General features: G+C 34.4%; 1 pseudogene; it reads left to right on the forward strand.

The window, feature by feature from the left end:
- Positions 1 to 14700: 14700 nt before the first annotated feature.
- Positions 14701 to 16514, forward strand: LOC124986982 (SWI/SNF-related matrix-associated actin-dependent regulator of chromatin subfamily E member 1-like; annotated as a pseudogene).
- Positions 16515 to 72089: the final 55575 nt, after the last annotated feature.

Raw genomic sequence — 72089 nt, forward strand, 5'->3', positions numbered from 1 at the left:
GGTTTTGATGACCTCTTCTATTTCATTGCTTGAAATTGATTTATTAAAGTTGTGTATGTCCTCCTCGTTCAGTTTAGGTAATTCATATGTCTCTAGAAACTTGTTGATGTCTTCGAGGTTTTCTGTTTTGTTGGAGTATAGATTTTCAAAATAGCTTCTAATTATGTTTGTATTTCACTCGTGTCTGTTGTGATATATACTTGTTCATTCCGAATTTTAGTAATTTGAGTTTTCTCCCTCTTTCTCTTTGTTAGTGTGGCTAAGGGTTTATCAATTTTGTTTATTTTTTCAAAGAACCATCTATTTATTTTGTTAATTTTTCTGATTGTTTTTTTTGTTTCTATTTTGTTGATATCGGCTCTGATTTTAACTATTTCCTGTCTTCTACTACTTTTGGTGTTGGTCTGCTCTTCTTTTTCTAGGGCTTTGAGCTGTAGTGTTAAGTCATTTATTTGTTGATTTCTTCTTCTTTGGTTGAATGCGCCCCATGAAATAAATCTTCCTCTAAGTACTGCTTTCATAGTGTCCCAGAGATTTTGATATGATGTGTCTTTGTTCTCATTTACTTCTAAGAATTTTTTTATTTCCCTCCTGATGTCTTCTGTTATCCATTCATCATATAATAGTGTATTATTTAATCTCCAGGTATTGGAGAAGTTTCTGTTTTTTATTCTGTCATTTATTTCTAATTTCAATCCATTATGATCTGATAGAGTACAAGGTAGTATCTCTGTCTTCTTGTATTTGCTAATAGTAGCTTTGTGGCATAAAATATGGTCTATTTTAGAGACAGATCCATGTGCTGCTGAGAAGAAAGTGTATTTGTTCTTTGTTGGATGGTATATTCTATATATATGTGTTAAGTCTAAATTGTTGATTGTATTATTGAGATCTATGGTTTCTTTATTCAATTTGTGTTTGGACGATCTATCCAGTGGTGAGAGAGGTATGTTAAAATCGCCTAGTATTATTGTGTTGTGGTCTATTTGATTTCTGGAATAGAGAAGGATTTGTTTGACGTACGTGGATGAGCCAATGTTCGGGGCATAGATATTTGATTGTTATGTCTTGCTGATTTATGCTTCCCTTAAGCAGCATGGAATGTCCTTCTTTATCCCTTCTGACTAGTTTTGGCTTGAAGTCCACATTATCTGAAATGAGGATGAATACTCCAGCTTTTTTGCTGTGTCTGTGTGCATGGTATGTTTTTTCCCATCCTTTCACCTTTTTTCTATGGTATCTCTTTCTATGAGATGAGTCTGTTGCAGGCAGCATATTGTTGGATTTTTCTTTTTAATCCAATCTGCCAGTCTATGTCTTTTGATTGATGACTTCAGGCCATTAACATTCAGGGTTATTATTGTGATATGATTTGTATTCCCAGTCATTGGATTCATTTTTGTTTTTTGACATGATTTGTTTTCTCCTTTATTTGGCTATTCCTTTAGGCTAGTTCCTCCCGTTGCTGATTTGCATCATTGTTTTTCATCTCTTCCTCATGGAATATTTTGCTGAGAATGTTCTGTAATGCTGGCTTTCTTTTTGTAAATTCCTTTAGCTTTTGTTTATCATGGAAGGATCTTATTTCGTCGTCAAATCTGAAAGTAAGTTTTGCTGGGTATAAGATTCTTGGTTGGCATTCGTTTTCTTTCAGGACTTGGTAAATGTTGTTCCAGGCCCTTCTAGCTTTTAGGGTCTGGATTGAAAAATCTGCTGATATTCTTATTGGTTCCCCCCCTGAATGTAATTTGATTCTTTTCTCCCGCAGCCTTTAAAATTCTGTCTTTATTTTGTATGTTAGGTATTTTCATAATAATGTGCCTTGGTGTGGGTCTGTTGTAATTTTGTATATTTGGAGTCCTGTAAGCCTCTTGTACTTGGTTTTCCATTTCGTTCTTCAGATTTGGGAAATTTTCTGATATTATTGTATTGAATAGATTGTTCATTTCTTTGTTTTGTTTCTCTAAGCCTTCCTCAATCCCAATAATTCTCAAATTTGGCCTTTTCATGATATCCCATAGTTCTTGGAGATTCTGTTCATGATTTCTTACCATCTTCTCTGTTTGTTCGACTTTGTTTTCGAGGTTAAATATTTTGTCTTCAATATCTGAGGTTCTGTCTTCCAGGTGTTCTATCCTATTGGTTATGCTTTCTATGGAGTTTTTAGCTTGGTTTATTGTTTCCTTCATTTCAAGGATTTCTGTTTTTTTTTTTTTTTTTTTTTTTTTTTTTTTCAGTATCTCTAACTCTTTATTGAAATGATCTCTTGCTTCCCGTATTTGGGTCTTTTAACTGTTGATTGGTGGGATCATTCAATGCCTGCATTTGCTCTTTCATCTCCTCATTTGCTTCCCTGATTGTGTTAATTATGTACATTCTGAACTCCCTTTCTGACATTTCTTCTGCTGTGCTGTCATTGGGTTTTATTGATATAGTATCTAGGTGTGTTTGGGATATTTTCTTCCCTTGTTTTCTCATATTGGTCAGATGTCAATGGGACCCTGAGATATTGCAGATTTCCTCTATTGGCTTATAGTGTCCCTGTAGATTTCCAGTGTATCACCTCCCAGCCTTCAGTAGCCTGAAGTCTTGGAGGAACTTGATAATGCAGGGCTTCCGAAGAAAGCTGCCTCTTGCTGCCTACTGGTTCCAGGGCTTGGAGCTGGCTCTGTGTGGAAAGGCTCTCACTGGGGGGCCTGTACCACCCAGCTGGCCGTGTGGGAGGGGCCCACCACTGGAGTGTGCAAGGATACCTGGGGAAGACTCTAGCTGCCCTGCCCTGCTCTGATAAGCTGTACCTATCTGTGCCTGCCGCACAGGCTGAGCTTCACCCGGTGGGGGAGACTCACCCCATGGCTCTAATTTAGTCCAAGTCTCTCAATGCCTCCCCTTCTTGAATCTTGGGTTCTGGAGTGACTGGAGATGCAGTCACCCCTGTAGTCCACCCTCTTGGATCACCCCATGGAAAGAGCCTGAAGCTGGAGGGGGCAGGGCCTCTTGGAGAAGTCTCTGGCTGCCCTGCCCTGATCCCAGAGGCTGCTTGTGGGTCGAAGCTCTCCGTTGACTCAGGGACTTGTGGCTGGCTCTATGTAGAAAGGCTCTCACTGGGGGGCCTGCTCCGAGAAGCTGGAGAAGCTGGCAGTGTGGGAGGGGCCCACCGCTGGAGTGCGCAGAACTGCCTGGGGAAGACTCTCGCTGCCCTGCCCTGCTCCGATAAACCACCTCGAACCAGGCCTGCCACTCAGGTCGAGCTTTACCTGGTGGGGGAGACTCACCCGTGGCTCTATTTTAGTCCGAGTCTCTCAATGCCTCCCCTTCTTGAATCCTGGGTTCTGGAGCAACTGGAGATGCAGTCACCCTCTAGTCCGCCATCTTGGATCCCACAATTTTTAATTTTAAAATATCAAGGTGATACACGTGGATAGGATAATGGTCTGTTCCAGTCTGGCTTGTTTTTTTCTTCCAGAACCCTGTACTCTCTGCCCCTTGCCTTTGATTACTGACCAGGAATTTCCCCATGTGGGCACCTTTCAACACTTGCAGAGACTTTTTCCTGTAAATCTGGAGAAGTCTGTTTTCCACAACACACCCTGGCAAATGCTGGTTACTGCTTTAATTTGTTAAGCATGGTGAGGATTTTGCTTCTTTGCTGGCAGCATTTCTGAAACAAATCCCTGCTCCCCTTGAACTCTTGTGGAGACATGGTCGTTTTCTCTAAGAGTTAAGGCAAAGGATGGTCCTTTATTTTGCTGCTTTAGTGAGGAGAACTACTTCATTTTTTTAACTTGACTGGAAAAGATCCCCATCAACAGCTTCTGTTTCACTCATTGAATACCTGTCTGGCAACAGATTTCTTACCTGCATCCAACTTCTTCGTTTCTGGTTAGATGCTACCCCAAGAGCACTCTGGGTCCACCATTTCACTAGAATTTCCTTAACCACCTGTCAACTGGTCGATGTCTATGTGCCTGGTGCCCAGGATTCGATCTCCACCTCAGAAAATACTCATTTTAATCAAATGAGTTTTTTAAAAAAATTAATATTCAAGCTATATTCCCATTTAAAACACAAATATGTTAAGATCACATAAACACTTCTGTGCTGTTATGTGGTACATAGTATTTTATATATTTTTTCAACCTACCCACCAGAAAATTCAAACTAAGTGCTTTTTACCGAGTCACCATGAGTTTAAATATTCTCTATACTCTGTCAATACCATTTTCTCTGTGAGTTTACAGGATAGACCTAAACAACAGAATTCTTGTCAAAGATTCCTTAAAGAAATATGTGACTGAAACTTGAGGAACATTATTAGGAAGGTATTTAATGAAAATAAGATGATGAACACCTCACCCCAATTAGAATGGTGATTATCAAGAACACAAGCAACAATAGGTGTTGGCGAGGATGTGGTGAAAAAGGAACACTCATACGTTGCTGGTGGGGTTGCAAATTAGTGCAGCCACTCTGGAAAGCAGTATGGAGATTCCTCAGAAAGCTTGGAATGGAACCACCATTTGACCCAGCTGTCCCACTCCTTGGCCTATACCCAAAGGACTTAAAATCAGCATACTACAGAGATACAGCCACATCAATGTTCTTTGCTGCTCAATTCACCATGGCCAGATTGTGGAACCAACCTAGATGCCCTTCAGTTGATGAATGAATAAAGAAACTGTGGCATATATATACAATGGAATATTACTCCGCTAAGAAGAATGATAAAATTATGGCATTTACAGGCAAATGGATGAAATTGGAGAAAATCATGCTAAGTGAGATAAGCCAATCTCAAAAAACTAAAGGATGAATGATCTCGCTGATAAGCAGTTGAGGACATATAATGGAGGGTGGGAGGGGTTAGCGTTAGGGTTAGGGTTAGGTTTAGGGTTAGGGATAAGGAGGGTGGTAAGAATGGAGGAAGGAAGGACTGTATAGAGAGAAAAGAGGAGTGGGAGGGGTGGGGGGGAAGGGAAAAAATAACAGAATGAATCAAACAACATTACCCTATGTAACTGTATGATTACACAAATGGTATGCCTTGACTCCATGTACAAATAGAGAAACAACATGTATCCCATATGTTTACAACAAAAAAAATAAGGTGATGAAAATCATTATAACAAATAATCACACTAATAAAATATTAAATATTAAATATAATGTACTAATAAAGCAAAAAAAATAAAATAGTGTCTTCTCTAGATTATAATTAAGAAAAATGTTGCATTCCTAATTTTGGAGTGAGTTTTATTTTTCCACTTAATATTCTCCTGGTGATGGTCCAAAATTTTGAAGTGATAGATAAGTGACCCCAAATATGGAAATACTTATAGGTACATGTCTGAAGGTAATATAAGAATTGTCAGAGACATTTGTATTGAAGCTATTATTTTACTATTCTGCATGAATGAGAACACAATGGAATGATCACTACTCATTTTGACTACATGTAATTGATTGCAAGTACTTACAAAGAAGAATACTAAAATGGAAAAATAAGCTTTTCTAGGTCTCTACCATCAATAGCACTGAAATTTCAGCTACCAAAAATAAAATATCCAGGTAATAAATAGCAACGATGTTAACTTTTCCAAACTGACACAATTTCAAAATAAAACTGAATCCAAAGGGAAAAGACCAAGTCGACAACCAATAAATACTTATAATTTATTTAAATTCTATTTTGAAGTGTGTTTCACATTATTGTTTTACATTATCATGTTTTACTCTGCTTATTTAAACTTTACTAATCATATAATGCAAAAGAATTTCCTGTAAGGTTCTGACTCCTCTTCACTGACATAAATAAAATAAATTTATAAGGAAAATAAGAGGAATTAATGATGCTCTACATTTAAAGTATGAACTGGAAATAATTTTATGCCATATCTAATAAAGTCAGGACCAAACAACTTGCTTAATGGGCAATGCAGAAAATTGAATACAATGTTCATTTCCCAAGCCCTCTTAGGCTATGCAGTGTAGAGAGTATCAAGCAAAAGTAAATTCATCTTTATGCAATGACAGACTAGAAGGCAGTTGTCAAACTAATGAAAATGAATGAATGGATTAGAAGAAAATCATAAAAATACCAAATATTGTATTTAAAAAGGACATGATGCTCAGTTCAATTGGGAAACTTCATCAACTGTGACCTTTATTTTAAAAGGAAAACAACCAGTCTTGAGCTTCAATAATCTCTTCAATAAGTATATTCCAAGCTTCATCATTATATATAATCTATAGCACTGTCCTTCCATATTTTATTTTCACACATTTAAAATAAAATTTTATTTAATGCAGTAATCTAATAATGAAAGATCCACTAAGTAAGCATCCAAAAAAGCCAAAATAACCTTGTCTAGCAAAGTCAGATGTTTCACATGAAAAAGAGTAAAATGTACAAATAGGTTGATAAATAGACTATCTCTGTTCTTTGAAAACAGTTCCTTATACATGCAATTTATATCAGAGACTGAGAAATTGATTTCACTGGAGTTTATGACCTTTAATAAGAAATGCAATATTTCTTACATATATTTTGAGTTAAATTGCCTATGACTGGAGAAGTGCAAGAATTGGATTGTCCTGCCTATCTACTTTCTCTCTCTCTCTCTCTCTCTCTCTCTCTCTCTCTCTCTATATATATATATATATATATATATATGTATATATATAATATAAAAAAATATATATAATATAGAAATTATATATAATATAAAAATTATATATGTATAATATTTAGTTGTCAATGGACCTTTATTGTATTTATTTATATGCAGTGCTGAGAATTGAACCCAATGCCTCATGAATACTAGGCAAGCTCTCTATGACCCAGCCACAACTCCAGCCCCCTGCCTATATATTTTTTACTGGGCTAATTATAACATCTCCAGCTGCTAAGTGTTGACTCATGTCAGCCTATTCCAGGGAATTGACTTTTTCTGATAGACAAATAAATATACATGTCTTCATCCCTGTCTTCAACTCTGCTTCTAGAAATTCAATTCATTTTGCTTAATAAAAATAAATAGCATCTTCCTCAAATCTTCATCTTTCTTTGCTCTCAATATAGGAATCTTATTTTGCTCTAGTGCTACACATTTTGTCTTATAGTCCTCATTCACCATGATAGTATATTATCAGTCCATCATATATGAGCTTATTTTCTGTGATCTTCATGGTGATTTTAGGAGATACACAAGCATTTTCATCCTTTGTTTTTCTTTCTTTTTTTTCAACTGATGCTATATGTAGAACTTAGTAGAGATGTTTGCCTCAGCTCATGTGTTTACTCAGTGGTAGACTTGAGATTGAAATCTGGGCTGTCAGATCCAACTTCTCACTTCTAAATCACAATGCCTCTTCTTATAACTTAAGGAACCCAGTGTTGGTGAAGAGTAGGATCTATTACAAGCTCCCCGATATTTCCCTTTGGATACTGATCAAATCTTCACTTAAGTCTTGCACAAGGCAGTATGGCAAGTAAAAATTCCATATCTATTGAGGGAATATAGATGAATATATTTTAGACTTTTGTGTATATCATAAAATTTTTTCCAGGTATGCAGTTTTTGTACAATCCCCTCACAGAGTCATGGGGACAATGCTCTAAAGATTTTGAATAGAAAGCAAAAGAAAGATTTTGGGTGACAGTTCTCTTAAACACCAATTCTGTTCTTTTTTTTTTTTTTTTTTTTTTTAACCTGCTATCAACTTAATACTATGATCTAAATCTACAGTGGATTTTTCTTTATGTTCACACTACCTTAGTTCCTTACTTAGTTCTCTCATCCATTGTGGGTTCTAATTCACTTAGTCCTGTACAAAACTATGTTTAGAGTTGAGGTTTTTTAATGAACTCTATTCTGTGCTTGCATCTACTTTTATTTCTTAATTCATGTGTATTCTATTTCGGCCTAAAGGCTTTATATACCAACTGATGTTGTTTCTTAATTTATTCCCAAATGTATTATTTGCAGTTTTTCTTACAGAACTCTGGCCCTATTTCTATGTATATACTTTTGTTTTATTTAATTTCACCTAAATTCTCTAAATTTTTAATATTTGAATTACTTAATTTTATGTATATCCATACTCTTTTGAATATGTGCATAGTAAAATTCAGAGACAGATCCCAATATTTTCACTTATCAAAATTTTATTTGGCAAATTCACATATTTATTTTTACTCTATTTAAAGATTAACAGCTAATGGAATGAAGATATTTAAAAGATAATTCTTTTAGAATTTCACTAGTGGGTTTAATTGGAAAGCACACAAGTTTTGATAAACACTATAAATTGTCCTTGGAATCTTTGCTTCTTCCTTCTGCCAAATTTTGTTTGGAACATTTTTACAAAATTAATTGTACAGCCTTTGTAATGAGTATTCTTGTTTTCAGCTTGTCATAATTTGTAGAGGTCATTATGATTTGTCATGTTATTTCAATCACTATTTTCATCTAACAAATTTCATGTTATTTGTATAATTTGATGAAATTGAGGACACTACAATTAAAATGAGGATATTCAAATTAGTTTCATGGGAAAAACATCTCATTCCTCCTGAATGAGTTGCGTGTCTCTGCTCGTTTCTGTTTGTTTTTTATTTAAAGTGTTTTCATGAGTCATTAACAAAAACAAAATAGACTTGATTGTAGGTTGTTTTTGCATTCAAATTCATAGGAGTTCTTTCTTCATTAAAAAATGATCAGATAGTATTCATTGATTTGATAACTTCAAATTGAAAATATACACTGAGTTAAACACTTAAAGCACAAATGTTTTGGACAGAGTTTCTAAGAACAAGAGTGAAAATGCTTTTGATAAAATTGTTACTTTTGCACTACATATATTTATAAATGTGTGTATGTGTGTAACATACATTTCTCCTAAAATCCTCCTTTCTTTCTTCTATAATACCGTGTTGATAGGTGAACATTTGTAATAAACAATTTTGAAGTGAAATTCATTATTGCAATTAGCCCATATGTATTTTGTGTTCTGTTAGAGTAATACACACAAAATATCTTCCAGTGAAATAAATTATTGTCTAAATATGTCAGCATAATTTAAATGAATGATTCTATGAAAAATATTTAGGAAGAATAAGATTTGGAATATTCACATTCCATTATTCCCCATGTATGTAGCCAGTTAATATTCATCTCAAGATAAAATATTTTGAGATAAATTATATTGCCTTTAAAATAAATATACTAATTATTATTGCAAATTATCCAACTGTATACATATATGACTACCTAATAAAGAAGATGTCTTTACAGGAAATAAGATTTATCTCAAATTTGTGTCTCAGTTGTTTCCAAGTTCTTATACACCATTTTATATAGACCTAGTTTTCACATTTGTAAAAAATAAGGGGAATCATATTATATTTCTAAGTTACCTTGAGCACATGGTAAAGAAAAGACTTTCCCTGGATTTAGTACACTCTTGAACTGATTAGGCCCCATCCTTCCTTTTATCTGAATAATATATAAGAGATGGAAAGGGTGTGGGTAACAAGTCTTTGTTTTAAAAACTATCGCATTTTTCAAAGATAATGTTATTAAAAATTATTTAAGCATGGATATGAAAGCTGAGTATTAAATATCGCAATCATATAGTATATATAGTCATGGCAACTATTACATAGGAAGCTCAATGACTTTTATTGTGAGTTTGCATAACTTTACCTTGAAATCTCTAAGCAAATTACTAAGAATTTGCTTCTATTTCAATTCAAAATAGAAAATATGCATGTAAAATTTCTCAAAATTTATATCCCCAGGCTATAAATAATTATCTATTGTAAGTATAGTTTCCTCTAATAATCATAACATTATATACTTTTATTGCCAAAATTAAAGTTTTGATTTAATAAAGCAGCAATGGATTGGAGTAGAAAGAACTTTGGGAAGGGAATAAAATCTGGGATATCATTTAGTTTTATAACTTTCTAAAATTGTGACTATTTTTTTCACTGAATAAATTTCCCGGGCCAGAGACCTTTCTATTTCATGGAAACAAAGAAAGAAAAAATTGATAGAAAAGTAACTAAAACCAAGCACACGTCCTGTATCTTTTGTCCCCTTGTAATTTTCTCTTCACCTTCTATGAACTATTTTGCTTTTGTTTTTCTTGTTTTGTCAAGTACTTTCAAGTACTTTTCTACACAACATATAATTTAAAGTACCATCTGTATGTGAAAAACTTACATGTTATATCTATTTTAGTGCTTACAAACTAATTAATTCTAACTGCCACTAAAACAAAAAGATGTCCTGTTATACTTCTAAAAGTCAAAAATTTAATCATATGGGGATCTCTGAAAATAATATAATTTTATATCTTGGGGGAGGGATCTGTTGAACATAGGGTATTTTATATATATAACTATAATAATTGAACTCTTGTGCATTTGAATGTAGAATGCTAAAAGATGGATCAGAATACAGATATTAAAATTTATTCTTCAGATTTGTTAGAAAAGATTGTAATGACTTGATAAGATTCTGAGAACTCAAATTCTGTACATTAAAGTCATCACAACATGCGCATGGAAAGTCATGATGAACTTATGGAGGCATTAAAATGTCAGAGAAATTAAAGTCTATTATAATATTTAAAAGAGAAAAACAAATTAGATTTTATAATCATACATTAAACAGTATTTAAACATATATATTTTTTTCCTTATTGTATCTCTTCTTCATGTCATTCAGGGTCCATATTTGTTATTAATTATTATGGTTTAATATTTAAGTCAATTTTATCATAGCAACATAGAAAGACAGGGTCAGGGTTTTTTAGCTTCCTTAATAATTTGCTGATAAGATTGAAACTGGCCACTTTATTTTATTTTGCAAAAATTTTTAAGAATCTTTTAAAATTTCTCTTATGAATCGCTCAGAATCTCTCTTTCAACCAAGGTAGAGTGGTATAGTTGCTGTTTTTCCCATTTTTTTTTAAACTAACTTTTCTACTGGGAAATTCTATCTGTAAATAGAATTTTTAAAAGGATTTGTGTTAATCCTTTCACAGATACCCTGATATTGAAATCAGGTCTGAGTAAACAGGTTCATTCTTTGTAGTCAAAATCAAATGCTACTATCAATATGCCCAGAAGTGTAATTCAATTTGCTTATAACTTTGGAGATGATATGAAGGTCAAAAGGTACTTGGAAATAAATTTGGGGATTAGGATTATTTGTCAGGCATTTATTCTTAAGAAGTACTGTAATGTCTATGTACAAAGTGCATATTATTTAGAAACTGCTGTGATCAAAGAAAGCAGGCTTTACATCCTCACTTCCTGTGTCCTTGCACTTTATACATGCAGTGTCAATCCATTGTTTTTATATACTTAATTCTAGGATCAAACATAAGTAGAATTTATCTTCTCCATTTTAGTTTGGATATTCATGATTACAGTCAAGGTAAATTTTGTAATTTTAATTAAATGTTTGATTTGCAATTTCACAAACAATTTAAATTACTCTCATAAGACCCGTTTTAAGCAAAAAGTCATTAAGAAGTGTAAGTGATAATCATATAGTGTATGATATAACAACATCCTAGGTGACAAAAATACAGATTATTCATTCCACACATCATTGCATTTCAACTGTCAATCAGAAAAACCTGGAGAGACGATTAAAATACAAACACTGAGATTCATATTGAGATTGTTTGCTATCTCTATCTATTCTCTCCCTGTTTCTATGATATCCCTACCTCTATCTCTATCTCCTGCCAAATGATATAAGCATAGAGTTAATACTGACCATCTACCGTCAAGGTAAGGATGTACCAAGCAGAGAGACTGAGTAAAGCATTAATAACCACACAATGCCAGTGGCTGATAGATCTGACTGCACATGGTTTCCTAGCATTTTAACAGATAGAGTTTAGATTTAGATTCTGAGATGAGGACAAAGGGAAAAATTTGGTTAGTCCAAAAAATTGCAGGAGAGTGACAGGGTTTTGCCACTAAATTATGATATTCATGGAAAGAGGGCTGATGTCTATCCTTCAAAGCTTAGGAAACTTCTGAGTAATTAAGCAACTAATGAAATATATATATATATATATATATATATATATATATATATATTTAATTGTACTCATTCTAGTTTGAGCATGATGTGATGAATTAAAATTTTTAAAAACCCATTTTTCATTTTCAAAATGTTTAAAAGTAAAAAAATGTAGCACATTTCAATTTCATATCATAACCACTACTTCACAAAATGGAGGACCTCTTTCATAATAATTTTTAAAAACTGTATACTTCAAGGAAATGAATACCTTCAGTATTAGATAGACATTATATATAGACCAAATGATATTTTCTTTTAACTTCACATCATTGTTGAAGCATAACTGAAAATTAAATTGTATGTTTTAAAGATGTAAAATATGATTATTTGAGATATACCTATTTTGTGGAACTATTAAATTAAAGAAGTCAGCTAACAGATACATCACCTCACCTAAATAACTTTTTGTTTCATGGTGAGCAGATTAAGAGACTTTTAAATGCATACTGTAGTATTAACTGTAGTAACCATGTTGCATGTCAGATCCCCTGAATTTATTCATCTTGTAACTTTCTTAACCTTTGATGAGTATCTCCTCTTTTATTTCACCCACTGCTCCATAAGTTCAACTGTCTTTCCATGAGTTCAACTTTTTTAGGTTACACATACCAGTGATATGAACCATCATTTGTCATTCTTTGTCTGACATAATCAGTGCAATGCATATCAAAAGCACAATGAAACCTCAACTCATATCTGTGAGGAAGGCTACTATCTAAAAGACAAGAGATTACAAATATAAGAATCTGTTGTGTACATTCCCAGAGAGAATGTATATTAGTAGAATCATTATGGAACAGAGCATTTTTTTTTAATAAAATTAGAGTTACCACATCATTCAGCAAGTCTGTCTTCTGAATATGTACCCAGAGGAAATGAAATCAGCACTACTTAGAAATATCTGCATACCCATGCTCATTACAGGACTATTCAGAATAGCCAAGATATAGAAACAAACCAAATGTATATTGATGGTTGAATGAATGAAGGGTAGTGTGTGTGTCTGTGCATATGTTATTACTCAGCCACAAAAAAGAAAGAAATCCTGCCATTTGCAACAATAGGGATGAATGTCGAGGACATTTTGCTAAGTGAACTAAGATTAATTATATCTTCACAATTCTATATGATCAATGTATTTCATAGATTAGATATGCAGAGGAAATTGTGGTACCTTAACCTAAAAAATGTGTATATTTCTGTTAAATTGTCTCTAATTAAAACTTTCTGAAGTAAGAGGAGGCATTAAAATAGAAAAGGATTAATGGAAATCATTTAAATATTTAATTTTAAATCTTGATTCCTAATACTATATTATAATCTATGATTTCTATTAGATATTGTATGGAACATTGTTGAAGTGAACCAAACAACTTCCATTTTGCTTTCTGTCTCCATTTTGTGAAACTTATAAAAAAACATATTGTTTGCTGTGATAGATCAAAACAAAATGTGTGTGTAGTGTTAAGATAAGTAGAATGACGTGCGGTGAGGTACATAGTGACTATGCAGTCACTGAGAAAAACATTTGGCAGTTTGTTTACACCAAATTTGCATTAGTTTTAATGGTAAAACTGGTAAAAATATTTACTAGATGAGTTTAGAATCTAGGACTTGAAAAACAAATTATGTAATGTGTGGACTTGTTTTGGTGTGACTATATAAACTGCAGACTGATCCGGAGCGAGCGGGCACTACTCCACCGACAGAGTCTGTCACTATGTCCCGCTGACTAGTGACATGATAGTGCTCCCCAGCTCGAGGCTCCCGGTCACTGCATGCCGTTACTTCGATGACTGATGGCTGTTTGCTGTGAACCGAGCATCAATAAAATCTCATCTGAGGACCAACAACTGACTACGTGAGTGTTACCTTATTCCTACCCGGTTCCCGATCCAGCACAGGCCGCAAGTGTCGCGACGTGCTCGTGACAGATATATTTCATAAGCCTTCTAGACTTCTATTATCTCTAAAATAGTACTTGACTGGTTATGTCATTTGGAAGATTAAAAATCATGAAATGAAGTAACTAAGCTTGTGAATCCACTCGTTTTTCCAAAGAGCAGTGAGGAGCTTTCCTGACAGAGACAGTGGAGCATGAAAGGAAGGTGTGGGCTGGTGGGACAGGTATTGCAAAGGAATAGCTTTAGAAAGGGGAAAAATAAGAAAGGACTGTATTTTGCTTCAGCATTTGTGAATTTGATAATGCTCCACTACTTGAATTCATTTTCTTTATTGTTTATATTCCCAAAGGAATAAACAGAAAAATTTTATATTCCCTGTCTCTCAAAAGTAAGATTTTTAAATAAAAACATGTGGATAAGGTAGTACTTTAGTTTCAATGAGTTTATAGTTTATTCATTTACCTCATAAATTACAAGATTTATTGCTACATTCTATGAGAATTAAAAGCCTAGAACTATACTAAGCCCTTGAGGAGAGAAATGTGATCCATACTGACAGGTAATGAGTAAGGAAAATATGGTCTGATGAAGAAGCCATTTCTCTGGTTAGATTCATATTTGCAACGGACCTGGGACCATAAAGGTGGAGTGGCAGATGGTGGAAAATTTGTGGTCTGAGTGTCATGTTCTCCTCAACAACAACTGTAGCAACTACCACTGTTACCAACGGCAGCACAGAGGCCACACAGACGAAAGGTGGCCACATGTTTATGAAGCATTTCTCTGTGCCCGGGGACAGGGACTGTTGCTGACTGTTGCTGTGACCTGAACACCCAAGAAGAACAACTCAGGGGAGGAGGAATAGTTAATTTTCCCTCACAGTTCCAGAGGTTTAGCCCATGGTAGATTGACCCTATTGCTCTGGTTTCAAGGTGAGGCTGGACATCATGAAGGAAGGGCACAGTGGAGGAGAGCTGCTGAACTCATAGAGGTCAGGAAGCACGAAAAGCAAGGGGAAGGGACCATGGGGAACAGGCACCATTCCAGGGCACATTCCCAGTTACCCACCTCTTCCAGTCATGCCCCATCTGCCTGCAGTTACCACTAAGTCCATTATATTACAACTCACGTAAATCTAATCATTTTACCTCAGAACATTTCTTCATTAACACCAGAGTTTGGGAGATACCTCATATCCAAACCATGAACAGGGGGCTTTATTGAAGATTTAAAATTGCCCTAGGGTCTCTCTTAACTTTTTAAGTTAATACCAAAATTCTGCAGGGGCAGAAAGAGTGTGGAACAAAGGGAAGCAAACTATTCCCAGCACATCAGGGTTTCTGGAATATAATTCATACACTAATCTCACCTATGGGAACTACAGGCTGGGAGGGAAACCACGCACCAGTAACAGGATCAGAAGTCCTCTGGTATTACCATTATAAAACCTCCAAAACCACTAGTTAAGCTGCTAATGTCCTTTATGAGGTATAGTAGAAAGGTCTAGAAACAAGTAGAGGCTTCGAACTAAGACCTCAAGTTGTGGGAGATTGACAAGATGTTGGTAGCATGTGGCAAGAAATCACTAATGAAAATAAAACAAAACAAGAACATTTGAACAAATACAAAGCAAAAAAGATAGAGTAAAACGTCCCAGTATATCTTGTTTACATCAATGTAGAAAGTCATGCAGAAACTGAATTAGAGCAAGAAAGTCAACAGATAGTTTCACCTAGAGAAAGAAGATCCTTACTTGAGCATGCAGCCTGCTGCAGTTCCTGGGGATTACAATGATGGTTTTTCAATTAAGCATACATTCGCCGCCCATATTTCCAGAGAAACCACCACATCATCAGAGAAATCCTTAGTGAAAATGTGGGACCAGTCATTCAGTCAGTTGTCACAACAGCTAAAGCGCAGGTGAACAGCAGCAGGATCAGTCCATATGGGTTCATCTGTGAAAATTAGACCTTGAACTTCTTCAAATAGAGAAATGGTGCCGTTTGAGGAAGAGCAAATTCCTGGAAAGCGCAGGTTCATTTAACAATGAACTTAAACGTTTGTGTAGTCTGAAAATAGAAGTGGATATTATGGGGAAAAAAAATGCAACCGAAATTGCACAAGCTGAAGAACAAGCTGACAAAAGGCAGGAGGACCCAGAGAAGGAGATAGCAGAGCCAGCCTAGAGTAGTCAGGACAGCATCACTCCTGAGGATGAGCAAGTGGCAAAGCCTGGGAGAAGAGAGGACAACACTCCCATGGAGACCCACCTCAAAGAAACAACAGAGAGCCCACAAAGTGATGAGGAAGGCCTGCCCACGCCTGAGGACAAGGGGAATGGGCAAAAGTGGACGGACAACAGAGTGGAGGAGGGGCCAGTGAGAGTTACACTGGCCCAGAGAAGAGAGATAATTGTTGCCTTGTTGATTGTGTCCTAAATAGTTTTCTAAACGATCTCTTCTTTTATCTTGCTGGTCTTATGTGGACTTTATATTAATTATTTCTTGCCTACTTCTGATCACCAAAGGTTTTGGACCATGGGCATCATGCATCCAATGGCACAGTTGGTCACCTTTCTTAGCATTGTTGTTTTTGTTTGTTTTTCAAACTTGCATTTTATTAATTCATTTTAGCTATACATAATATTAGGATTCATTTTGACATAATTATGCAAGCATGGAGTATAGATTGTTCTATTTCAGGACCCAGTACTTCCTCTTTTGCTTATTCCTTAACTCCCCAGTTCCCTTCCCTTATTTTACTGATATTCCTTCTATTTTTTTCTATTTGCTTACAGTTTTTTCCCCACTTTGGGTGCCTTGAGGTGATGACTCTTTTCTTTGTATCTTGTTGCTAGTCCTCAATTGCCAAAAACCTCAGAACTTAAATTAATTGAGAAACCTTCCACTTGGTTTGGAATTATCCTCTGATCCTGCAGCATCTCCTCTTCAAAATGCCTCCCTACAGCTCACTTAAGTGCTTACCAAAGCCATACCTTTAAACCTTCCCAGTCCCAATAAAGAGATTTCAGAAAGTCCCTTCTTGTGTACTTGTGCAGAGGGTACCTTCTTAAGAACACAATAATGTGCGCACATGTGTTTTTATACTTGCCTTTTTTATTCTATATCAGTGTTGGACATCTGGGGTTGTGTTAAGGGCACAGTGTAGCTTGAAACTGACTACACTTGAATGTGCAGCTCCATAAATATTCTCCACAGTCTAGTCACTACTTAGGGAATAGTCATTAAAGTGACTATAGCATATGCATGTTATCTATCCTGTTGTTTCCTCTAATAGTGTATGTTCTGGAAAATTCATCCTTTATAATGGAGGATAAATCACTTTTTTTAACCAACTTTTCCAAGAACAAAATAAATCACAAAATGTAAGTCATGAATTGTTCTTGCAATGAACTATATAACTTCAAAATGATTAGCCCGTTCCAAAAAAATTAACAAATAAATAAATAAAAACAACTGGGAATCGAGTTCTTCCACTTTAAATTGTTTTTAAATGATCAAAACATTCAAAACTGCAAGGTTCAGTGTCCATAGATCAAAGACTATCATTTTAACAAATTCTTTGTAGTCTTGGAGACTAGAAGAAAGATAGTCTGTGCCAAGTATTATACCTAAAAACCTACAATAGATTTTTTTACTGAATAAATGCACATCTGATGGTATATGTTTCTTAAAGGTCCAAATAAAATTTTAGGAATCAAATAAAAAAGAAAAGAAAATTTGCTTGGAAAGAATGTGATCTTTTTTATATTCTCAAAATGATAACTAGAAGAAAGATCAGTAAGTAAAGAAAAGTGAACAGAGGGAGGGAGTAAATGGAAGTAATGGGGACAGAATCGGAGATCATATTCCATGCTTGTATAATTATGTAAAAATGAATATAATATTATATGTTTTGTATAATTATAACAACCTAATTAAAAGGACAAAAAATCTAATTAAAAATAAAATTGAAAAAAGTAATACTTTAAAAGTGTTACTTTTTAAAGAGATTTCATCATATAAAATATATCGTTTTAGGGGCTGGGGAGATAGCTCAGTTGGTAGAGTGCTTGCCTTGTAAGCATAAGGCCCTGGGTTCGATCCCCAGCACCCAAAAAAAAAAAAAGAAAAATATTGTTTTAAAAACAAATATAAAATGTCCAGGAAATTCTTATACAAAAATAATCTATCTTTAGTCTATGTCTCCCCTACCGGCCCTGAGTGCAGCTCTTTCCTCCAGGAAAACACAAATAATTTGATTTCTGTTCCATATGATTCAAGACCAACCTGCAAAATCCTTACTGTTGCTTAATGTAGAAATGGAAGTAAGAGACACACTATAGAAATTAAATTTCAGCACACACCTCAAAGCATTGGTGATTAATCATTAATAACTATTAATTTTTTTTTCTTATATATACTTAATCTGACTGTAAATATCATTTCTCTCTAAAATTTACTCTGACCTTCCAAATTTCCTCTTTTGACTGATAACAAAGACATAATTGGCAAAGTGGTTTTACAAGATTTAAAAATGTGTGACAACCTCTCAATAACATAATACATTTTCAAAATCTAAAATAATTATAGCATCAAAATGTCAATATTTTCCTTTGTAGAGGAACTTAAATTCTGGGCTGAGAGGACTTTTTTAGATGAGCATCTAATGTACCTATCCTTTCTCTGATGAATAAATTCAGGCACAACTAGATGCTGAGCACCATGTAGAATCTGACTGTATGAAAAGGGCTCTTGTTTTGCAAGAGCTGTGTTGCAAACCTAATCTCCAATGCAACAGAATGGGGAGCAGGGACATAAAAACAGATGATCAGTTCATGAGGACTCTGCCATGAAATGTTGCAAAACCTAAGGTCCTCACAAGATTGTGACCCCTTTTCTTGGTCTCCCTAAGTTCTATAACCCTTACCAGATTAGCCTGTACTATTCTCTCCTAGCAGCAGAAAACAGACTAAGATAACAAGTTTAATCCACATTGTGATAACACAGTTCTGGGGAACTTGTCAGTAATGTCTAAAGGGAGCCTGTCCTGGCTCAATCTTCATTGTTCCAACAAAGAAGTGGTGAGTTATTTCTCATTCAAAATCCATGTTCTCCACTTGGGATCTCTAAAAATGATTGTTCTTCATCCCCATATCAAGATTATGGGTGTGTTAAGTGTAACTTGCATATTTCACAAAAAGTCTTCAGTCTCATACTTAAAACCTGTGATAATCTCTTTGCACCACTGCTAGGGGAAAGTGAGGACATTTGAGAGCTTTATTTGAAGTGTGGGTAGTAAACTATAATTCAAGTGTCATGCCTGAATGATTTCTTTGCCAACAGCATCCCATAAATTCCTTACTTGGTTCCAATTTATAAACCAAATATCAGTTAAGTTATGGTTTCCAATGATGTCTAATTCCTAGCAAATCAATTCTTTGTCAGGATTGGGTAACCAGTCTTCACATTCAGGAACTGCACTCAACTGAAATGGAGTCTTTCCCACAATATTAGAAAAAGTATTGCTTCTATTCAACCTTCATAACATTTATTGCTAGTTTAGGAGCATAACAGGTGTTAAGAGTTGAGTTATGACCCCTTCTCCCATTCATATCTTGAACTCCAAATACCTTATACCTCAAAACCTGACCTCAGTTATTGACAATGTCTGTACTGAGACTTTTTAAGAAGTTTATTTTTTTGATGGGGGTGCAGAACCAGGGATTGAACTCAAGGGCACTCAACCGCTGAGCCACATGCTCTCTTCTATTTTGTATTTTATTTAGAGACAGGGTCTCACTGAGTTGCTTAGTAACTGACTGTTGCTGAGGCTGGCTTTGAACTTGAGAACCTCCTGCCTCAGCCTCTGGAACCACAGGGGTTACAGGCATGCATCACTGCTCCCAGCTTTTAAGAAATTTCATCATAAAAAATGTATTCTTTAAAATGCAAAATCTCTAATGTCCAGGAAGTTCTTAAATATGAATAATCTATCTTTGGTCTACGTCATTATGGTGGCCCTATCTTATATGACTGGTGTCCTTAAAAAGGCAACACTCTGGAGACAGACACGCACACAGAACACTGTGTGAAGGCAAAGGCAAAGATCCTGGTGATGTTTCCATGAGCAAGAAGGAATAAAGATTACCAGAGAACCACCAGAAGCTAAGAAGGAGGCACGAAATACATTCTCCTTCTCAGACCTCAGAAAAAACAAACCCAGCCATGACCTTGAATCTCAGATGCCTAGTCTCTAGAACAGTGAGACAATAAATATCTGGTTTTTGACATTCACTTGTGGTATTTTGTTAGGGCAGTCCTAGCAAATCAATGCACTCAGTGACATAATTCCCTTATGCTCCCTTATCCTTTAGCCTAAAATGGAGATTTATGGAGGTCAGATATAAAAACGGTTGACATTATACACATGAACCAGGCAACACATTGATTTGTGCTTTTGTCTTTAGGATAGTCTTCCTAAAATATTATTCAAGTTCTGCAAATTTTTGGCTTGTGAAATTCTGTGAGTTTTTGAGCCTGTGCTTATGTGAATGTGTTTGTGACATCTCCACTGTAAAGCACTTCTGATGATAACCTGCTTTCAAAGACTCCCCTTTGTGCGGACCTAAGTGGGAAATGTAATATTAAAGACCCAAGCTTTTATTTTTCTGCTTTTCCACTCATTTGAAATAGAGAATTTCTAATCCCTACAGGAATTTAGCAAGAACATCAAATAAAGTTGTCCATTATAACAAGTGTATAAGATTTTAATCAATAAACAAAAAAAATCTCCATGTTATCCCCACATTTCACATCTGTATGTATCCCAATAGCTTGTCATCTTAGATTTTATTTGTAATGTCTTGGGCAGGGTTAATAAATTAAGAATTAACATTTTTACCTTCCTGAATGAAACACACAATACTAATTATGCTTTTTAATTTCGTTTCCTCTCTAAGGATTCAGAATCTCCATGATTCACTCTCAGGACCAGGGGCAGTATTCCTTGGGAAAACCCACACGATTTCACAAGTGGCTCAGATCTGAAGCACACTCATTTACTAAGCAATATTTGTGAATTTCCAAAACACTCTGCCAATCCCAGCATGAAGGTTGCACTTCTTCCTTCTGCCATGGCCTTTTTGACTTTCTTTTCATTCATCTCCCTGTCTGCCAAAGGAAACTTCTTCACATCTTTACCTCATATCTGTGTCAGAGCACTTGGCTCATAACATCTATGGGTATAAATTCCAAGGGGACAATGTGCCCTCAATTCTTTGCTGAGAATTCTTTGTGGCCCTGAGGGTAAAATCAAATGAGTATCAGTATTTCTATGCTAAAGTATGCCAAGCTCTCATCATTTAGACATTTTCTTTTATTAGATATCTGTCCAAACTTTGTTACAAGGCATTAAGGTTAACATAGGTAACACTTACCTATGTTGTGCAGTCTTAGGAAAATCACTTAATTTCTATCACATCTGAAATTGGGGAGACTGAAGTGCAGTTCAAATGTGCTGTTATTCTTTTCTTTAATCCTATGTCTTGTGATTGTTCAATACAAGAGGCACTCTCTGAGGAAGGTCAAGTTGACTAGAGTGTCTCAAAGATTTGAGCTATATAAATATTTTTCTCCATTTGCCTTTGTTATTTATATTCATTTATTTATTTTGTATTCATAAAAGTGTATAAAGGGAAAGTAAAAATTGTCCTTGCCAGTTTCATAAAAGTAAAATGGGATATTAATTATACCATGTTTAAAGCATCACTTTGAACTATAGAATGAAAATTAAATTTAAAATGTTTTCAAAACAAATCTTCAATTTTTTCCTAGGTTTCAAATTTCTAAGTGTATAGAAAAATGGTACAGGAGAAACAGTCTTATGTATGTAGGTATTTATTTATTTATTTTGGTACCAAGAATTGCACTCAGTTGTGCTTAACCACAGAGTCACATCCCCAACTCTTTTTATATTATTTATACTGAAACAGGGTCTCACTAAGTTCCTTAAGCTTTCATCAAGTTGCTGAAGCTGGCTTTGATCTTCAGATCCTCCTGCTTCAGCATGATTACAGGCATGAGACACCATATCCAGCTCTCTTATATTTTAAAATGTGTCAGTTATGATTTTAATTTTTCTCTAATTTAGAGAATAAATAATCCATAAATCATAGAGCTTTTTTACATGTTTTAATAGGATAATAAGTAAAAACAGAATAGCAGTCACATTAGAATTATAATGTTTATTTTGTGTTAAAACTGAAATTTAGACTCTATTAAGCATTGCATATTATTTGGGTAGGGCTATCATAGCAAAAACCAGACAGTGGATTGTTTAAATAACAGAAATTTCTTTCCTTACCATTCTGGAGGCCAGGAATCCAGTCGGAAGTTGTCCCAGTTATGGCTTTTTCTGAGGATTTTTTTCCTTGGCTTGAAGATGGTTGGTGTCACTCTGTTTATGTGGTTGTCTCTCTGAGCATGCATATGCTTAGTGTCTCTGTGTGTCCTAATCTCCTCTTTTTATAAGGAAACCAGATTAAGATTAGGGATTTGGATTTGAGTCCATTTTTAGAATGCAATATTAATATAATTACTTCTTCAGAATCCCTGTATCCAAATGTAAGTTAGGATTTCAATATATGAGTTTGGGAGCAGGGGCAAAAATCAGCCCATAACACATGGTTTTCTTCTCTAGCAGGGAAGGCACAAACTCATTGTGGAGTATTAATTTACCTTATGAAAATCAACATAATGTTATTGCATTCTTACCAGTGTAATATGATTTGTTTCTTCCTGTATGAAAGTGTTGGTAACCCACAGGTAGGTATATGTGAAAGCAGAGCTATAAAGCTGTGATACAACTGAACTTATGTGACTTTTGGGTACTTTTTGAGGGGGTTGTTTTACACAACTTTAGAGAAAATAGTTTTGCAATTTAAAATGAAGCCAAACTGAACTTTTGGTGACATAGTGAGGATGATGATGATGATGATGATGATGATGATGATGATGATTTCAGACTTTGGAAAGTGCTATGAGAGGCTCTTTGTCATGGATCAGATAACGACTGCCAGAAAGGAGAGACTGTGCCAAAGAATTGAAAGGATATTTGTACTGTGTTCACTTTAGAATAATGATAAGCCTTGGATTTCAGAGATGAGAACACTCTTCCTGTTATTGAAGCTTTGAGAATCAGGATATAGAAATGAAGAGTTGGTGAATTGAAGCCTCAGAGTTAACATAAAACCCCCCAAATTTGATGGATTATGATTGAGTAGACCTGGAACATATGAAAACTTTCAGGAATCCTGATATTTGGCTTGGACCTTTGGACCCTGAGAGTAATCACTTTTGTTACCAGGGGAAGTCACTTTCTGTATTGTATTTTGCTTATTTCTGAAGCCTCCAGGAAAGTTGTATTAGATATTGCAGCCAGGTATGAGCTAAATTCTTTTTAAATTTATTTTTATTTTATTTAGTTATAGGCTATGTTATGGTCTGTGATAGAAGTGACTGTGTCCAAGTTTCTTGAAAAGTTTGTAAGTGGCAAAGCAGAACACTGGGTTCCTTTGTGAATATGTGTGTGTTGACTTATGGTGCTTAGAAGCAACAATGAAAAGATATTTCTTGGCAGACTTAACAAACACTGAATAGACCTGATTTCTCAGGTGGTGGTCCTAAGAAATGTCTTATGCAGGAGAACTTAATAAAAAAAAAAGCACTAAATGACTATTATAGATCAAGTTTATTATAATTTGGATCCTAGAATAGATAGATTTAGAAAGGTGAGTTCCATAGATACAGTTATACCTAAATCATGAATGCTAAGCTGAGACCAGTAACAATCCTTTCACAAACGGTTTTACTCCAATGATGAAAAAAATAATCTTTTTATAATTAGAATAATAAGAAATATAAAATTTACTTTTCTTTCTTTGGTACCATAGATTGAACTCAGGGCACTCAACCACTGAGCCACATCCCCAACCCTATTTTGTATTTTATTTGGAGACAGGATCTCACTGAGTTGATTAGCACCTTGCTATTTCTGAGGCTGGCTTTGAACTTGCAATCCTCCTGCCTCAGTCTCCAGAGCTGCTGGGATTACAGGCATGCACCACTATGGCTGGCCTTAAAATTCACTATTAATGCTTCCTAATGAATATTTGGTAAAGAGAAAAGAGGAAAGAAATTAACACATATAATTTCCTGCATGAATTCTCCTGGCTGGCTAAGCACATTTTCATATGTAAGTGTACCAAAAATTTAAGTCTCCTGTCTCTCTCCCCAACATGCTGTCTTGATCTCTTTTTGCCTCTTTGGCATTGTCAACTCAGAGCATCTAATTTTATAAATATATATAATATATATTATATTTATCATCATATCCTAAAAGTAAATATGCCATTTGATACACAAACCAGTTTCCAGTTCATCTTCTTTACCAGATTTTTCTCATCTCTTAACAAAAATATTTTTTAGAAAAAGGGAGAAAAAAAAAACACATCCCTCATAGCAGATCTCTAGTGTTGACTTTCTAAGTTATGAGTAGATCTCAGAATTTGGGATAATCTATGTAGCACTAAAAAAATATTTTATTAAACATAATATAGTGAATGTCATTAGATCATATTTCTGATCGCCCACTGCCCACGGGGACAATCACAACGCGTACGCTTTTCTTGATCACAGGAACCAAAAGGGCTTTATTCCACAAGTCTCAGACTTATATTGAGAACATCAGCCTATCAGAGAGTAGACTACCAGGAAAGTCAGCCTATCAGGGAACAGTCTCCAGGCAGATACCAGGATCGCCTCATGTACAACAGCCAACCAGAGTTACTTCCTAAAACTTGTATATGAGTGCAGCTATGTTTGGCAAGCTGCCAGGTGCCATCTTAGAGATCAGGCCACTGTGCGGCTCTGGGGCCCTCAGAGCCCGCCCCTGACATCTCCCCCTTATTCTTTAAATAAAGAAAAGATGACTTAGGACCATGCCTGTCTTAAGTTGTCCATGGCAAATTACATCCTTACCCGTCATTGGAATTCTGACCTCCAGATGTCAGAACCCTGTCTTAGGTTGGTATGCATTTCCACGGATCTTACCCGTCTTTGACTACTGGTCCAGCATGCTTAACCATACTTGGGGGGATATGCCTGTCTCAATGACTGTCAAAGTCTGTACTGTGGCCCGTTGATGACATCGGGTATCTTGGCGAGCTCTGATTTGGCTGCGTATAACATAGGCTATCCCTAAGCAGATAATAATCAGAACAGTTGCTGTTCCAGTCCACTGTTTTGTCAATCCCAGGGCTTTAGATAACAAAGAGAACATCTCGGATACTGATGCAACTTGAACCCTGGTGGCATTGACTCTGAGTATTTCAGCTCATAGCTGACTGGTTAAATTATCAAACGTAGATGACCAATTACCAGTAAGGTAGACAGAGAGATTTTTAGATAACATAACCACAGAGCTAAGGTTATTATAAGCAATAGGGGTGACACACACTGCTCTTAAAGGATAAACACATCCCAGTCCCAAAAGTTCTTGCAAGATATCCACTTGTTCTTGTAGTAAGTCCACTCTTTGATTTACAAGGGGTATGCCTGCTGTTAGATGTTGGTTTAGGGTCTCTTTAGTCTGTAAGGCTGCAGCTGTATTTTCAGCCAAGTGATTGTTGTTGCTGTCTGTATGGTTGTGTCAATGCTGCTGCGGTGGCGGCTGCCACTGCAGAGACTGCTACCGTGGTGACCACGGCCGCTGTGATGCCAACACTGGCAATTCCGCATCTGTAACAGAGACTGGGACTGGTAGGAAGGTAGGAACACACATTAAGACTGCCAGCGGGAACCTAGAAGCATTCCAACATTGAGAGAGATAGCATCCTAAGAGACTAAAAAGAGGTTGTAAGTTAGTTCAAGGGGGGAAAGGCTACGAGCATCATGGTCATCAGGAGTATGTTCAGCATCTTCATTTTGTTGGTCTGAGTTACTTGTTGGTAGCGTTGGCACTGGTCGAGTTAGTCGCTCAGGAACCCAGATAGGCGATGTTTTATCCTGTGGAAACACACAAACCGAGCCACGGCTCCAGTAAAGCACCGGGTCCGGGCTGTTCCATTGTCCTGTAAGAACATCCTTCCATTTTACCGTCACTCTATCATGTTGTTTATGATTGCCATGTCTCTCAGCGGCACAGCGACCCTCATTATCCAGAGTTAAAAATTTTTTAAATAAAGAGGCAAAGAGAAAGTTTATCTTTAGGGGACCTGAAGGTCTCCCCTATTCCCCCTTTTTGTTTATTTACAGACTTTCTTAGCACTTATTTAGACCCTCATGTATTTTATCACATAAGCACTTTCTTACCCAGAAACATTTTGTTTTTCACTAGATATATTTCCATATCTAGAACCTTTTATTTATTTATTTTTTCCTATCTGTTGACCTCTTTGTTCACATTCTGAAACAACTCTTATGAAATTTCTGAATTTAGATAAATTACTCTATTTTAACAAGATTAAATATTTTGTTATTTATAGTACTCTAATTGAAACACAGTTGAAACTTTTAGAACCCTTTGTGTATAGAATTGTACCTGTTAGGACATAACTCTTAGTAACCTTGTTTTTAGTTTAGTGATGACACAAAACAATTTTCTGTACAAACACATTTGAGTAATCCCATGCATGTCAATTCTAATTCACTTATTTTCTTAAAAAAAAAACAAGATATTAGACAAGTGTCCTGAACAGTATTTGCCAGCTTTTTCTTGTTGGAGGAAAGTCCTAGAAAAATTGATGTTAGACATTTTATAAACATCAACATTATATTAGTTTGACCACCTAGAGACTTGCAAGTTATTTTCAAGATATTTTACTTCTATTAGTTTACCCAATTTAAATTGAACCTTTTTAAATCATGTGAATTAAAAATATTTGGATCCATTTTTAAATTTTAATTTTAGGAGCGCTCAGTTTTGATACAGAGAAAACATGACATCAGACAGCACAACATACACATAACACAAAATCAAAGGCCTTGAAACTTTATAGGTGAATCTCCATTGCAATGTAAGAGATGTTCAAAAACTCTAGTTGAGTAAAAAAAAATAGAACTGATCAAAAAAGTCATGAGCTCAAAAAAAATGTAGAATTCAAAAAAAAACAAGAGTCCTGGAAAAATGATATGGTCGTTAATTACTTTAGTAAAGCACCATAAAATTTACTTTTGCTGGAGTTCAGGTAAGACTTTTTGCTCTTTTTTTTTTCCTTGGGTTTGAGACCGGTCTCCTACTGAGCCTTCATGCTTTCTCTATTTACATTTCAATGTAAGCCTTGACTGAGATTTGGATCTGAAAGGGGATAAAATGTTCCAGCAGAAACTTGATGCCTAGGGCATTTTAACCCTTAAACCTGGTTAGTAATCAATTCAGGTTTGGATGCAGAAAATTGTGAAACAATTATCTCCCAATACTTGTGGGAACTGGGGCTACTATATCATACTACTTACTAGGACATGCCACTGATGGTTGGGCTGGTTACTCCCTCCACACCGGCATATGTGGGACCTCATGGCAAGAGGACTAGGTGGGCTGGGTGGGGAGAAGTTGGAGGAGGAGGAGGGATTAAGAGGGGGAGAAGAAGGAGGCTTTCGAGTTTGCAGGAAGAGCAGAGAAGTGCAAGAAAGAAGAGACTTGAAGATAAGGAATCCCTTTCCATCTGCCCGCTCGCTTGTGGAAGAATGGTTTTACTCTCTCTGTCGCTCTCAAATCCTCCCCTAGAATCTCCCATTGAGGGATTTTCAGTAATCCCTCATCCAAGAACCATGGCACAATATCTTCCACTGTGTGTAAAAAGTTTCGGGCTGTTTTAGTTTCAAGAGGAATTCCACTGGCCCGGAGCAAATCCTTTAAGGGAATTTCCATGTGCATTCGTGACATTTCAGTGCCCATATTTCTCTATTAAACTAACAGAATGCAAAGCACTTTAACTAGCAAAACAAAAGCGAAAGCACTTACAAACACTCAATCTCCATTGCTTATCCCGCGAACTTTAACTTGTCGCTTTTCCCGCGAACTTTAACCTGGCCAGACTGTACTTTACTTTCCCTGTATTTACCTGATCAGTTTCTTCTTTATAACTCAAGGTCCCGGGTTTCGGCACCACTTATGATCGCCCACTGCCCACGGGGACAATCACAATGCATACGCTTTTCTTGATCACAGGAACCAAAAGGACTTTATTCCACAAGTCTCAGACTTATATTGAGAACATCAGCCTATCAGAGAGTAGACTACCAGGAAAGTCAGCCTATCAAGGAACAGTCTCCAGGCAGATACCAGGATCGCCTCATGTACAACAGCCAACCAGAGTTACTTCCTAAAACTTGTATATGAGTGCAACTATGTTTGGCAAGCTGCCAGGTGCCATCTTAGAGATCAGGCCACTGTGCGGCTCTGGGGCCCTCAGAGCCCGCCCCTGACACATATTCAAATAACATTCACATTGCTTCAATTGTAATAAGATATTCATAGCCAAATTATCTAAAATTGATTCATACACTTACATTAGTCACCAACTGTTCACTCATTTTGGATTGTTAATTGCATTGAAAAAAGTACATTATAAAAATTCCCTGAATTTGACCTGATTCTGAGCTTCACAGTTTTCCTGGAAAAGCATGTCAGGACATTTCTGGTGTCATCAGACAAATAAACAATAAGAAGTGTCTGGGTTTTGCAAGATCCAAAGCACTATGGTATTGTAGTTCATAGAAAAATGAGTCATGTAACATTTTCTTCTCTTATTAAAAATATGTTTGATTCTAGTCATTATTCTAATAAATCATTAAATGGGCATTTCAGGCTTTGCTATGGTGGAAGAATTGACTTCCAAATTGTTTCAAAGTGGCATGAACATGACCTCAAAACTGTAACTATAATCCTGAAGTGTTTCTTCATTTTTGATTAGTAAATAGAGACCAAATCCCAAATAGAGACACATACATTCAGAAATCCAATGCTCTGCACTTCCAATGTGTTAGGAGTTCTCCTAGGAAATAATAAGACTTTAGCCATATTCCCTGCAGCACTTTGGGGTGCTGCTGCTTCATGTGCTTTTCTCTAAAGTAACCTTTCAAAATCAGCCACAAAAGCTCTTACTTTAGATCATACTGGCATCTGACCTTTGTAAACTTACACACAAGAAAAAATAGGAAAAAGGAAGATGCTAAGGGAGACATAGTTATCTATTTCAAAATGCAGCTATACCCACAAGCTACAGAGATATCATGACCTATAAAGTTCAGCTGTGTTGATTCTTCCTAACAATTACCCACAGCTATTATGATTTCGCCCATCACTAAAAATGTCATTGCTGAGATAGCTGCTTCAGTTTGAGCAGTAGAAGATTAAACAAGTAACTGATATGTGATAGGTAGGGGAAGTGTTGATTAGATTACTGCCTTTTCAAACTGCTAATACAGCAGATGATAAAACGTCTTATCCTCTCTGAACCCTATCACTACCCAGGCACTGCTTGCCATTTTAGTCTGCTGTATTTCCTTGAGATATGGTATTCTTTTAAATTGGCTCTGAGATGGCTAATGTCCAATCTAATTATGTGATAATAACTGTTAATGACAGTATTATCAGATGGTAACTGGGCTTCATTAATGTGTCTCATTATGATTTCAGTCCCTTGTGGAAGGTTGTGAAGGAGGGACCTTGTGCATTCCAGTTCAGACATGAACTTAACAGTTCTGAATTTATAGCCAGAAAGAAAGATATCACAGACAAACTGAAGCTCTCTCTGCAGGATTTGCTTCCCAAAACCTGAACATAATTGACCGCTTTATAAAATTCACAATATATGAAAAACAACAGAAGTCCTCATTTGACAAATAATATGTAAGACTACAAACTATTATTATTATTATTATTAGTTAATTATTATAATTAACTAATATTATTACTATTATTATTATTACTAGTGTTCCTTTTTACATTCAAAATATATTTCACCTTTCTATTGGTTCTTTTTAGTTATACGTAACTGTAGAATCCATTTTGACCTTATACGAACAGGGAATATATCTTATCCTAATTCAGATGCCATTACCTCTTTTTCCCCCTTCCCCTGCTTCCTTCCCTCTATTGATCTTTCTGCCATTTACCAATCCTTATTTTTTAATTAATTTATTGTGGATGTACATAATGGTGAAATTCACTGTGGTATATTCACATACCACATGTATGTACATAGCAAAGTTATACCAGATTCATTCCACTCTTTCCTTTTCTACTAGTAGTATCTACACAACCATGTCCCAAACATCACCAGCTTATCCATAAGCTTATTTGAAATGTTTGGAGATTAAATATACTAACTTCAAGGATTTATGTATATATATATATATATATATATATATATATATATATATATATTTTTTTTTTTTTTTAATTCTCTTCAGCTGCCAGCAGCACTGTTAATAATATTGGAAAGAGTATGGTTAAAGTATCACTCAGATTCCATTTCAATTTTTGGTTCATTCAATCTTCTTGCTAGAGTTTCTTTTTGAAATATGTGTGTGCGTGTTTGTGTGTATGCACACATGTGTACCTGTATCCTTGCCTCCTGCAACCTGCTTCTCATTAGTTCTCTGGCCTCTAGTTGTGTGTACTGTATGCATAGTGTACCATAAAAGACATTTGGAAGTGGAAATTCAGGCTATGGAAGTAGTTTTAAAACACTGAGACCAAAATCCTAGGACTCTATTTACCACTGCATGGTTTAAAAGGTTGTGGTGGGATGGATGGAATGAACTTCAACTTATTGACTACTCTTGCCCTTATGAACTCCTGTTCCTATAAGATGAACATGGCCAAACAAGGGGCATACAAGAAGCCTTCCAAAACAAAGGGTCCAGGGAAAAATGTTCTCTTGCTTAGTTCTGTTGCCTTATCATATAAAATGTGCACTGATGTTTGCCTATTACCATGAAGTGATTTAAATTTAATATTTATGCATATATTATAATGTTCTAGAAGAATTGAGGGATGATTTTTTAGCTTATACTCAATGGAAACAGTGACTCTTTTATGAAATTATGTAAACCAGAAACTTCCATCCCTTATTTACTAATGGACATAATTTATTCCAGATTGAAAAATGGTAGGATAGAAAGTCTGAGGCATTCTGATTAACAACACTTTTTTTAGGATGGTGAAATCTAGAAAATGACATCTGATGGCTTAGTGTAGACGTCACATATCATTATTTGTAATTATGTTGGTCATGGATAGTTTGCAGTTTGGAATAAGACTCTATCTGATTTCAGTAGATATATTTTATATTTTTATGTTATTGAATATTGACAAAATATAATTAAAATATTTAGAGATGCAGTGATGCTATAATATGTATAATACAATGTGCAATCATTGAATCAATAATTAACATGTATGTCATTGCAAATAATTAGAATTAATTCCTCCTAACTGTGACATTGTACCCTTCAACACACATGTCCCTATTCTTCCCAACCTTTTGTCTCTGGTAATCATTGTTAGATTCTCATATTCTATGAGGAAATGTTTTCTTTAGATCCCACATATAAGTGAAAAATAAGAGCTATTTTCTCATTCTTGATTGGTTTGTTTCACTTAGCATAATATTGCCCTGGTTTATATGTTTCAAAAAATCATGACAGAATCTCCCTATGTTTCAAGGCTAAGTTGTTTTCCATTGTGTGTATATACAGTATATTTTCTTATTCATTTATCTATCTATGGATGAGCATTTAGGTTAACTTCATATCTTGGCTATTGTAAATTATGTAGCATTAAAGAACGCAGTGCAGAGAACACTTCCCATACTGATTTTAAATTCCCTGGATAAATGCCAAGAAGTAGATTATCTGGATCATATAGTAGCTCTATTTTAGTTTTTTGCAAAACTTCTGTACAATTTTCAAAACGGCTTTTCTACTTTACATTTTCATAGGCATGCACATGCATTCCCATATCTCCACAATTTCCTCAATACTTGTTACCTACATTTTATATATTTATCAGTATATGAGTTAAAGAAAAAAAAAATCTTCCATTGAGCACAGTAAATGAACACTTATATCAAATTATCAGTGTGTGGCTGACTTCTCAGGTCAGAGTCACCTCAGGCAAATTACATCATTGACATGAATATTAATCTGCAATGAATATTAATTTTTGCTGTGTGAATCCTACTACTCCAGCAATGTACCTGAAATATAAATATTAGGGCTCATGTGGATTACATACAAGAATGAAAATTGTATTGTTATATTCAATCATTCCTAAGTGTCATTTATTTAGGGTCGATATTAATTGTTTGCAGATGACTTTAGGTCTTTATTTGCATGTACAAAAGAATATTTCCTGTTTTCCTTACCAAGGTATTCTTGATTCTTTGTGAGATATTTCCAGAAGACTAAAATGGAATTAGTTTGAATAGTTACTATTACAAGCCTAAAGACTTCTGACATGTGTTAGTTATAAAATGTGTTTCTCCCTTTGTTGAAAAAGAATAGAAAAAATAATAAATCGATTGGGTATTGTATGTTAGCTCAAGAAAAACAGACAAATATTGTTCAACTTTCTCAAAAGAGATCCATTTTATTTATTACAGTATTTGGAATATGTTATGATTAGTTTTATCCTTCAAGAGAATTTTAAAATTGTTTTTGCTGGTATTTCAAATTATTGAGAAGATATTTTATGTTTCCATTAGTTTGTTAGACATTATAGCTAGGTTCACTTTGACATGATCATACATGAAGGGGATTTAATTTGCTCAAATGCAGTCCCCAGTGGTTGCCTCCTCTTTTTGCCTTTCCTCCCTCCTCCTATTTCCTGTCCTCTACTGGTATTCCTTTATTTATTCATTTATTTATTTTTACTTTGGTACATTATAGATATACAGAAAGTGAAATTCATTGTGGTATATTTATACATGCACATTGTATAATTTTGTCAAATTCGTTACACATTTTCCCCTTTCCTCTTCCTAGTCCTCCCCTTTAATCTCCTTCTTCTCCACTGACCAGCCCTCTCTCCTTATTATTTTGATTTTACGCCATCACTGCCCATTATCACATGAATGGTTAGAAATGTAAAGCAACCTACTATATTTTGTAGCACACTAGCAATCTACAAGACAGGCCAAACCAGTGGTTGGCTGCTCTCTAATGAAAGTCTGAAGTCATTGTGAAATTTTTAATACAGTGATATTATTTAGGGCAGAGAATAAAAACATTTTATTAATTCATTTATTGATCTCCCAAAACTCATTCATTACAATTGTTTGAAAAGAACACAAAAATAGAATGTACCCTATTTTTGACAGGTACCTGATATTACTTCTTGATAACGACATGGGAAGTAAATGGAAAAAGATGATAAATCTCTATTAGTTGATAAACGTGGAACCTAAAGTCACATTCTGGAGAGTTTGTTGGAGCTGGGAGATTGCAGAAGCAACATTTTGTGAGAGAGAGGCTCAGCAATTCCTCCTACCTTCAAACCACCAATCAACTATCTCTTTGGCTGATGGTTGAATTCTCCCTCTTGGCCTTTGAAAATGATTCACAGGTAGAGGGACTTTGTCATGCTTGATCACTCTCCCTCTTTTCCTCTCTCCTTCACTTCTTACAGTAAGAAGGAGGAAAGGCTGAAAGCTTTGATTCCATCCAATCCCACTGCTTGCCTTGCCATGGAGTGTGCTGAGTTGATGGTCTGATGGTGTCTTACAAAGTGCTCAGTGTCCCTAGTCTGGACTCATAATAGATTCATAAAACTACACAGTTCCATAAGGAACAAACTAGCTCTGCTGAGGCATGTCTTCTGCATTTCCCAATATAGTTCACATGGTACAGAAGGTAAAGTACTTTAGGGAGTCAGCTTCATGGTTTCCTGAACATGAAAACTGCCTAAAATAACAGAGAAAAATCTTTATTTGACAAGTTTTTGGATGTGATAATGGATGCAAATGGATCTAAATATTTCAGCAACTTTTCAGGGATCTGGTCATCTCTGTATGAATGGTTTCAAAAAATAAGACAACAAAATTATGATTGGTCACGAGAATAACATTTTGATGTTTTGTGGGAGTTTTTAAAAATTTTTTTCTTTCCCATTAGTAACTCTTTTTTAATGTGGGAGAAAGCTTCTTTCTAACTTGACATTAAAGTACCTATACTTCTGTAAGAGTGCTTTGACCTTTAGCAATATGGTATGATTAAAGGTATTTTAAACTGATGGGTTTAAAAAAAAAAAAAGACACATGGATTTTTCAGAGTTTTAGAAATAGGTATATGACTGCCAAAAAAAGGTATTCTCATATTTCAAGCACAAAATTAAAACATTTAATTGATTAATAAGTTTTCCAACATGCACATACACAAAGTACACAAGTATATTTTTATTCTTTTCTTTAAATAATGTGCATTTCACAAAATTATGGCCTCAAAGAGATAAGTATTCACCGAGAGGAAAAGAAGAAGTTGTGGCATTTATTAACTTGAAGATGCTAATTAATTTAACTAAGCCACATGTGATTACAAGTAAAACTCCCTTTTAAAGCAGTAATTTTATTGTTTTAGCACTCAGAAGATTAAAAAAAAAAAAGCATGCCTGTTATGCAGTCCTGAAAATTTTCAGTATTACACTGTAATAATTGATAACATACCAAGAATGTAGATCATGGATTATTGAGTACCAAAGACATTTTTAAAAACAAAATTAAAAATGAAAAAGTTATTAAATTCATTCTTGTCCCCATTTTCTAAGGTGAAATAAAAGGAATTAACTATTTGCTAAAAATCATGTCATTTTCATTTAAACTTTTTATATTTATGTATATGACCATATATACATGTATATATTATAAATTTGATGAATTTTGATGTTTTTAATTTAAAAGAGTATCAAAATATGACACGTATTATCAAAATTTTTATTGCCTGCTGTATGGCAGTTTTTAGTTTGGAATGTGTTTTTTAAGATTAAATTTCTTGGGTTAGGGATGTGACTCAGTGGTAGAGTGCTTGACTAGCATTTGTGAGGCACTGGGTTTGATTCTCAGTACCATATATAAATCAATAAATACATAAAATAAAGGTACATCAACAACTAAAAAACATATTTAAATAAAAGATTAAATTGAGTGAGGCTGGAGCTATAGCTCAGTGGCAGAGTGCTTGCCTGGCATGGGTGAGGAACTGGGTTTGATCCTTGGCACCATATAACATAAACAAATAAAATAAAGGCATATTGTCCATCTAAAACTACAAAAAATTTTTTTTCAGAGATTAAATTGCTTGAAATATCACATGGTTTTTCATCATTTTAATTTTGTGGTTACCACATATATAAAATTAGGACTACAACAATGGCTTGTTTGAAACTTTGCAAAAATTAAAATAAAATATATTCAATACAGGTTTAAAAGATCAAATTTGTTCTGACTACTGCTTTCTCAATATCGCATAGAAAAAAATGTGTATAAGATATATTGTGTAAGAGAGATTGCTACCAGGGTTTTGAAGGAGAAAATATGGCAACAAAGTTCAGTAAAACTCAGTCTTTCCCGTGTTTATAGTAGAAAGTTTACCTGGCTCAAAGAGGGTCATACTTTTATACCACTATCTTCTGGAAGAAACACTAGATTATAAAACCTATTATAAACATCTAAGTATTTCTTAAGTCTCATGGAGAATGGCTGTTAATCGTGACCCAATTTTAAGAGGTCATCAAAATTCTTTTCCTACCTTTGGTTATTTATTTGTTTACTCACTTTTTCAGTCAGCTTTTTTGCTGCTGTGTCTAAAGACCCAACCATAATAATTGTGAAGGTGGAGTTTATTTGGAGGCTCATGGTTACAGAGGTCTCCATCCATAGACAGCTGGCTCCATTCCTCAGGGCTCCAGGTGAGTTTGAACATCATGGTGGAAGAGTGTGGCAGAGGGAAGCAGTTCACAAGATGATCAGAGAGCAGAGAGAGAGTTCACTTGCTATAATACAAAATATATACCCCAATGCTCTACCTTCTCCAGCCACAATCTACCCACCTTCAGTTACCTTTCAATTAATCCCCAAAAGGGGATTAATTCACTGATTGGATTAAGGTTCTCATAACAATCGTTTCTCCTCTAAATCTTCTTGCATTGTCTCACACATGAGTTGGAGGGGACACTTCACATTTAAACCATAAAATTTACTTTCAAAATGAAATTTTTATTGGTGCATTATAATTGTAGATAATGATGAGTTTTCAAACTGTCTTCTTAATTCCTTTCCTTTTATAAAATTAAAGTTTGCCCACATTTCAGAAATGAGGTTTTAGCAATATTTTCTAGGAATTTCTACATTTTTTGTATTTTTTAAAATATAAGAATGGTATGCTAAATATAATTTTCCTAAGTAGTTTGAACAAATAATAATTTCAAGAGGGCAAAAATATTATGTGTTTTTCCTTGTAACTGGTAGAAGATCATACATCTGAGGATTCGGCCATTTTGTGAAGTTTTTTTTTTTTTTTTCCTGGAAGGATTCTATCTTATAGTTCTTAATATCTTTAACTTTAGAATTCTTCTACTTACGTTTAAAACCATGTTATGTCACTTTCTACTGGGGAAACAGGCAAAATACTTAATTCCACTGGACTTGAAGTTTTGTCATAAATTTGCTTTCTGCTGCTTTTCGAGTTGCTGCCTATGTTTGCTTTTTTCTTTTTCTTTTCTTTCATATCCTTTTAGAATTTTTTATTTGTTCTTTTTAGTTATACATGACAATAGAGTATATTCTTAGCTTTCTGGTAAAGAATCAAAGTTTATTTGACTCGTAGATCTGAAGGTTGGGAGATTCCATCTTGTGACCTTCCTGTTTCTGGTGAGGAGTCTACAGAATCCTGAGCAGGTTCAGATACTCACATGTGAAACAGAACAATTTTGCTCCTTCTATTCTCTTCCATTCTTATAAAGCTCAATTCCACCGCATGTTGCATCACTGAACCTTAACTATTTACCAAATGTTCCATCTCCAAATACTATGGTCAAATCAAATATCATCCTCTTAATGCCTTTAAATGGGAATTAAGTTTTAACATGAGGTTTGATGGTGACATACAAACCATACTAAAACATCATATATTTGTTGAGAAGCACACAGAAGTAAACATGTATATATTATCTACAACATATTAAACAATTAGTAAAGACTGATATCAAAAGTTTAAAAAGTTACTGTGCTCTACATGCCTATTAAATTATTAATACTTAGTAATAGGAAATGTTAAAATTAACAAAGAAATAAAATAAGTCAAAGAAAGAGATAAACCTTGGTTGTCAAAATATACTAGACCTGCATATTACACTAAATTTTAAGATTTTTTTAAAGTATATTTTTAAAATATTAATTCCACATAGAAATCTGGCAAATAGCTCTCACATTAAACAGAAATCTTGTCTGTCCATTACCTTAGTTCATTTCAAATAATAATCTATGTTATTTCTCTATGGTCCAATTGTCAGGAATATTTAGAATGGGAATTGTCATAGATATTGCAATTCACTTTATGTTTCTTTCCCTTCTTCTACATACTGTAGAGAGAGATCACTGAGACAAAGTAACAAAGAAAATATCCCATAAGGCTGAAGTCATATATTGTAGAAGTAATTTAACTAGAATATTTTAAAATATTTTGTGCATTATCAACATCAATGCAGACACTAGTTTATATTTCAGCACTAATACATGACAAATGAGTATCAGTGAAATAATATAGAATGTAGGCTTCAGACTCTGTATTCATACAAATAAAAGAGAAGGTCTCCTTGATTTTTGGGTCAGTCTTATAGAAGAGATCTCTGAAGTGTCTTCTTTGAGCAAATTTGTTTTATTCTTGAAGACTTCACTCTCATGACCTAATCACATTCCAAAGTTTCTCTTCCTAATAACATCACTTTGGACCTTAGGATTTTCACATAAGAATTTTATAACGATATAAATATTCAGACCATAAAATTCTATCTCCGACCCCCAAATTCATGTTCTGATCCCAAGCAAAATACATTTGCTCCATTCTTATGACTCAAAAATTCTTAACTTATTCCATCATCAATTCAACATGCTGTAGCCTAAAGCACCATCTAAGTATCAACTAAATCAAATATGATGAGGCTTAAGATAGACATCATTCTGAGGCAAATTTCTCTCCAACTGTGCAAGTGTGAAATCAATCAAGTATATGTACTTCCTAAATACAAGAAAGAAATGGCCAGGAAAGACATCCTGGTTCCAAAAGGGAGAGATAGAAAAGTAGAATGTAGTAATGGATCCCACAGGTCCAAAACCAACTAACTGGTAAATAATATTAAATCTTAAGATGCCAGAGCATTCCTACATGGGGCTCTCCCCACCAGACCTAGTAGAGTGGTGTTTCCATCTCCACAAATTTTCCTGCAGTTTTACATGCCCCCTAACTCTGTTGGGCTCCCAACCACACTGCAGCTATCACAGTTTCAATGGGATGCCTGCAGCTTTACAGGGCTGCAGTAAAACTCTGTTGACTGTACCAGTCTGAGGTCATGGGGACAGCTCAACTCACATGGCTTTAAAGGTCATTTTCCTATGTTATGGTTTATATATGAGATGTTCCCAAAAAAATCATGTGTAAGACAATGCAAGAAAGTTTAGAGGTGAAATGATTGGGTTATGAAAACCTTAACTTAATCAATGCATTATTCCTTTGATAGGGATTAACTGGGTGGTAACTGTAGGCAGTTATGACTGGAGGAGGTGGGTCATTGGGGGAATAGGCCTTTGGAGTTTATATTTTGTCTGTGGTGAAGAGACCTTTCTCTTCTTGGTGGCCATGTTGTGAACCATTGTCTTCCACCACAGTATTCTGCCATAATGTTCTACCATACCTCAGACCCACATTTGAAATCTTGAGTCCCAAATAAAATTTTCCTGGGCAGGCTTTGAAATCTAGATGGAGACAGCTCCACACCCTCAGTTATGAAGGCCATATTGTATATAACAAGGGGTGCTCCAGCCATTCTGTGGTTGTGTGAGAGGGAGTGCCACACAGAGCAAGAAGTAGATCCTGCAACAGTCAATCAGATTATTGTTTGGCTACATACAATCTCCTGATTTCATTTTCTCTTTTTCTCTAATATGAATAATCTCAAAGTTTACAAATTTTTAAATTATGGGTTTTAGTGAATCTTATTGCTGCTATGACCCAAAGACCTGACAAGAACAATTTTAAAAGAGAAAAATTTGGACGGAGGAGTGTTCAGGGTTTCAGAGGTCTCAGTCCATAGACAGTCAACTCCATTACTCTGTGCCCAAGATGAGGATGAACAGTGTGGCAGAAGGGTGTGAGGGAGGAAAGTGGATCAGGTCATGGCACCCAGGAGGCAAAGAAAGCACTGCACTCACCAGGGACAAAATATGGACAAAGGGAATACTCCCAGGGACCTACCTCCTCAAGTCGCTGCCACCCCCTACCTGCCAGAAGTTACCTCTCAGTTAATTCATTCAAGTGGATTAATGTTATCATGAAGTTAAGGTTCTCATAACCCAATTGTTTCACCTCTCAACTTTCTTTCATTATCTCACACATGAACTTTTGGGGGACACTTCATATTTAAACCGTAACATTTTCCTTCTCTTTTGTTTTAAATTGTATTTTAAATTCGTTTCTCTCTTCTCATATTTTACTGTAAGAAGCCCAAAGGAACCTAGTGTCCCTTCAACACTTTGCTTAGAAATTTCTTCAGCCAAGTATCTGATTTTATTGTTCACAAGAACTAATTTGTACCCACAAAACAAAATGATACAAAACTAACCTAGAACTTGACTATAATCAGTCAAATTTTTGTTTTTTTTGTGTGTTTTTTTTTTTTTTTTTGTAACAAAATGTCATTTCTTTCATTGTACAATAGCACATAACTTATTTTCACTGGAGACATCCTCAGTATGGCTTTCACTTATCCTTATTTCTACCTCTCTCCCATGACCATTTATTTATCTCTGAAGAGACTGAAATTATCTTTCAATTCTCCACCTCTGCTTTGAAGCTGTCACCAAAACTGCCCTAAGAATTCTTCAGACATTTAACACTGCAAGACTTTTGCTTCTTGGTGCCAATTTATGTCTTATTTTACTTGGGATCCTAAAATAAAAGACCATAAACTGGGTAGCTAATAAACAACAGACATTTATTACTCACAATTCTGAAGGAAAGGAAGTCCAAGATCAAGTTGGAAGCAGATTAGGTGTCTGATGAAGGTCCCTCCCTGATTCATTATATAGCTTCCTTCAGTATACCCTCACAGGACACGAGGGAAAGCCTGTTTTTAAAGTTTCTTTTATGAGTGCAGTAATCCCATTCATGGGAGCCTGCTTCCTCTATTACTTGCTTCCCAAACTCCCACCTCCTCATACAAGTAATTGGAGGGTCAGATTTCAAAGATTTCAAAATCTTCATTTTTTAGGGGAGATGAACATTCACAAAATAGTAGACAAAATTTCTTTTCTTTCATTCTCCCTATGTGGACTTTCACAAATACAAATGTATTTTTTATAAAAAAAGCAAGCAGAACTTTCGTATTATAGTATTGATCTGACAATTATTCCCTCGCACAAGACTTGTTAAAATTCACATATAAAATAAAAATTTCAAATAAGCTCTGAAATCTTTTTGTCTTTAAAACACACACACACACACACACACACACACACACACACACACACCAGGCATTTCAAAGCCTGAACTCAAGCAGTAACATTTATCAGAGCACAAAGAATCATTAAAAGCAATATGGAAGAAGTTCTTGATTTTAATTACCTCTAGCTGAGATTGCTTCAAACATTTATAGAATTATTGGCTTTAGTAAAAATTAAGCAGAGAGAGGAATTCAGTGAGTAATGAAATTATTGAAGGCAGGAAGTAAATTAAGAATACATGTTCCTCTGTAACAATTTACACATCACAAAACATAATAATGTGCTACAATTTATCTCTCAGATACACACACACACACACACACACACACACACACATCACAGATAAAAAGCCATATTATGACATATTATCTTGTTCCCCTTAAATGCACTAGGTGTCAAATTTTCCTGTAAGTTTTTTCATACTTTTCTTTTCAAACATATCTTATTTGCTTTTTACTCTAAAAAAGAAACTATAAAGATTTCAAAAGTCTATAGATGGCTATAATTAAAATTAGAATATAAAAATGAAATTGATATTCTCCTGTATAAAAATATCAATTCAGAAAATACAAGCCAAGGTTAGATATATTTGAATTTCTGAAAATTCTTACTTCTGAAACACATGAATACTAAAGTGAGTGTGTAAAAATGATATGGCGTCATTGTTCTGTCTGCAAAAAATTTGAGTTTGAATCTAATCTTTCACTTGAGGTAGTATTGAAACTAGGACTACACCATTCCATATATTTAACTCAATTCCAGTCTTCATGTTTAAGAAAATTTGTGTGGAAAAATATCTAAAGTACTGAAGTAGGGAGAATGACCTCCCCAAAGATTTCCACATTTTATTACCTGGTATTTGTGGAGCAAGTTGTTACATTGCTCAGAGGAATTAATGTTGTAGGTAGAATTAAGCTTACTAATCAGACAGCATTAACGTATGTTGATTAACCTGGATTATCTAGATGGACACAATGGTGACTGTGCTCACAGAGAGGAAGAGGGCTTTCACTGAGGAAGAAGAGGAGCATGGTTGATATCATAATGCCACCAAGTGGAAAGACTGGACTCACCGGGGATGGTTTTCAAATAAAAGTTGAGCAGGATTCAAAAAATTCCAAGTAGACTCCAGGAGATAGAAAAATCTAGAAAATGAACTCTTCCCCAGAGCCACAGCCAGCTGAGACCCAGAATCATTCAAATGATGTGGTAAGATTTTCCAATTCTGTCAGCGCTGCACTGCTTTAAAGCTTAAGTGTCTGGGGCATAGTGCCACAGAGACTTCTCCACGCCTTCTCTGTCACTCTTCCAGAAAGCAACTCTTTCTATCATACTTTATTTGAGAATATCTTCCTTTTTTTCAGTACCTGTATTTATTATTTCTGCTATAACCAATTATGAAGAAATTTGTGGCATTAAACAAGATGACTTCATCCTTAAAGTTCTGGAAATTGTTTCAGATATCTGTGGCAACTCCTAAATTCAGAGAGATCTGACATTTTAGAATTCTAAGGAGCTCTGAAATTTGCCCCTTAGGAGAATAACACAGGCAGAGTTAGCATGTATCCCTGTGCCAGAGCTAAATTGTTAAATACAGTTTTTAAAAAGTATATTTTAACACAATTGTGATAGCATTTAATGTAGGAGATTAAAGCTGTTATTTCAATTTGAAAAATCATAGAGGATAATACTGATAAAAACTAACACTTTTGGTTTTCCTATTTGTTCTTTCTGTTGTTGCCCTGAATTCTACACTCACAATTCAATAAATTTACCGGCTATTAACCAATGTATTTGTAATATGCATACACATACCTATACATATTTAGCAATATGTATTTAGCATACATAGTCATTGAGGCACGATCTTGATTGGCATAGTGGGATGGAAGTATCTCCTCTTGTTTGCTCCAGGTTATGGCAAAAATAGTTTTGTCATAACATGTGCTCCCACAGTGATCCCCACCAGAGACCTAAGATCATTGGGCTATCTGATCATGGGCTGAAATCTTCAAAACTGTAAACCAAAACACGACTTTTCTCTTTATAAGGTGATTAATTTCAGGTAGTGGTTTTAGAGATGGAAATTTGACTCATACACAAACATAAAAAGATGTGTACCTACACACACACACACACACACACACACACAAACACACATATATATGACCATGTATAAACATATATATATAGTTTTTATATATATATAGTTAATATTCAAACATAGATATGCTCATATGTATAAAGAAAGATTATATAGGCAACACGGGTTTACACGTAGTTAATAGTCATATGTATGCATGTCTTTATTACATACATATATTTGTTTTTATATGCATATATAGAGGAAAAGAATAGAAATCAGAGAAAGAGGAAAAATGTTCAAAGAAATAGTGCTGAAAATTTTCCACTCTGATGAAAAATATTAGTTATAGATTAAGAAGATGAATACACTTCAATAACACAAATGTGCTAATCACATTATATAAATATTTAAGTAAAAGACAAAGAAAAAATCTTGAAAGTAGTTATAGGAGAAAAAAATTGTTATATACAATGAAACCACAAGATGTTAACATAAGATTTTTAATTGAAAATAAATGTAATTTAAAAAGAAATGAAATGATATATTCTAAGTGCTAAAATTAAAAGATAAAAAGTAAAAACACAAATCTGTCTATCAGAATTTTATCTAAAACATAAGTATATTCAAGAATTAAGGCAAATAAAGATATTCCTACATATAAAAAAGCTGAGAGAATGTACTGCTAACAGATTGAACTTACAGAAAATACAGGAGTAAATTCTTTATGCTGAAAGCAAGTAACACTAAGACAGCAATTTAAATACCCATTAAAAAAATTGAATGTTGGTTATGGTAATTATGCTATGGTATGAAATACATTATAGCAATATTTTTTACTTCTCATAATTTATTTGATACTAATTATATGATAATTATGTGATTGTACTTTTTTGTCTATAATGAATGCAGTTTATTTGACAATTAGCACAAAAGAAGTAGGTGGGAACAAAGCATGCATTACTGTCGTGAGAAAATTGTTATCAAATGGTAATTGGAGTTCATAGGAAGAAGTAAGAGAAGGACAAATGTTATATTGCAATGTGATTTTGGGTTTATATTTTATATAGTTCTAATATATATGATAATAACACCAAAAGAAATGAAGAATGGAATTATACAGAAATAAAATGTCTGTATTTCACTGAATCTAACTCATTATGATTTTGAAATAAATTTAGTGGGAAGTTAATATTCATATTATGGACCCTAAGAAAAACCAGTTAAAAAAATAGTATGATTACAAATCACCACAGTATTGAAATATTACAGTAATTTGTAAACTTAATATAAAATGAGAATGTAAAAGAGGAACATAAGTTAAAAGCACTGATAAATAGAAAGAAAGGATAATAAGGCAGATATAAATATAATCATATTAATAATGACATTAAACATAAATGACTTGAATGCTATAATCACGTTAAAAATAGGGAAAGTTCATGAAGAGAATAAAACTAAAGCTGGTTGCTTACAAAAGGGACATTTCATATTCACAGATGAAAATATCCTGAATGACAACAATGGAAAGAGATATATTCTGTGAAAAGAAATCATGATAAATAGTATGGGTATGCTGGTATAGATCAAGAGGGAAAATATTTAATATTAAAAGAACAAATCCATCAGAAATATATAAACAATTTAAATATATAAGTATTTCACAGCATAATCCCCAATATGTTAGATATATACTATGGAACTGAAGATAATATGGAATATTTTTAAAATTTTAATTGAATTGAACCAACAGAAAATTCTTAACAGAAATAAAAACGCATTTAAGGACTTGACACAAAGGGTTAATCAGTTGATGAATATGAAAGTTTAAATATGAGAATGTATATGAGAATCATTTTAGCCAATTCTTTCTGTGCTGTGACCAAAAGACCTGATAAGAACAATTAGAGGAGGACAAGTTCATTCCGGAGCTTACAGTTACAGAAGTCTCGGTCTACAAATGGCTGACTACATTTCGTGGGGCTCCAGAGGAAGCAGCACATTATGTTGTGAAGGAAAGGGAAAGCAGTTGGGGACATGGCACCAGTAGGAGGGAGAGAACTCTCCTCACAATGGCAAAATATAAATCCCAAAGTCGCTGCCCCAATTACCCACCTCCTCCAGCCACACCCTACTTGCCTGCAGTTACTGTAATAATCCCTGAGGGTTCAAACTGATTAGTTTAAGGTTCTCCATAACCCAATTGTTTCACCTCTAAACCTTCTTGCATTGTTTCACACATGAACTTTTGGGGAATACCTGACATCTAAACCATAACAAGAATGTCCAACAGATAGCTAACAAAAGACTTAGAAAGGTACAGAGTGTCAAAGACAACATAACAATTAAGGACCACTCATTGGAGATTTTCCAAAATTGATGCAGGATGTCAGTGCTCACATAAGGTGGCATGATGATCCCCCAAATTGCCATAGGCACAAGTTTTAGAATACTGTGCCAATTAGCAGATACACAATCAATATTTCTCAGTATGTCAGTGAAATAAACAGGCAGAAAACACCAATCCCATAGGATACCATGCATGTGTGAAATGCAAAGAAACCAGACAGTGGAAGGGCAAACAGCAGAAGGACGGACATAAGGGAGAGGGCTATGCAGGATAGAGACTCATTGGTCCATTAGTACAAGTTTTCTCTTATGTAGGAAGAAAAAGTCCTTTTATTCTATTTCACACTCAGATGGCTACAGTTAACAACATCATGCTGAATATTTCAAAATAGCTGGAAGATAATTTTAAATGTTTTCGCCATAAAGAAATAATAAATGCATGAGGTGTGATATATATGAGATACCCTGGTTTGATTATTATACAATGCATACATGTATCAAACCATCATATTGTATTCCCCAAATGTGTACACATATTACATGTCAATTAAAAGCAAAATGAACATGTTGAACACAGAAAAATTTAAGTCTAACACTCAGACATCTTGGTAAGGATCAGCAGTTAGGGCCTGGCATGGTGGAGCATGCCTGTAAACCCAGCTACTAGGGACGCTGAGGCAAGAGAATCTCAAGTTCGAAGCCAGCCTCAGCAACATAGGAAGGCACTAAGTAACTTAGTAAGATCCTAAGAAAAAAAACAAAAACAAAATAAACTAACGAACAAAATAAATAAAAAGGATTGGGAATGTTGTTCAGTGGTTAGGTGCACCTGGGTTTATTCCCTGGTACCAAAAAAAAAAAGAAAAAGAAAAAGAAAAACCAGTTAGGGCTGGAGATATAGCTTGGTGGTAGAGCATTTGCCTAGCCTGTGTAAGTTGTAAAGACATGGGTTTGATTCTTAGTACTACACACATGCACATCAGCAATTAGGTGATGAATTGTTGCTGTTTGTTTTTCAATGAAATCAGAAGATCAACAGCTTCTTAGAAGGCGTGCTGTAAAAAATTATTCTCAGCAAGGAATTATACACTCAAGTAATTTTAATTTCAAGTTTGAGTGAAAAAATTATTATTAAACAAATAATAGTTGAGACTCTAGCAATAACATACTATTATTTCAACCATTTATTTTTAACTTGATACTTTTCAGAAAGTAGGCATAAATCCCACGATCCCTCAGAAGGATCAGTGAGATCAGAATTGATACATATGATGGTGAAACAAAACAAGTGTTAATAAACAATTCTGGATATTTTGTGAGGAAAGGATTTAAAATTAAGACACAAGACATAATGACATGCTAGAAGAGAACACCAATTATTAATCGTTTATATTGCTCACACGGAATACAGGTATTTATTATGTCAGGATTTGTTCAAATATATATGTTAAAATTTTAAGTATAAAACTGAATATTTGAAAGAGAATCCATAATTCTAAAGCAGTAAAAAGGAAAAGGAAAAAAAAAATTGGAAAACCAAAAGGTAAAATAAAACTGGAGTCATCAAAATAAGATAGAATTCAGGTAAGTATGTATAATGTAACTGTATGAAACATTTTTCCACATATGAAAATGTGTTATAGCACATTTAAAAGGAAAGAGATGCTCCCAGTGGCTTGATTATTTTAATCATTTATTCTTGATCTATGATGAGGTTCATGAACTCAAATCAAAAAGGAGTTGAATTTAGCAACAAATTATATATCAGACATGTATAATTGTATTTTTGTTTACTATGATCTGGGTATATGTTGTTGTTACTCAGTTACCACTTTTTCAGTCTTCTCGAGGCTAGTGTCTTTCCCTTTAGTGAAATACAATGATTTTATAATTTAAAGATGAACTGCAATTAGTAGAATTGTTGACCCCCTGTAAGGAATTCATTAAGTAGATGGTACAATGTAACTTCAGTATAATTTAGTTCACATCATTCCAATTTGATACATCCTATTTTTAAACCATGACCCACTTAAAGATGATTGAGAAATGTCTAATGGAGTCATTCACCTTCCTTATTTATTCTCTGAAGAATTTAGATTGACACAGAAAAAGATTTTTTTCAATGGCCCTGAAAATTCCATTGAAGATCACAAAGCACAACCAAAAGAAATTCCTTTTGTGAATATGACTTAATGGATATGACATTTCTCTCAGATGCTAACTGCATCCTGGTTTTGGTGCTCTTATTTTAAAAGATTGTTATCTATTGCTCAATTTCTTTTTCAAATCTATTCCCAATCAAACTATTTTAAAATTAAGAAACATGAAATGAGATATCCTGACCCAAATTACTTGCCCAACAAACCAATGTTATTTAGGTTATGTTCTCATTTCCTAGATTTATGAAATAGAGTAATTATTTACAGTATTTTGTATTTTGCTTTTAAGAAAAGTTGTAATGTGGGTTAGAGATTGTGGCTTCTTCTGCACAAGGCCCTGGGTTCAATCCCCAAACCTGGAAAAAAATTAATTTTAAAAATTAAACACTTTTTAGGAATTTTTTAAATAATAAGGATGCATCTTTTTTACATTTACTTGAAATTCTCAGTTCCATAAATTAATTTTGAAAACTATTTGATGTACATAGAGTAACAGTGTGTGCAATATTGTAGCAAAGAAGTTTTTAAAAGGAAAATCATCTAAATAAAACTATATATTGTTTTGACTTAATCTGCATATTCAGGAGAAAGGAAAAGTTACTACTAGGTCTTTGTGAACCCAAAAGGGATATTTTGATGTACTTGTTCATTTAACCTACAGAGGTGCACATAACATCCGGTTAATGTTTTTATTTTTTTGTTATTTTTTTAATTTTTGGTTTTTTAAATGGGCTTTAAGTAGACTCTAATCCAATATTCTGATTGATGTTTTATTATCCTCTTCCTGGAATTATTCTTTTGAAAATATTCTTTCAGGTTCAATTCATAAATAAAACCAAGTCATAACCTGAAGGTCACCAGTAGTAGAGCATTAAATGTAACAGCATAGAAACATTTTACTCTAAAGGCATGCAGTCTAGGGGAATGGACTTAAATGGCTTAAGCATAAAGACACCTCTTAAATAACAAGAAATCTGGAGGAAGAGAGCATCACACTGGGGGAGGGGCTCTGTACCAAACACATAGAAGCAGGTTCTTTCTGTCCCCCATGTGATTCCCTTAGAGACTTTCGTCCTTACTCATGCTGTCACATGGTTGCCAAGAGGCTGCTGTACCACTAAGCATTATGCCTCATTGAAGGAAAAAAGAGTGAAATTTAGAAGATGTAGTTATCTACTGCTGCATTACCAACTGACTCAAGTTAAAGATGTTTTTATAAAAACAATGGCTCACTTCTTATGTTGCTGCAATCTGTGCTGAGCTAAGCTGAAAATACCTTTAGCTCTTTCATGCAGGAAGTTCAATCAATTGGATTATCTCTCCGTCCTCTCTCTCTCTCTCTCTCTCTCTCTCTCTTCCCCCCTCCCTGTGCTGTGGTATAAATGGATATGACAAAAGACCTTTTATTAAAGACACCTGGAGCCCAAGGTGATGCTGCTGGAAGATGCTATGGGCCTTTAGAATATGAGGATTTGGGAGTGTTCCTGAGGTCGCTTGTGGTGTGACTTTGAAGGGAATTGTGGGACTCTGCTGGTTCTCTCTTTCCTTAGTTTTTGGTTTATGATGTAAGCAGTTTGCTCTGTCATATATTAAGGCAATGATGTACTGTCCTAGAGAGGACCAACACAAATGAGGCCAACTGATTTTGAACTAAAATATCCAAAATTATGAGCCAAAATAAACCTGTTCTCCTTTTAAGTTAATTTCATTATAGTTAAGGCAAAGCTGACCAATTACACTTTTTTCTATTGCTCTGTCAGGGCATGTGACCATTTTATCTCTTTTGCTTAAAGGAAAGAAGATTATGTGGTCACTGAGGGTTTTTAAGGGACAAAATGCAACTTCCAGGTCTCCTAGAGTAAGTTTGATATGGTTCCTAACTCCTAAAAGTAAAGAACTGTATCTCAGATTCAAGAAGATACCACATGGGGATGATACACTTGGATGCAGAGTTCATTTTTGGCCATGATTATAGCAGATAATTATGGTATAGCATCTGGCCCCAAATGATTGATGTTTGCCCTATTTTTAATTTAATTTTTAAAATTTTTTGTGGTACTAGAAATTGAAACCAGGGATACTTCACCACTGAGCTATGTGCCTAGTCCTTATTACTAATTTTTAAAAAAAAATTATGAAAGATTCTCACTAAATTCCACAGACTGACAGTGAATTTGTGATCCTTCTGACTTAACCCCACAAATTATTGTGATTACAGGTATGTGCCTCCCACCACCCCAATGCCATTTATAATTATGAAAACCGACCAATTTCATGTTGCCTGGAATTTCTCATGGTCCAATTCTGTTCCAAGTTTCTTGTCCACCCTGAGTCAACTTCACTATTGCATAAGAAATGCCCTCTCCTTTTTTTTTTTCCTTAAGATATATTTCTCCATTCTTCTCTTACTCACCATCCACCCACTCACCCACCCCCATTATGTATCATCATCCACTTATCAGGGAAAATATTAGGCCTCTTGATTTTTTGGGATTGGCTTATTTCAGTTAGCATGATATTCTCCAGTTCCATCCCTGCAAATGCCGAAATTTTATTCTTCTTTTTGGATGAATAATATTCTATTGTGTACATATACCACGGTTTCTTTATCTATTCATCTGTTGAAGGGCACCTAGGTTGGTTCCCCAATCTAGCTATTGTGAACTGATTCGCTCACCCCAGTTCTTAACACATGAGTTTTATGGGTTCCTTTGATATGTGATGTGACCAAAGTCTGCCCCATACCTCCACAAAAATATTTTGAAATCCATTAGAGAAAGATCTTTCACTATAAGTACTAAACTTATAGAGTATATGTAAATAAATTTTAAGCATATATCTTGCAAAAGGAGGGAATAACAATAAACAAATATACACTGAAAAAAAAAAAAAAGATACATTTCTCTTTTCAGACTGCTTCTTACCTGAAAAGTTTGGGGATCTCTTCCCATAAAATTATTGTGTCATTATCTTTTTCTTAAACTCATGTAGTTTCTTTGCCAAGTGATCTATTTGCTATGCATCAAATAATAATGCACTGTATCATATACAAGTTGTATCTCCCAGCATCTCTTCTTGAGGTATAACTGCTTGGGCTAAGAATCGGGATTCTCTGCTTCAATTCCGTCAGCTGGGAGAGTCTAGGGGAACTCTTAGATTTTTATTAGTCATTTTTTCTTGTTAAGCATGTCTAGGAGACATCACCTTGACATTTCTAAGTATTAACAAGAACCTAAGAACTTCATCATTGACTGGAGGCTACTTTTAATGGCAGGATCCTGGATTTAACCTTTGTATTAATCACATTTCTTATTAGAGACTCTTTAGCTAAGGATGGCTGCAGATGGAAAACTATTGTTGCATTGTTGAACCAGTAACCTTCCACACCTTTGTATTTCCTCTAATTATGCTTAAGAACAAGTCAGTTCCTTTAGCTCATCTCATTCATTCAATATTTTATTCTGGGAAGCTAAAAGGTACCGGTTGGTATTATGAGCATTCTACCTTTTAACTTCATAGCAGTAGACTCTCATTCAATATGAAAACTTTGAAATTTCACATTAGTCCAAGCAAAAGTTTTGCTGATTATTCAGCACTTAATGCAAACCCCCTTAAATAAGGTCTGTGACAGTGATGTTCTTCCTGTGCTCACAGAGTTCACTATTTTCTAAGAGACCCTCCTGATCTCTGATCAGTGTTCAGTTCAAAGCCAGTGGCACTTTAATGTCTTGCATTTATTATGGCTTCATTTTATTTCTAGATTTCTACTTTTGTTGCGATTAACTCTAAAATTAAACATGTCATTCTGTATTCATCAACATTCTGTTGCCAGGACAAAATACCAAAGAAAAACAATTTTGAAGCAGGAAAAACTTATTTTGGCTCATGGATTCAAAGATTTCAGTCCATGGTTGGCTGGCTCCACTGCTTGATCCTGAGGTGAGAAACATTATGTCAGAGGGTGAGACAGAGGAATGCTGCTGATCAGGAAGACAGGAAGCAGGAGATGGAGGAAAAAGGTCTTGGAAGAAGATGCGTTCTTCCAGGACATGTTGCCAGTGATCCACTTCCACCAACTAGGCCCTAATCCCTAGATTCCACCACCTCTATGAGTGCCATAAAATTATTAATTCATCAGTGCATTTCTCATAGCAAGTTGACAGGGATTACCCTCCTTCTACCCTGATTATATCAGGTTTATCAGATCCTTTCTCTTTCCACATGGGTCCCTAATAGATACCTCTATGGAGATTCTGCATCAGAACAGGAGAATCTCATATATGGTGGTTCCGTAGTCCTAAAACAAAACAAAAAGCTGACAGGATTTCTAAGCACTAGATCCAGAGAAGCAGAAGACCATTCCCAACTTATTCTACTGGTGAATAAAAGGCAAGTATCTGTCCATGTTGAGGCCAAAAGAATTAAATAAAGTGCAAATATTAAGACATGTGTTTAATGTAAGTAAAAAAATCACAGGTAACACATATGGATACTCTAAAGTTCATCAATCATGGAAACATTAAATATAACAAAATATTTACTTTGCTTCAATAAGGAATGTGATCTATTAAAAATCAATTTACATAGATAAAGTAAAAGGGATTTATGTTACATGATCAGGAAAGCCCACAGGGAAATAGTATAGTATAGCTTTGGTAGAAAGTCTGAATGATAAAGACATGGACTCAGGTGTTTTCAGTCTTTCTATTCTCTGACAGTCATCAAGATGATTTTTAAGGCCTCTTTATCTCTATGTATCAATAAGGATATTCCATATAAAAAAGTTGCAAGTGGGGAAAAATCTGCAGTTTAGGAAAAGCGGTTTAAAAATCAGAATGCTGTTGTTTTGACTGCTCCTCAGATACTTTTGTAAGGGAAATGGAGAAGTAACACTTGTTGGAAAAGATCAGTTTGCAAACAGAAATGGAAAAGAGTACATATCTTATAATAATAGCTCTCTTGCCTGTCATCTAAGATGCCTGAATTTCCAGTAATTTGAGATCCAACTACTGCTATACTCCAAATAATAAGGAAGACAATTATTTAAAGTTCTTGTCAGGAGTGAGCCTCCATTGAGTGTTCTCATACACAGGATGTGAAACTGTTTATTGGCAAAGATCAGATATAATATGCTGCTTTCAGTCCAGTGGTAGTCTACCATTTCTTCTCCAACAGTGGCTTGCTTCTGCCTAGGTCCAAAGTAATCAAGCAGTGGACTATATTTTGTAGACTCCTTTGTAGCTACATGTACCATGGAAGTTTCTAGTAACGAAATATAAATACACTGTCCCTTGGTCTCTGTAGGGAATTCACTCCAGGACTCCATGAATACCAAAATCACAGATACTCACTTAACTTACATAAAATGACAGCATTTGCCTAGGCCCTGCATCATCCTATCTCACACTTTTGATCTACTCTAGGTTTCTTATACTACTGAACACAATTCAAATGTTTTAGAAAGAGTCATTATACAGCATAGTTCAGGGAATAAAGGCAAGAAAAGAAAGTCTGTAGTATTCAATATATACATATATATGTGTATATATATATATATATATATATATATATATATATATAAAACTCCCATATTTTTAATTCATGCATGCAGATTCCATAGAGCCACAGAGGCTGGGCATTCATAACATGAGATGCTTAGATGACACTTATATAATAGCAAATACATGCTTTTAAATAATATTTCCAATCATGAAATTAATTTGGAAATATAAGAGAACCAGTATAGCCAAAGCAATCCTTAGCAAGCAAAATTAAGCAGGAGGTATCACAATACCAGAACTTAAACTATACTATAGACTATAGCAACAAAACCAGCATGGAATTGGCACCAAAACAGACAAATAGACCAAAGGTGCAGATTAGAAGACACAGAGACAAACCCACACAAATGCAGGTATCATACTAGACAAAGGTGCCAAAAACACTCACTGGAGAAAAAATAGTCTTCTCAACAAATGGTGCTGGGAAAAAAAAAAAAAAGTCACATGTAACAAAATGAAATTCAACCTCTATCTTGCACCCCGAACAAAAAACAACTCAAAGTGTATCAAAGACTTGGGCACTAGAACAGAGACCCTGTGTATAGGAAAAATCAAATAGGCCCAAAACTTTACCATGTTGGTCTAGGATCTGACTTTCTTAATAAGACTTCTAAAGCACAAGAAGTAAAATCAAGAATCAATAAATGGATGGATTCAAATAAAAAAAGCTTTTTCTCAGCAAAAGAAACAATAATGTGAAGAGAAAGCCTACAGATTGGGAGAAATTCTTTACCCGTGTGCCTCAGAAAAAGCATTAATCTCTAGGATATATAAAGAACTCACAAACCTTAACACCAAAACCAATAACACAATCAATAAATTGGCTAAGGAACAGTACAGACACTTCACAGATGAAGAAATACAATCAATCAACAAATACATGAAAAAATGTTCAACATCTCTAGCAATTAGAGAAATGCAAATCAAAACTACTCTAAGATTTCATCTCACTCCAGTGAGAATGGCAATCATTAAGAATACAGGTAACAATAAGTGTTGACCAGGATGTGGAGAAAAATGTATATTCATATATTGCTGGTGGGACTGTAAATTGGTGCAACCATTGTGGGAAAGCAGTATGGAGATTCCTCAGAAAACTTGAAATGGAATCACCATTTGACCCAGCTATCCCACTCTTCTTTTTATACCCAAAGGACTTGAAATCAGCAAACTACAGTGCTGCTTCCAAGTCAATGCTTATAGCAGCTTAATTCACAGTAGATAAAGTAGGCAACCAACCTAGTTGCTCTTAAGGAGATGAATAGATAAAGAAAATGTGGTATATATATTTGATGAAATATTACTCAGCTTTAAAGAAGAATGAAATTGTGGCATTTTCTGGTAAATGGATGGAGTTAGAGACTATCATACTAAGTGAAATAAGCCAATGCCAAAAAAACCAAAAGCTGAATGTTTTTTCTGATAAATGGATGCTAATTCACAATAAGTTGGGAGGGGCTGGGGAGACAGCTCAGTTGGTAGAGTGCTCGCCTTGCAAGCACAAGGCCATGGGTTCAATCTCCAGCACCACACAAAAAAAAAAAAAAAAAAAAAAAAAAAAAAAAGGAATCATTTGTGCTGACGATATAGCCCATCCCGTAGGGCGCTGGCTTTGCAAGCAGAAAGGCCGGTGTTAATGGGATTGCAAAAGAAAAAAAAAAAAAAAAAAAAAACCACAATAAGTTAGGGTTCTGGGGAAGAATAGAGTTACTTTATATTAGGCAGAGGGGAGTGAAGAGAAGAGAAGGATTTGGGGATAGGAAGGATAGTAGAATGAAACACATTATTACCTGAGGTACATATATGACTGCATTACTGATGCGATTCTACAACATGTACAATTAAAAAATGAGAAATCATACCCCACTGATGTATATCAAAGTACATAAATGCATTCTACTGTCACGTTTAAGTAATTAGAACAAATTTTTAAAAATTGTAAAGTAAAATTAAGAAAAAGAAATGATATTTAGCCAACTAAAATAGTGGGTATTAAGTAAATATTTGGAAACATGAATCATGATTACTTTATTAAACCAAAAATATACCTTCTTGGAAAAATTAAATACATATATAAGACTGTCCATCAATCACTTCTTCTGTACCTTCCTCCTGAGTGAAAATGGTGGTGCTACAGCAATATTAACCGCTTTGTGCTTTGTAGAGTGAAGCAGTCCTTTTTTGTTTTTTTTTGGCTCCGTGGCTGTTTCATGTATCATAGAATCCCTAGACTCAATATGGATGGGGATACACTTCCACTATGTTTAGTTACCAAAGTGACGATATTATTAATTTTAGAAACTTAGCCTTTATTCAGTAAAAAACTGGTACAGTGAAACATTTTCTACTTGCCACATAAAGCTGAAAAAAGACTGGGAATGATATGGCAGTCATAGTGAAGGCAGTGTGTTTATTTAAAATGTTACCTCTGGCACCTGGAAAAGGAAACCACTGTCCTGAAGAGCCTGAAGCTCCAGGAGAAATTGCTGGAACAAGTCAGAATGTTATAATGTTTGCTGTTTATTGCTGAATTTGGCTAGTATATTTCAATGATTAATGACCTCAAGCAGAAACTAGCCAATTTTCAAGCAGAGATTGAAAGAATAGAAAGAATTCAGAAACGTGGGATCTGATAGTGTTGGAAAATCCATTTGCTTTATCGCCCCGTACATAAGAGATAACCCTGCTGCACAGAGCTTCCTGAAAAGTGCCCATTAAGGATTCTCAGTCCAACAAATGAATCTGCAGATGACCTGTGTAAAAGGTCTTGTGTATGTTGTTTTCCAAGCATGCCTATTGTTTTTGTGGTATTGTGTTTTCAGTAAAACCAATAAAAATTTTTAATAAATGATGTCATCAAACAAAAAGTTAGTTCATAAGAAAAACTTCAATCATTATTTCCAGAAAAGACCCTTGGTTTCAAGCATAAGGAAATAGCTGTATGCAATTAAATCACAAGCACTGATTCTTTTAAGGAGTTATTTTACCAAAGAACCCACATGTGTAGCCTTCAAAAATTCTCTGGCTTCCAAATCATTTGGAGCAGAAATAGGCTATAAAAACTGCAGTGCCTCTGAAAACAACAGTCTTCTTAATATTCATGCAAATGTGACCAGGGAGGGTATATAACAAAAACAAGTATTTCACTGGGAAAGGCGGAGTCCACAGAAGGCACAAGAGGAAACTCTTTCCAACAAACGGAAATGAGCTCTAGCAAGGAACTTACTCCACAGGTAGGAGAGTAAGTCTCTGCAATTCTTGCCCAGTAAAATATTACTCTAATCAGCAACTTCCTGATCCTTCTTCCTGTTTCCACATAGGAGATTTTATTGGAGTTTTAATACCCTGGCTACAAGTATGATCGCAGTTGGTGTTAATGACTTGTAGATAATTATTTAATGAGAAGGACTGCAATCAAAGATCCTAATATCTGAACTGAATATAAAAACAAACACAATAGTAAATTGTTTTCCTTCAAAAACATGTGAATATATTCTAACTTGGGGATCAGTGTGCACAGATAATTAGCACAGATAATGGCAGATTGACAGACAGCTACTTAGTCCTCCTGTAGTAATCACTACCCCTCCCACAGGATTTTAGCTGACAGGTGTCAATTAGAGGCAGACATTTTACTAAATTCCAACATCCTGTGAGGGTATCCAGAATGTGTGGAGGACAGACCATGTGTACTTGACCATCCAGTAGTCCTAAGTTCTCAGCACACTGTATCAGTTGTGAGATATGTAAATGAACAGGTATTGGTGATTCAAGTCTCTCCCAAGGACTGTTGGAATGAGACAAAAAGAATAATTTGGTACCTGCTGAAAATGTGGATCAGAATTCTTTTCTACTTTGGAGTGTTTTTCTTACCAGTTGAATTTTAAGAGAAACTTGTATTATCTTTTTGGAACTCCTGAATTTTAGAGTCTCAAATACATTTGTAGTAATAAATGGAAGATTCCTTATCCTGATTCCTGCTGTTAGATTTTTTGAAAACTGAGTCCTGTAATATCTAGTCTACACAGCAAGGATTTATATGTATCGGTGATAGAGCAGTTGCCTCTCACATATGAGGCCCTGGATTTGATCCCCAGCACTGAAAATAAGTAAAATTAATTCATTAATTAACTTACAATTCTGGAAATTTGGATTCAAAAAAAGTGTGCTGGCTGGGATGGGTTCTTTCTGGATGCTTAGCGGGGAATCCATTCTACTGTCTTTTCCATCTTCTAGAGGCTGCCTGCATTTCTTAGTTCCTAGTGCATCACTCTACTTTATGGTTCCATTAAAACATCCCTTTTTCTTTTTTCCCTCTACCTCTCTGTCCTTTTCTCTCTCTCTGCCCTCTGATCTCCTTCTTCCTTTGTGATCATATCAAGCCCATGTGGATAATCTAGAATAATCTCCACGTCTCAAGATCCTTAACAGTATCAGAAAAGTTCCTTTATCATATAAAATAATGCATTCATACATTTCAGAGATTAGGGAAAGTAGTAGTCTTCACTGTGTTTCTAGAAAAAGAACACCACAGACTAGGTGATTTACAAAGAATAGAAGAACAGAGATTTGTCTTCCCTGAACCTTTGGAGCTTAGGATGCTCCACATCTCGGAGAAGATTCTTGGCAGCATCAAAACATGTCAGCAGGAATCACATGACAAGAGAAAGCCAGAGATTGAATTTGAAGACTCAAGTTTTTACACTCAACATTCATCCATTTATGAGAGTTGAGTCTTCATGACCTAAGGCATCCCTGCAGGTCCCAGAGGCGAAAGTGTTGCCTTGGGAATTGAGTTTCCAACCCATGCTTTTGGAGGGCATTCAAACTAGAGCAAGACCTGAGTATTCTTGGGGAGCCATTATTTGATGTACTGCACTCCCATGAAGCACATCTTTTTTTAAAATTATTTTTTTATTTTTACAGACTGCATTTTGATTCATTGTACACAAATGGGGTACATCTTTTCATTTCTATGGTTGTGCATGATGTAGATTCATACCATTTGTGTAATCATATATCTTTTCTTTAAAAATGTTGAAGATGTACTTTGGGACAATGATTTAGAAATTTTGTTTTAGATTTGACTTTATCCTTTATTGATGTCCTTTTAATTCATGTTCTTCATTCAAAAGCCTCAGTAAGTGATTTTCTGAGAATCTTTTACATAAAAATTTGAAGAAATGTACTTTACTTTTTTCATTCTCCATTCCTTCCTTTCTGTAGATTTTTATTCACTCCAGCACATACTACCTTATCATTCTTAAGGAAGAAAAAATATTGGGACATAATAGATTGTGCAGAAAATTATTAATTATAACTCAAGTATGATTTTGTTTCTATGAAGTTTTTTTTTTTTTTTTTTTTTAAGCATTGTGATACTGGAAGATCGAATATTTCACCAATATTCTTAAGACAGGATGTTGTTAAAAAGTAAATTATTAAATAGCATAGTATTGGCACTAAAACAGACATGCAGACCAAACATATCGAAAAGAAGACACAGAGACAAATCTACATAAATACAGCTATCTCATACTAGACAAAACATTCACTGGAGAAAAGATAGTCTATTCAACAAATGGTGCTGGGAATAAAGGAAAGCCATATGTAACAAAATGAAATTAAACCCTTATCTCTCACCCTGCACCAGATTCAACTCAAAGTGGATCAAAGATTTGGGCATTAGAACAGAGACCCTGTGAGTACTAGTAGAAAATGTAGGCCCAAATTTTCACCATGTTGGCCTAGGATCTGACTTCTTTAATGAGACCCCTAAAGTGCAAGAAATAAAATCAAGGATCAATAAAAAACTTCTCAGCAAAAGAAACAATCCATAGACTGTGAAAGACAGTCTACAGATAGGGAGAAATTCTTTACTACATACATCTCACATAAAGCATTACTTTCTAGGATATAGAAACTAAAAAACTTAACACCAGAAAACAGATAACCCAATCAATAAATGGACTAAGGAACTGAACAGACACTTCACAGAAGAAGAAATACAATCAATCAACAAATATATGAAAAAAGGTTCAACATCTCTAGCAATTAGAGAAATGCAAATCAAACTAATATTTCATCTTACTCCATTCAGAATGGCAATTAACAAGAATATAAGCTACAATAAATGTTGGAAAGGATGTAGGGCAAAAGGTACACTCATATATTGCTGGTGGGACTGCAAATTAGTGCAACCATTATGGAAAGAAGTATTCAAATTCCCCAGAAAACTTGGAATGGAACCATCATTTGACTCAGTTATCCCCCTCCTCGATTTATACCCAAAGGACTTAAAATCAGCATACTACAGTGACACAACCGCATCAATGTTTCTAACAGTTCAACTCACTATCGGTAAGCTATGCAACCAACCTAGGTGCCCTTCAACAGATGAATGAATTTTAAAAATATGTTATATATATATATAACATATTTTTATATATATATGATGGAATACTACTCAGCTTTAAAGAAGAATGAAATTATGACATTTGCTGATACATGGATGGAGTCAGAGAATATCATGCTAAGTAAAATAAGTCAAACCCCCAAAACCAAAGGCCTAATGTTTTTTCTGATATAGGAATGCTGATTCACAATGAGGGAGGGTGCTTACTTTAGAATAGGTAGAAGAGAGTGAAGAAATGGGAAGGGTATGAGGGTAGGAATGATAGTAGAGTGAAACAGACATTATTACCTCATGTACATATATAACTTCATTACTGATGAATATATATATATTACATGTACAATCAGAAAAATGAGAAATTACACTCCATTTATGTATGATCTACCAAAATGTGTAAATGCATTCTACTGTCATGTACAACTAATTAGAACAAATTTAACAAACTAAAAATTTAAAAAGTAAAAAAGTTATTTGCAGGAAAAAAATTAAGTTATTTTATAAAAGAACACTTCAGACAGACTTGAATTTTTAGCACTGAGAAATATAATAAAAGTGGTGGGTTTATTTTGTTTCCCAATAGAAATGAACACAGGAAAAAAGCCTTTTCATAATCTGTGTGGAAGAATTCCATTTCTCTAAAGAAATTTAGTTTTGTGTGAAATTTCAAGTCAGTAAATGATAAAATCAATGATACTTACACAGAGAAAATTGGAGCATGGGGGGAGAAGTGATAAGATATAATAATTACAAAATATCATGTAGCATTGTCTAGATGCATGCTGTGTTCTGACATGGAAAGCTGGTGATGAAATAGCTTTCTAGTTGCTGCAGTTGTTTCTCTCTTTCTCTCTCTCTCTCTCTCTCTTTCCTTCTTTCTTAGGTTTAATTAATATATGATATTTGGTTTACCTGACCTCTAATAAAGAAAAAATAATAGGTAAAACAAACAATGATTCTTAGCAGGAGTACACACCAGCTATTTGTACTGATGCCTTGTATTAATAGTGCAAACGCAACTGTAAAAAAAAAGAAAATGGAGCTCATTTTGAATTCCAATATTTTGATATTTTTGCTTATGAGGAAATGTAGCATTCAAACATAAAATAGCATGGTGGATCATTTTCAAATAATAGCATTTATTGTGAGGTAATTGGCTGTGAATTGCTACATGTAATCGATGGAGAAAGTTGATTAAAGAACAGACTCTCATCTGTTACTGGGGCACTGATACTGAGATAGAGCCTTTCCTCTTATTATGCCCTTCCATTAGACCCAGTTATTTTGAACAGTTTTTCCTTCCTTAACTATATAGTCCATTGTTAATTTCTATTGTATCTTGTCCACATTCTAAATCATACTTAAGATATAAGAGACATTAAATATTGATTGTTGATAATAGTTTTTGACATTATCATTAACATTATTAATGAATCAATTAGGCAAAAAGTTAGTTTTCCTTGGGGATTATCATTAGAGATAATAGGTCATGTGTGTCTCCTATAGACAGTATATCATAACTATACCACAAGAGGTAAAAGTCAAATTTTCTCAATTTATGACATATTTCAGATGATACAGGAAGGCTTTTCCAAAATGAGGGCACTATATTTCCATGGTGTTATGCATGTCTTAGTGAAAAGCACTATTAGATGAAAACAGTATTCTTTATATTTGTTGGACTCCTATAACAGGATTTATATTTCTATATTTCTTTACAAAGGTATTCAGTGTATCTCCTCTCAAAGTATAATTGAGGTTGAAAATCTCCATATACACATTCATTATATGTAGAAACAAACCCTGTTAAAATGATTGTACCCAAAATGAACACCTTTACACTATAATCACTGTATAAAGATTTTTTGATGTACAAATATATTTTAAAGTGAAGCTACTTATAATCAAATAAATTAAATTTAGTGCAAAACTCTAGAGTAATGGGGAAAAGTAATGTAAAACCTTTGTATTTTCTAGTCAGGATATTTTCTAGCCTCAATTAACCTGAAACTGTCAAGAACCATTGCCTTGGTCTGAATAAGTAGATTGTAACTGGGCCATCCCTGACTTTGACTTGCTTGTAATATGATGCTATAGGACATTGTTCCCAAAATTTTAATTATACTTATGCATGGGAAGAAAGTCAACAATGCAGAAAACATTAAACACACATCCTAGGAAGGAAAAATATTCTAAGACAGTTAAACTATTTTAAATACAAATTCAGATTATTACACATGTTTGCATTTTACTAAAGTATGCTGTTGGTAAAGAATTGGGAAGTGACTTGTAATTTTATTTTTGACCTTCACAGTCCATTGACTTCTCCTAGTTAAGTAAAATTTTCACTAATCAAATTATCATAGTTTATAGAACATGTTTCTCTAGTATAGTAGGGTACTCTATTAAATTACAGAAGTTTCTCTAATAACCCATAAGAGTCCATAATCTTTGCCAATAAAATCTTAGTATAGTTTTTTTTGTTTGTTTGTTAAATCAAATGCTAATGTATAATGGAGGAAAAATTAAGTAAAATGTAATTCTATTGGAAATTCAGTAAGGAGCAATTTCAAATTTCAAGAAGCCTCACTAATATTCTAGATAACAATTTTGACATCCTAAAAATTGCTAAAGAATGTTTATTTGCATCACAAACAAATGTGATAAGCAGATGCTATACCAGGGCAAAGAGGCAAATGCCCCTTAACACCCAGCTTATCACCAGGCTGAGGCAGAATGATAGCAAGTTCAAGGCCAGCTTGGGAAATTTAGCAATAGCCAATCTCAAAATAAAGTAAAAACAAAGTGCTCAGGAAGTAATTCAGGGTTGAATGATTGTCTAGCATGTTCAAGGCCCTGGGTTTTATTTCCAATGCAAAAAAAAAAAAAAAAAAAAAAAGAAAAACGTCAATGCAATAAAGAGGTTTAAAAGTTAGGAATAGTGAATGTAAGCATAGAAAACTCTGTTGCAGATTTGTGATTAATTTATAACATTTTAGTATGTTCAACTGATGTTATTTTAATACAGAATAGGTGGCAGATGAAACATAAATAATTTTCTTTCAGAACTTTCCAACTGATATTAGATTAAACCCAATTCTTCCTTATTTCCAGTACTCAGTTTCTAGAATTTGTACACTGTATTGTTATCTTCCACAAATTAGAAGAAACAGGGCACACCTTTCATTGTATTCCATAGACATGAATTTTCCATTGAACTAATTTTTCAGGCACTTGTAGTTGGATACAAGAATCACAAAATACTTTTTGTATCTTAGTAAAATTTTTTTCCATTGAACATTTGGTCTTTTTATCAGCTGGCAATAGCTTTAATTTACTTGTGATGAAAGGACAATTATTTATAGGTTTGGATATAGAGAAAGTGGAACTCTCCTACACTAATGATAAGAATGTCAATTAGTACAGGTATTACTAAAAACAGTATGGAAGCTCCTCAAATGATGAAGACTAGAAGTGCTATATAACCCAGCAATCCCATTAATGGAATGAAATTAGTATGTGAAGGAGACATCTTCACTTCCATGTTTACTGGAACACTTTTCACAATAGCCAGTAAATAGAAACAAAGTGTCTATTGACAGATGAATGCATAAAGAAATGGGGTATGCATACAGAATGGACTATTATCCAGTTAAAAAGGGAAATAAAATCATATATTTTTCATTAGCATGAATGGAACTGGAGATCTTTATGTTAAGTGAAATAAACCAGGCACATAAGAAGATCTGCATGGTATCACTCACATGTGGGATTTAAGGAAGTTGATCTCGTAGAAGTTGAGTGTAGAACAGTAGTTACCCTAGGTCAGGGAGATTAGGTAGGAGACTTAGATGAGCAAATTTGGTCAATGAGAGCTAATTTACAGTCTGAAATTAGCAAATTCTGGGGTGCTATTGCAACAACCATGTGTATTATACATTTCAAAAAGCTAGAAGAAAGATGATGATTACACAAATGGTATGAATCTACATTGTGTACACCCTAGAAACGAAATGATGTACCCCATTTGTGTACAATGAATCAAAATGCAGTCTGTAAAAAATTAAAAAATAAATAAATAATTAAAAAATACTGTGAGAGGTAAAAAAAAAGGAAAATAAAAAGTAAAGCATCTTTAAAAAAGATTTCAACGAACAGAAATGATAAAAGTTTGTAAGATAGACTTGTGTGAACTGATTTGAAAATTAAACAATTTGAACATGTATTGAAAAATTACATGGTATTCCATTAATCTGTACTTTATATTTTCTCTTATGTAGCCTTGAAAATAATGAAAAACCCAAACAATTTGGAATAATAGAAAGTTATTGCTCTATGTGCTGCATTAGTGTATGTGCTGTTTTTTATACAAGTGGTAGTGCAGTAGTTTGTTTACATCAGGAGCATTGTAAACACTTGTAATGTGTTGGACCCAGTTGTGAGGACAGCTACAGTGTCTCTAGGCAACAAGAATTTTTCAGTTCCATGAGATCCTTGTGGGACCACTATTCCATTTGTTGTCCATTACTGTCTAAAATGTCATGTGTTCATTCCCTGAATTTCATATTAACTAACTAAATAAACCAATGTGCATTAAAGCATAGTTTTCACAATTTGCCATGGCATTTTAAAAAAAGTATGACCCATCTGTTCTTTTGAAATGTTAATAACAATCTAATTTACTTTCATTTCAAAATACTAATCTCATGCAAGTACTTAACAAGTCACAAGCATCCAATTTTAATTTTAGAGCATTAAATGTTTACTAACTCCCAATGCCATTTAAGTTGCAGGTTTTTCTGCTATCCAAATTCATATCCAGAAAACATGGACAAGATGTTTTAATTTATCTGGAGTAAATATTCAAACTGAGAAAATTATAATTAACTTTGTGCATTTAAGTCATGTAGAAATGAATTGAAGCATGCTGAATTCTTATTCTGATATCAGAACGTAGTACAAATGCTACTTCCAGAACTCACTGGTTTGTTTCAACATGATTATCTACCACAGTGGTAAAATGTAGTTGTCCCTAAAGAATAGCAGGGATGTTTTCTTTGGTAGATATGTAAATTTACTAAGAACACTACATAAACAAGGAAATGGCAAAGCCTGTACTTTACAATTCTCCACAATTTTTACCTGGATCTTTTCTCTGTGGATGACCCCACCCACCCCCAATGAAGATCCCACCAGAGAGGAAAAACTCCCTTCCTGTGACCATGGATTTGGGCTCCCATGCTTGTAGCATAGTTCAGTGGTAGAGTATTTGCCCAGCATGCACAAGGCCCTGGGTTCAGTTCCAAGCTGCAGAAAAAAAGAAAACAAAAACAGAACAAACATAATAAGTTTTAAAAAACAAGCATGCATTTGGGCTGGTGTTGTAACTCAGTGGAAGAGCACTCCCTTAGAACTTGTGGGGCACAAGAGGGTTGGAGCCTCAGCACCACATAAAAATAACTAACTAACTAAATAAAATAAAATAAATATATTGTATCCATCTACAACTAAAAGAAAAAAAAAATGTAAAAGCAAAGAAAAACAAGAGTTGGGTTTTCGTATCCCACTTGTGCCTGACCTATCCTGGAGACTCTGACTTGTTCTTGCCTCTTCATCATACAAAAGTAATGATGATGGAAAAAGCAAACGAAATTCTCAGCACGTTCCTGAGAATGCATGTTGAAATAGGTGACCTAAAAGTCCCTTTCCAGGTATATTCCTTGGCAGGCAAAATCTTTAACTCTGTCTTGGTTCAGCTGTGTCTATCAGGCATTAATGTCAATGGTGAAAACTACTATAGTCAACCAAGTTGAACATGGTGACAAATTGGATTGACTGGCTCTCTCCTGTCATGTGAGCTTGTTCGTGTTCCCTGACCAGTGAATCTTTGAGTGCTTCTCCAAGTGAGTCTGGATCAAAGCAAACTGTTTTCCTTCAATTTTAAGTTCGGTGAAATATAAGAAAATGATCTATGAAATGAAAGCTTCTCTGTCATGTCTACTCTAATAAAAATGTTGGAAATAAGTTATTCATGGTTTCTGTGTGAAATACATTGTTATTATTTGCCCACTATCGAATATATTCTACTCTATAACATCTCACACCATATGTTTACATAATGTAAATTTGAAACTTTTCAAATTAAAAATCTCAAATATGATTTAGCTGTCAGAAATAGCTGTGTAAATATCCATGTCCGTCCTTAACCTCACAAACTATTCTTGTCATCAGGCCAAAGTATATGTTAATAAAATGCCTGGGTTCATTCTTTGATTGAGAAACAATGTGGAAATACATAAATATGCATTGAAGATAGTAAGTGAGCAGACTTCTTTACTCAGAATGAGGCTTGTTTTAAGATTTGCATAACTAACAAACATGACTTAAATGAGGAGCTATTTTGGAGAAGTGAGCAAAAAATAAGAGAGAACAATATTATCTTCGAAGATGAAATAACTATCAGAATGTAGATTCTTCTTCTGAATAATATGTGCAGCACAGCAAAGCAGCTGCAATACAGGCCTTCGGACCAGGCTGACTGGGTTCAGGTCAAGTTTCTGAACATGTCTAATAATTTCCTGAACTGCTATGTTCCTCAGCTTCTTCATCAGCAATATGTGTACAGCAATAACACCTAACTATTGAAATTCTGATGGGGAGAATTTAATGTTAAAACATAAAATTTCTATATGTGCCAGACATGGTATTAACAATGTAGTAACATTAGATATGATGATGATGAATATCCTCAATTAAAAAGGAACAAATCAATATAAATGTAATTACTAGCAGTAAGAATATGGAGTTTATATTTCTGTTCATTTAAAAAAATAAAATGATAGTAAATACATAGGCTGTTGAAAATATATTTGGGTGGTGATTTTTCAACTCAGGAAGATAAAATTCCATTAAATATTGATGTATCTATAAGTATTCAATTTAACCATATTTCATCTTTATGATATTGATTTTACTTTGTTTTAATGTTAGGAATAATATCTAGAACTCTGCTGTATATCAGATTCCTTCTTTCCTTCTTATGAGTCCTTATAGTTTTATTGGCATTTGTTGGTAAATAGATGGAGTTAGAGAATATCATGCTAAGTGGAATGAGCCAAACCCAGAAAACCAAAGGCCAGATGTTTTCTCTGATATGTGAATGCTAGTTCACAATAAGGCGGGTGATAGGGAAAAATAGAGTTACTTTAGATTAGGGAGAGGGGCATGAATGGAGGGGAAGGGATATGGAGGTATGAATGATTGTAGAATGAAATGGACATTATTACCTCATGTATATATGACTGCATGACTGATGTGATCCTGCAATATGTATAATCAGAAAATTAAGAGATTCCACTCCATTTATGTATGATCTATCAAAATGTATAAATGAATTCTACTGTCGTGTACAACAGATTAGAACAAATAAAAATATTTAAAAAAAAAGTTACTTCCAAAGATTTCTAAACCTCTTGAGCTAAGCTGCTAAAAGAAACATAGTTGGTTCTAAACCTCACGACTTCTCTTTGAGAGAAATTATAGGTCTCCATGATGGACCCAGGAATTTCTTTAACATTTAGACTTTATTACTTCATCTTTTAAACTGCCTCTTTTCATTTCTGTTTTTTACTTATTTATATATTCTTCCTTTTCCTTTCTTCCTTTTGTTCATATTTTCTTCATTTCCTGCTTCTATTTAGATTATTGAGTCTCTTTCCTTTCCTTTGGATTCCGCTTTGTCTCTACTATTGGATTTTAGAATAAGCCTGTTTGTTTCATTATTATTATAACTAGGGCTGCTATAATTCTTGTTGATAGGTGGTAGTTACTCTAGAGATAAAAAATATGCATCTTTAACCAAACCAGCCTTCTGCTAAGTCACTCCACAGATACTCCAAGACCTCTGAAGCACCTGATGTGCAGGGCAGGCATGTAGCCCCTGGGAACAAATATTTCCACCTCTTCCCTACACGCAACTGCTGATGTCATTAGTGGTTTCACCTTAGCTGTGATGGGAGTATTAATAACATAGAAATTAGAAAGTAATAAAAATCAAGCCATTTCTCCCCAAGAGAGATGTTTGTTATATATTTACCTACACTTTCCAGTATTCACAACAGTAAGTACATCTATCACTACACATTCATTTCTTTCCTCCCACCTTCTGCACATTTTTTATTTGTAGATGGACACCTGTATTTATTTATTTATTTTTATGTGATGCTGCGGATCTAATCCAGTGCCTCAGGGGCTCAGCAAGAACTACACCTGCAGCCCCCTTCTGCACATTTTTTAAAACTTTAATTCTTACATGTATTTGAAACACAATGTTTTATTTAAATATTGTATCTTATAATAAAACATCATTTTGCATTTTCTCACAGATTGGTCATTTCCAGGAGTTTTCATTCCTTTTCATGCAAATAAATTTCTATCAGTTATTATTTCCCTTTCGCACTAGGATCTTTGTCATAGGATTCACAATTAAAATTGCATTAAATCTTCATATTGAGGAATATTTTTTCCATGTCTTTAGGAAGAAGTTTAAAAATATTGTTTTCTTTCATTTCTCAAGAAAAAACTTCTCTTTGTTCTTCTCTTTTTTATGAGTCTTTATGCATGATTCTTTTCCTTTAGCAGGGCAGGGGATTGAACCCAGACCCAAGCCCTTGTCTTTTTACATACTTGTTATTACCGATCTTCAACGGTTGATTGATTGTTCTGTGTTTTGAGAATTGAAGACAGATTAATATGTGTTCTACTCATCCTGTTTGAGGTTTCTTGAGCATCTTGGATCTATGGCTTTTAATTTTTCATCAAATTTAAAAAATTTTTCAGATATTATTTTTTCAAATACATTTTATTCCCACCTATGTTTTAAAAACTTTAACAGATATGTTTTATATTGTTTGATATTGCCCTACAGGTCACTCTGGTTGGTTTTTTTAATAAAAATTTCAATCTTTCCCCCTGTGATTCATTTAGGATAGCTCCTATTACTTTATCGGGAAACTCACTTTTCTTTCATTATTTTTTTACAGTGTCTTACCTGTTGTTATGGAGAAAGATTTTCATTAAAGAAAATTTATTTATTTGTACACAATTAATTTTGTTCTTCTGTGTATTTCCCTCTTTTATCTGTTCATATTTTACTTCAAATACTCAAACATTGTTATAACAGTTATATTAACATCTTTGCTTGCTGGATTTATTGCTGACCAAGGGGGTGTTTTCATTTCCCTAAGCTTGACTCATCTGACATCTCTCCCTGCCCTGCCCTTGCAAAATTCAGATAGTGTAGCTCCACAGGCAGTTTTCTGTACTCTCCTTTTTCTTAAGAGTATTTACCTTAGAAAGCACATAATTTAAGTTTTTTTCTCTCCCTTTGTGACACAAATCTTGTTAAAGTCCCTTCTTAGTCTATTCATGGAACTAGAATCCATTCTTTTGAAATATAATCACCAGTGATAAAGCTGATGTTCCTATCTCCTAACTTTGGCAGGGGAGGAGCCTAATTTTGCTCCAAGCTATAAAATTAACCTTTATTATGAAGATGTTAGAAAGTTTTTCTTAGAGTAAAGCCAATTATCAGATACTTGGTCTATGATCTCTCACAACTCAAATTTAAAACCTCTTCTCTTCTTTGTTTCCAAGGTTCTTAGCTTGTGGAATCCTGGCCTTTCTTCCTGTTGGTGAGAGCCGCGAATGAAGACTCTCTGGTATTTTTCCTTTGTCCAGGGCAACTTTTTTTTCTTAAAGGTCATTTTTGTTGTTTCTTTGTCTGTTTATATGAACTGATGTTTTATCTGCCATGGGTCACTTATTTTGCTTTGGGCATAGATAGTAAATATTGACACTATAAATAATTAAGGCTAAGTGTCTAAATTAGTTTGTCCAGTGTTTTAAGCTTAATTTTGGCAAACATCAAAGTTACATGCACATCACTATGATAATTCCAAGCTATTGTTCTAAAGGTTTGCTGGAATGGATGTGGTGTAGCTTTAATTTCAGTATAGTTTCACCTTTACTTAGTCTATGTCAACTAAAGTTTCAGTGGACATCCTGGGACATCCTTACTAGGCATTCTTATGCTATTTTTAACTTGAAAACTCCTGATTATACAATATGATTGTATTAAGAAATGTGGCCAATGGAGGGTCTGTAGGTCCTCAGGGTGAAGCCCTCATAAATGGGATTAATATCTATCTTAGTCCAGTTCTATAGCAATAATGAAATATCTAAAACTGTGTGGTTTATAAAACAAAATGAAACAAAACAAAAATAAAATATGCATTTTCTCCTGGTTCTAGAGGCTGGAATCAAGGCAGGAATGAGGCAGGCATCAGAGTCAGGTGCCTGCTGAAGGCTGCACTCTGTTCTCCACATAGCTCCTTGAAAACCATTTTCTCCTGGCAGAGGATAAAGGTCAAAGGGCTCATCTACTTCCCTCACGTCCTGTCATAGAGTCATTAATCTCAAAAACGGCGGTTTAAGGGTCATGACTTAATTAGCTCATAAGTGTTCTTCTTAATATTGTCATGTTGGAGTTTTAGTTGAACATGTGAATCTTTAGGGACACAGAGATTCAAACCAGACTTCAGAGAGAGATCTTTTATCTTTTCTGCCAGGTGAGGAACATTTTAAGACAGACATCTATGAAGCAGAGGTGAACCTCAAAAGACACTGAAGGTGTCTTGATTTGAGCTTTCCAACCTGCAGAAATATAACAAAAAATATGTGTTTTTTTAATAAGTCATCCAGTAATTATATTCTGTTATATTGAACTGAAAGAACAAGATAACTATTTAACATGCGTGGCATTTGAACTTCGTCTGCACCTGTAACCTTATTTCATCATCCCACCCTCTACTCCTCCTCTATAATTTAGCTTAGTGGGTTCAAACTTTGGCATCTATGACCTATTTAGAGCACACATAGAAACACATGTTGTTATAAGCCACAGGGCACTCAAGAATGTCCAACATACCAGGGTTATTTGCTCAGCAGCTGGCAATCTTAATATGAAATATGTGGCTAGTTTTCTTTTGTGACCTCTATCTATCTACTCAGGGTGTTTTGGAATTATTTCTGGTTTTCATCACAAAGAATCCTTCAAATAAAGTTGTTCTCTGTTTTTTCTTATCTTCTTATATAGTCAATTGACCTTATAATTTATCTTTGGGGAACTAATCTTTCCCTGTGTTTACTCATATTTATCTTACCTTTTGAGTCCTATTGTCACTGATGTGGGACACAATAAAAACTTAAATTGAGCAAGAAACACAACAATTAGTGTAACTTTTAAAATAAAAAATATGTTTTTAGAATTATATTATTTTGAGAAAAGTAAGAGGTGAGTTATTAGAGCATTTGAAAAATACATATTTCATATAATATATATATTAAGGACATATAAGCTGTGGATTATGAGTTCCAATGCATTTTAATGTACTGTGTCAAATTCTTGAAGCAATAAGAGAATTTAAAACTCTGTACTGAATGGGTTAAAGGCCAAGAGATAATTTGCTTCCCTCTACAACTTCTAAGATTAATACAATTTGCAATTTCTGTCATTTATTCAGTTCCTTCATTCATAGAGCAAATTTTGGTTATTTTCTATTACCACACATTGGTAGACATGTTTGGGATAGCAAAACAAATGAGTGAAATTTCTCAATATCCTGGATTGTGACTCGAAATACAGAGAAATACAATAAACAAATAAAAAACATATCTACAGTTTGAACTATAATTGAGGAAAATAAAAAAAAAATACTAAAAATTTGAAAAGATGGACCAGGAGGACCCACTGAAGAGCAGACATGTGAAAGAAAACCACACAATGTACATACATACATTCAACAAAGATGTCAACATGAATCTCTTTTTGTTTTACTTTCTTCTCTCACTTCAGTCTCATCATACAACTCTTATATATAACCTTCCAATTACCTCAGACCTTTCCACTTTCCTTCTTATACAAGTCCCTTTTCCAAAAATTTATATTTTTAAAAATATTGCTTTAATTGCATATACTTATCTTAGACCATCTATGATTAATAATTATGAAAAAGCAACATTAAAATTAATTCAGAAGAGGGATTTTCTACAATTCATTTCTAGAAAAATCCCCTGAATTTTTTTTTTTTTTTTTAATTCATGAAATTCTGGCATTAAGAAAGTTTCACAAAGAATTATACAAACATAATTTTTTCCTCCATGGCAGTCAAGGATGATTCTGGCAAATACAAAATTACATTTCTCATAGAACTTAATAACAAACAACTGAATTGACTCATCATAATTTTTCATACCTTTTTGACTGACCTAACTTACAAAGTCCCAGACAGATAAAAAATTAAAAAAGAATATGCAGTGGTAACTCTAAATCATAAGACATATTTATTGTGCATGTGTCTGTATGTATATATGTATATACATACATATACTCATGGTCTGTATAATCTGTTGAGCCAATATTTTTTAAAGTCACAGAATGTAGGGATTATAAAAAAAATGGAAAATGGAAATCACAAATGCAAGCAGAAAATTAACATTTATATTACTCTCTGGGTTGTCTTCCAAAAAACATTCATAAGACTTGTCCTACTTTAATTATTTTCCCTAGTGTTTTGTTACTCTCCACATGGGTACAAAGGCATCCTATTCAGTTTATCTTTCACAAAACACAAAAGGATTCTAGATGTTAAATAATTCACGTGAAGCCTAGAG

The sequence above is a fragment of the Sciurus carolinensis genome, chromosome 6 (genome assembly GCF_902686445.1).
Source record: "Sciurus carolinensis chromosome 6, mSciCar1.2, whole genome shotgun sequence".
Lineage (NCBI taxonomy): Eukaryota > Metazoa > Chordata > Mammalia > Rodentia > Sciuridae > Sciurus > Sciurus carolinensis.